This window comes from Mesocricetus auratus, unplaced genomic scaffold (assembly GCF_017639785.1).
Source record: "Mesocricetus auratus isolate SY011 unplaced genomic scaffold, BCM_Maur_2.0 Super-Scaffold_100125, whole genome shotgun sequence".
Classification (NCBI taxonomy): domain Eukaryota; kingdom Metazoa; phylum Chordata; class Mammalia; order Rodentia; family Cricetidae; genus Mesocricetus; species Mesocricetus auratus.
In genome coordinates, this window is record NW_024429248.1 from 6,249 (window position 1) to 78,337 (window position 72,089).

General features: G+C 41.1%; 1 protein-coding gene and 1 long non-coding RNA gene across 4 annotated transcripts; both read right to left on the reverse strand.

Annotated features, from left to right (window-relative positions):
• Positions 1 to 4,972: 4,972 nt before the first annotated feature.
• On the reverse strand, positions 4,973 to 35,880 carry LOC121136441. Of its 3 annotated transcripts, none has more exons than XR_005873509.1 (4): positions 35,776 to 35,880; positions 35,334 to 35,393; positions 25,308 to 25,379; positions 4,973 to 5,464 (listed from the first exon to the last, which is right to left on the reverse strand). It is a non-coding gene; the product is annotated as an uncharacterized LOC121136441 (long non-coding RNA). The 3 variants fall into 3 exon arrangements; XR_005873508.1 differs by lacking the exon at positions 4,973 to 5,464 and adding an exon at positions 24,160 to 24,454; XR_005873507.1 differs by lacking the exon at positions 4,973 to 5,464 and adding an exon at positions 24,655 to 24,973.
• Positions 35,881 to 50,661: 14,781 nt separating this feature from the next.
• LOC121136440 (endogenous retrovirus group K member 113 Env polyprotein-like) lies at positions 50,662 to 59,028 on the reverse strand. The gene is made up of 2 exons (XM_040736859.1): positions 58,754 to 59,028; positions 50,662 to 53,734 (listed from the first exon to the last, which is right to left on the reverse strand). Exon 2 carries the CDS (start codon positions 53,731 to 53,733, stop codon positions 52,009 to 52,011), a length of 1,725 nt encoding a protein of 574 aa, XP_040592793.1. The 5' UTR covers position 53,734; positions 58,754 to 59,028; the 3' UTR covers positions 50,662 to 52,008.
• Between the last annotated feature and the right edge of the window lie 13,061 nt (positions 59,029 to 72,089).

The window sequence follows — 72,089 nt, forward strand, 5'->3', positions numbered from 1 at the left end:
AGAGAGAGGAGAGAGGAGAGAGAGAAGAAGGGAGGAGGGAGAGAGGAAGAGAGGGGACATACAGATACATAGATAGAAAGACAGAAAAAAGAAAAAAAAAGACCTTTTGGGCAGTTGGGCAGCTGGGAACACAGCTTAGTGAAAGAATGCCTATCTAGTATGCATGAGGACACAAGTTTTAGACCAATGCACACGCACAGACACAAAAGCTCTTAAGATTAAGAGTTACAAATGTAACCAAACAAACACATGAAATTTCATTCCCATAGTTTCTTATAAACACCACCAGAAAACAAAACAAGACAAGATAATCAACAGAACAAAAACGGTATCTGCCTGCATCATCTTCTTCTATGTTACAGACTTTCTTCTCCTCCCTCAGGCTCGTAGCCACAGCATTCCACAGTCCACACACTCAATGGCTCTACTCAGCCAGCACCACCTTCCAGCCGTAAGCGCCTCATCACTCTGCCCTCTAAGACTCGGATAAGCAGCTTCCTCAAGCCTTCATTTACCATTTCCTTAATCCTAGAATATGGTAAAGAAAAACAAACTAACAAACAAACAAAAAGTCATGAATGAGATAGGATTAAGTGAAGCAGATCAAATACTGCAATCTGGAAACAGTGGTTCATTGTGTGCATCAAAACCACAAAAACCAAGTATATATGTAAACCACAAAGAAACATCACAAAAACTCCAGATAGGATACACAAGTCAGATGTTATTCCATAATAATGTAGCAAAACTAAAAACATGAATTCATCCTAAAATAGAAATAATGAAAACCCCTAGTGCTGGAATTTATTTATTTATTTTACAACTTTAGGTCTAATGGGAAAGAAACATAGATTGGAGAGATTTTAATTGACTGGATTAATTATTTGGAAGAAAAATGAAAACTTTTGTTAGTGTCATGCGGACATGAAAAAGTATCATTTAAAAGACAGAATCCTGAAAAGCAAAAAGTAGAACTCCAGCATTATAAACAATGTCAACATAGCAATTCCGATTCATCATACAAGTCTACCAAGGGCATCCATGAATATGCCCAAAATGATAAAAAAATAAGGCTACTTTCCCATATTATTCATACATGCATAAAGAGAATTAACAGGACTAGAGTGTGTATGGGTACCAGAGCCTCCTACATTGAAGGACCACCGAAATCTAGAAGTCAGAGAAAACCATGGAAAGCCAATAGGATAGAAAGAATCCGTGAAGAACACTAAGAGTACTCCCAGTAAAAAAGGCGGAGGCGCTTGAACATGGGTCAATAATGAAAGATCTGGGGTAAAAGAAATATCACTTTAACGTGTGACTAGGAAGGACATCAGGAACATGGAAAAGCCAAGGACTGTCACCAGCTGCCGCTGGACAAGGTGTGTAAGTGGGGAAAGCAATGGCAGTCAACTTCACCAACATGCAGGAAGGGATTCACGGTTATCACCCATATAAACACGAAAACTATACACAACATTCCAAAAGGCTTGGAAGAAATTATTTAAATTGATAAAAAGTATTTTAAGAAGTTTTAATTTTGATCTTCAAATTTTAAAAAAAATGAAACAATGCTGCTTATGCCCTAAGGAACAAACCTTGGTCTTGCCGTCCCAAGGCACGAAGAGCCTCCGCACATGACTGGTCCCCATACACAAGGCTCCAGAAGGGACGATCCACCCTGTGGAGATGGAGCCACAGTGGAACGCCACTGGGTAGAAGGGGAGTGATGGCAACGCCCACATCTTGACTGGAGTGACTGTTGATGTACTTATACAATTTATAAGCATTCATCAAGTAGCACACTCACCACACCAATGCACCACATGCAAGTCCTACCTCAAACTTTAAAAACAAAATAAAGCGATATAAATCCCACAATCCCCATGAGTGTGGTAAGGATATTTTTAGCTCACGAACTCTACCAGGTGAGAATAATGACTATTTCTAATTAAAGATCATTAAATTAGACTTACTATCATAATTAAAGTCTAAAATTAAAGGATTAAAAACATGAGTTTGCTATTTTAAGATAATTAAACCCAGGACGCATTACCATCCCTACATGCCACACCCACGGTGTTTTGTTCCCTAACTAAAATGGCTGGACTCAAATACAGATTGACCACACCTAAAATACTAACACAAAAAGACGTACCAAACAGTACCACTGAAAAACGGATTTAACACTGACTAATACCATGTGTTGTTTCCTCTAGAAAGCCTTTTAAACTCAACTACATTAATTAGAAGGAAAAGTAAAACAAACAGAACAAGACTGCAAAAAACAAAACAATAAATGAAAGTCATGGGACTGCAGGCATTCATTCTTAAGGATCAATATTTGCTTCACAAATAACTTAAACGATACCCAAGTGACCATATTGCAGGTCATGTCCTTCCAACTTCAGTTCTGTGAGAATACTCGATTGAGACTCTCTTTTTTTCTAAGGTCCTACAGACACATGCACAGATGCACTTGTGCCCAGGTACGCATGGTGTCTGGCAGCTTTATAATGGCACCCCTGTGGTTTGACAATGTCTGGTAATGTGCAGATGTAAAAACCCTGTTTCATTATTAGGTGCAGAATGTTTTTCACCATCCAATTATAAAACAATGTCAGGATTCAGGTTACTGGAAAAGGTTTGAACATGCTTCAGGCTGATGAATACTGAGGTCTATTGAATGAAGCAGACTTAATATCTGTTTGGAGATGATGCAGTGTTTTGAATAAGGACCTTGACACCGCAGGCTATGGGAGAATCTCAACATTGGGCAAGGGGAGCACTGTACAAATACATGTAAAATTTCAAAATATGCAATTATAGAAAACAATTCACTACCTATAGAGACGGCAAAAGACTTTATAGATTTTTGTTTTTCTTATGCCTGAAATTCTGTTCATAAGGGGAAAAGAGGAGGCCTGGGGATGCATATGCATATTCAGAGTGTGTCAGCAAGCTCTTAGAAATCTTAGAATGCTGTCTGGAGAAAAAAATAATAACAAAACTCCAACAATTCTGAACAGGAAGAAAGAACAATTTCACCATTCTGTCAGTGAATTTACTGCAACTGGGATACATCTCTTCACAAACACCTCTGACATTCACGGTAGCAACAATTTGTACACTAAAAGTACCCTGATTTTATTTTATTCACAAAAGTAATTTTTCTACTTAATGTTATTTACAAAACTTATAATTTCTTCTCATGATAAATTTTATATTACACATTTGTGATGATGAAAATATTCAATAACTTATGCTGTCCAAACTGTAAACCCCCATCAAAGCACCAAAGCACTAAGCACCAGCAAGATAATTAGGAGGGATAAAGACTTAATCTCAAGATGTGACTAGGTTAACTAATCTAAGTTTACATGGCCACATTTGGCTGACTGCTACATTATACAAACAGCACAGCCCCCCAGGACAGGCATGACTGCAAGTCTAGAAGTTTATCATTGCTCATCTTTTCCAAGCATCCCTGTGATCCCACAAACAGCATCTAACTATGAGCCTCCAGCAATGTGAAATAAAATAAACCAACAGATGGCCATGAGAAGCATGGGAATAGCAATCACACAGTCTTAAAAACAAAACATACATACATACATGCATACATACATATATATATATATATATATAATTTTCCCTAGAGTTACTTCTAGTAACAATCATTAAGGCTTTTAACTCATTTTTCTCCTCTAATGTTAACATCTTTGCACAAGTCATAGCATGTTTTTTCTGAAACATTCCTAGAAAAACTAGCTACATCATTTAGCCTTGGAACTGGAACATCAGCCCTGGATTTTTCTTCTCCTTTAAAGTTTTCAGCATGCATCTCCTCCTTGTCATAACTTAGTTCCTATTGCCCCAGGGCTGTGCTTCTTACCCAACACTGCTGTGGAGAACCATTTTCGTACCTCTTTCTGTATTCTCTCTTTTCATTCTTTTCTTTTATCTGGCTTTCCTGGGAGCTAATTCTTACTTCTCATATCCTTTCCTTCCTCTTACACTGATGACACATTATCCTGAAGCTTTGTTTCTGTGTTTAACTGCTCTACTTGTTAAAAAATCCTTCTGAAACGGGTTTAATAAACGTCAGAACTTCCCTCTGTCCTGTTTCTGGAGACCAACACGCATTCATCTGCAGAAGACGCGGGGTAAGATGATGATGAAAAGCATATGGACACAGACAAGAATAATAGTAACGGCCAAGTGGGAGGAGGCTTAGGACCTCACCCTTTTGGTTCACATTTATAAGCAGTGAAAAGCCTATTAACTGTTATGATAATAGAATCAAATATACTATGAGGTGAAGACAGAGGAAGGTACATTATAATAAAGCCTAGATAGCTGGTCTGATACTACGAGTATACACCATATATTTTATGTTGTTAAGAAAAGAGAATGGTAATCACTGGGTATATTGTTCTGAAATGACATCGCACACAGAAGCTGTTCATCCATTTTAAATATACTCATAAATAATCCACAAGGAATTCATGAGATAATACTAGAAAAGCATAACTTAGGACCCAATTTATAGCATCAACTCTTAGGATGCTTTTTAGGTATTAGCAAACCTGAAGGACATTAGGCCTGGACCCTCATTGATAATCAGTGAAGTGTAAAGCCAAGGACAGCAAATGCAGGATTCCAATTACTGGTGAGAAGAATGAGACCAGAGTCCTATCTCTAGCCCTAGGATGAAATAGTGACTTCCTTACAACCTGGGAAGTCTTTCACTGATAGCTACCTGAGTCTTGGTCCTGAAGCCTGAAACTTTATAGGATTACTGTTATTAATAGGACAACCATTACTATTACTATGAAGTTGGGTACTTCATGCAACATTGTTCCCTGCCGATCACCTGGAAAGGAAGGCTATCTTTGCAAAAACTTTAGAAAGAGTATCAAACCCACCTAAAGTGCAGATGGGGAGGAAGCAGTGCCTTTGCCCACTGTCATCCTTTGGGAATGCTGCACTTTACTCTGCAATGAACCTTACCTACATCACCTTATGTTCTGTGTGTCCTCTGAATTCTTCCAACGGAGATTACAAACACAGAGAGAGAAAGGGGAGGCTAGAGCAAGAGTCCCGTGACATCAACTACTGCCACTTCTGAAAGTCCTAAAGAGGGAACGATGACTGCTGGCGAGGGAGATGTCACATGCCACAAGCAGTCTACTGTAGTTTGCTCTCTGTCGCTTTGATGAAGACCCTGACCAAAATCAACACAGTTGGGGGGGGGTTAACTGGCTTAAAGGTTTCAGTCTACCATCAAGGAAGCTAAGACAGGAACCTAGAATTTGTAACTGAAGCTGAGACCACAAGAAACACTGCTTGCTGGCTCAATCGACTCAACATTCAGCTACCATTCTTAGATGGAGTAGACCTACCTGGCCGGGGATGGCAGTGGCTGGCTGGGCCTTCCACATCATTTAGCAATTAACACACCCTGCAGACATGAAACAGATCTTATGAAAAGAAGCTGGGCTTTGTTGGGAAAAGAGTCAACCCATCAATGAAAGAGAATGGACTTGGAAACTGAGTAAAGTGTGTAAGGGAAGAGAGAGTGGCCAGAGTGTGGAGGGGACACTTAGGAAGAAGTGCCCAGGACAGCAACGAACACACGCACGGGAGATGGCTGAGGCGGGGGCAGTCAGCCTGGATGAGAAACTGAGTATAAGGAAAATGAAATTCAATGTGACTGAAGCGTCGCAGTAAGTACTATGATAGGAGATGTCAATCGGCAAGTAAGTTGGCATACCCCACAGCCATGTCCACAGGCTAATCCAATGGAGCAATGCCTCGCCCTCTTCCCACATGTGTCTAGTTTGGTGTCAAGTCGATCAGAAGTGTTACATGGTATGGCAGATGAAAGGCAGCAGGAAGGAAACCACCGTGGGACGCGCAACAGTCTATGAGACTGAAACAGTGACACACAGTAGGGAACGGAGGACATTCAGAGAGGAGAGAAGGGATCGGTTGGTCTGAAGGCATTACGAAGAACGAGGCAGAAGGAAAGAGAGAGCTTCAGAGATGAGGCAGTGTTTCCATCAGTAAAGGCAGAATGAAAGACTGGGGACACATTTGATCAGAATATCTAAAACACACGGAATCCCATCTGTGAGCACGTCTTTGCTGGGCATCTGGCGCAATCCGCGCATGCCAGATGAGGCCCTCCAGCATCTTTCAAGGGGAGACGCTGAGGTGTGCCTTGCTAATGAGAAGCCTAACTATACAAGGCTTAGGAATACAGTTTTAGAATCGCGTCTCTTTTATGGTTAAAAACTGTATGATTTTGCCTACAAACAATCGGGTGGGAAAAAGTGTGTGTGAAGCAATAATAACTCCAGTTAGCAGCTAAAGACAGATGGCCCGTATGTACAGATAAGAATGGAAACTCCCTCAGCACTTTTGTCCATTTAAAGGAACCTAATAACTTACAAAGATATACTTTTTAAAGAATAATGGTATAAATATGAGAATGACATTTGTAAGCAACTTTTAGTAAAAAAGAAAAAATTAACAGCCATATTTACATATAAATGCAAAAAACCAAACTGAATAAAAAACCTGCTTTGTTCAACATTGCCTTTCCATAAAGCTGTACAGTTTAATTGAAGTCAAGACAAATTAATAAACAGGCAACAACTACTCACATGCTAAGATTTTAGAAGTCAAAATTAGTTATCAGTAAGACACATGAATAATATGCACTATGTTGCTCCAAAACAAACACTACACACACATCGTGTGTGTGTGTGTGTGTGTGTGTGTGTGTGTGTGTGTGTGTGTGTGTTTGTAATACTTTAGGGAAACCTGACAGTATCAGCAGCTACTAATAAATCTTTAGCTATTACTTGAAATATATTATCTTTTATAATTGCACCTTAATTAAAAATGTTACATACAATTGTGTTCATGAAAGTCTTGCATTCACCTTAAAGTTAGGATTCAGGATTCTCTTTTATGTACACCATTAACTGGGATACTGAGATAATCTGAAGGATTTGCTTTCTATACCTGCTTTTTGGATGCACATATTAATGCTAAAGACACTGGACCCCAAGCACTGCAATTTTAACCACTGCAATTTTAAACATGACAGAATGCAAAGACTTACGCCTGGCAGTACTTCACCACTTGAAAAAGAACAGTGGATCAGAAAAGTTGACAGTCTTACAGTTTGTCTACTCAGCTTTGTTAAGTGCCTAAAACTAGTGAAGAATAATAAAAACTAGATCACTAGACTCCTTTATACACTACAATTACTAAGTTTTCAAGCAAAGATACATTGTATACACACATGAAATCTTCAAAGAATAAAATACAAAGGGACATACTTCTGGTAATAACTTGTTTATACTCTAACAAACAAAGTTTGCCAGAAGAATAGAGAGCAAACTAGCTACTAGTTATCCAGAGGTCTGGAGGTCTTCAGAGACAGACAGCAAGAGACATGGCTGGGCGGAGAGAGGAACATAAGGCAGGAGGACAAAGGAACTCTGTCTCTTCCAGCTGAGGAGCTAGCAATGTTAAGAGTTGGCTGTGGCTTGATCTTTTCTCTCTCTCCCTGATCTTTCAGTATCTGCCCTGATATCTGGCTACAGGTTTTTATTATTAAGACCAATTAAAACTCGTGTTATACAAGCTTCTACCAAAATGGAACTACAAAGATGCATTCACTTTAGAACTGGCATTCTAAAACACTTACACCTAGCTTCATGTTTTGTTGTGAAATACTCAAAGCTTGCCCGAGAAGCTTGGAAGAGCATTGGGATACAGTGCAGCCATAACTCCCTAGATGCAGCTCTGTAAATCACAGTACACCGTATGCATATTTTTCAATAGAACATTTAAGGATAGCCTTGAAGCTGTTTTTCAGGTAAAACTCTGGCATATGTATAATAAACACTCATTTGATTAGTTAAAAACCTAGAGGAAATTATTTACTAAAGGCCTAACCATTTTATTTGGAGAAGAGTCTTATAAACCAGGGTGGAATCTCAGATCTGCCATGTGTCCACTGTGTTGCTGTGTGACATTGAGCCACTCCTTTAACTTCTCTTCACCTCAATGTCCTCATCTGTCACATGGACTCATGGGAACACCTACTTCTCGGTCTAAGAGTTAAATGAGCCAGCCTACAGAACAATTTCAGAACCAAATGGCAGAGGGCAGACATTATAAGTCCCCAGTCATCTGTGACACTGAACTGTCACAGTCAGGATCCTCACCCAATACAAGGTGGTACGATTGCTGCTTCTACACAAATGTGAGTGTACAAATTTTTCAAGGCTTTCCTCAGTAAATAATAGTAGGTTTGCCATTTTGGACAAACAATCTTTCATAACCTTCATCAATGAAAACAGTCAAGCAGTAACACTGGAGTGAACTCTGAGAATTATAGGTCGAACTTGGGATTTAACTGGGAAAGTAACTGTGTGCACATATAAAGGCTTTAAACAGTTTAAAAAAACACTACATATGACTTGAGCTAAGTACATGCAAAGAGGCTTTCTTCTTTCTATGATATGTCTAAGAACCACATATCCGCATTATTTACTATTGTCTCTGCTACTGTTATATTGCTGTGAAGAGACTCCATGACCAAGGAAACTCCTTTTTTAAATTTAAATTGGAAACAATCTTCTTTTACATGTCAATTCCAGTTCCTTCTCCTTCCCCTCCTCCCCTGCCTCCCACCAACCCCTTATCCCATACCCTTTCTGCTCCCCAGGGAGGATGAGGCCTTCCATGAGGGATCCTCAAAGTCTGACATATCATATGGAGGAGGGCCTAGACCCTCCCCCATGTGTCTAGGCTGAGAGAGTAACCCTCTATGTGGAGTGGACTCCCAAAGTCCATTCGTACACTAGGGATAAATGCTGATCTACTACCAGAGGCCCCGTGTATTAACCAGACCTCCAAACTGACATCCTCATTCAGGGGGGTCTGGATCAGTCCTATGCTGGTTTCCCAGCTATCAGTCTGGGTGGGGTCCATGGGCTCACCCCTTGTTCAGGTCAGCTGTTTCAGAAGGAGTGATGAGCAAAGAAAGGGGTCAAGACCAGGCTGGAGAAACCCACAGAGACCCAAGTCAACTCTTATAAAGAAAACATTTAAGTGGAGGCTGGCTCACAATTTCAGAGGGTTAGCTCATTACCATCACAATGGGGCACATGGCAGCAGGCATGCTCCTGGAGAAATGCCTGAGAGCTTTACATTCTGAGGCAGACAGTGAGCAGAGAACTTGGGCCTGGCGTGGGCATTTGAAACCTCAAAGGTCCCCCTCAGTCATATACCTCCTCCAACAAGACCATATCTAGTCCAGCAAGGTCACACCTCTTAACGCCTCCAAATAGTTCATAAACTGAAGATGAAGCATGCACATATATAAACCTATAAGGGCATTTCTCATTCAAATCTCTAGAGCTCTCTTATGCCTTTTGTTTCTCGGATACAACAAATCTTGCAGGTCGTTTCAAGGCCTTTGCTCCCATGAATTCATGGTAAGAATTAGGGACATAAGTGAAGTCTTGTTTTCTAAACATGTATGGCCAGATTCATCCATTGTAAAGACTCACTTAATTGTGATCTCTTCAGAAAGCAAACTCTGATCACCTTTACTGCCTCTAGATATGCTCCTATGGCTTTTTTCTTTTGTCTTTGTTTTAGTTTTTCAAGACAGGATTTCTGTGTATTGTTTTGGACCCTGGCCTAGAACTTGCTCAGTAGACTAGGCTGGTCTCAACCTCACAGAGATCCGCCTGCCTCTGCCCCCGAGTGCTGGGATTAAAGGCGTGCACCACCAACGCCTGGCACCATGGTTCTTTTTAATGACCACCAACTCTTCCATTTCCCATCAATAAACTAGAGGTTCCATGGGAGCACAATTGTCTCAGCTATTAGTGTAGAGCTAATACTAGTTATGTCTACTCCGATTAAAGCAGTGATGGCTAAATATTCTTTACAGTCTTAAACAATAATAAAGCTCTTTCAACTCACAAAAAAGCTTTACTCAAATAATTTCTTTGTCAAGAACACACAGCATTAATATATTTCAGCAATGCCCTGTGCAGCCCTTGAGAAGGACAATGGACTCATCAAAGCCCGTCATGCAGCTGCCCACGCAAGGCCCAGCAGCCACATGAACATGCTTACCATCTTTACACTAGCCATCAAAGGTCAGATGATCATTCCTCATTGTATTCATCTAAGATCAATTCAATACCTCTAAGCAGTGACTACAAGTTTATACCTTACTCTACCGAAAAGGAAAATATTTCTATTGTGCTTGAGTTTAAACTTCTATTATATTTCAGATGTTATTAGCAGGATCAAACATGAATCACTATCAATAAATTTGCCAGTTTGTGCTGAGTATCTTTTTTTTCCTTTGTACTCCAGCTGCACAGGTAACACAAGGAAACTTGTTAGCAGACACACAAATTCCAAGTATAACTGAATTCTGTGGACTTTCTTGGGATTGATTTCATTTCTAGTAGATAAAGTTCTACTTCCTTAAAAAACAACCTCTAAACAGTCATCTTGCCCACAGTAGTATGGCCTCGTGAATTAGCCAGATTGAGGCAGTTACAGATTTATTCCATCTAAACATGTTAGAAGACATCACTGAATCTCTTTATAACCAAACGTCAGTGTTGATTTACTTTCCATGTGCAAAAGACACAGTCTAAGGAACAGTGGGGAATCAGCCATGAGGGATGCTCTTCATGTACACATGGCAGGTGGGAGGGAGGGCATGCTCCTGAGCAGAGGGAAGGCCTGGCAGCCAGCGAGACAAGCCTGCCTCATCTGAGAGGGCACAATCTTCTGCTGTATCTGTTCAAGGAATTCTGACATGTCTCACATTTGATGCATCTTGAAAGATGAGGATTTTCCAAGGAAAACAAAATTAAAGTAATACACTTTTTTAAAATATGAGGTACTTTTACTAAGAGAGGTACTGAATAAAATATATACTTGGCATAATCCTATCTGTTTGCATTTCTCGTCCTCAACACATGTACGTGGAATGAAACTGGACAGAGATCCAATAAACACTCTGCAAGGAACACACATTACCTGCCAGGGTCTGAATTAGACTGGAGATGTTTACAATTTACCTCCATCCCGTCACTGAAAGCATCAAACGCAGCCTCTCCACAGCATCAGTCTCTCACCCTTGTCAAACTGTTAGCAGCGTGGAAGGATGAAATAAACAACTCTCCCATGCTCAGTCTTCAAGCTTCAATGATATAACGTCATTACTGAATCATCATTATTATGAACCAAATGTGATGTAACCACAAAATACAACATGGAAAAAGTAAAACTGCACAGATTTTCTTCTCAACTTGTTAAGGATGACCATTAAATTCCACTTTCCTCTGACAGCAGTGATTTAGTTGATAGCTAAAAATGCATGAAGATAAACCATGGGCACTATCTTCTTTCCTCTCTGTGTCCTTATTTATGATGCCATAACTCTGTGACCCGTGAGCAGTGGTCATGAATATTGTGGATAGCAGCAATGTCAACACTCACCAATAAATGCCGGTCTTATCAGAGAATACCAAAGTTACGAGTGAGCCTTAGGGTCTGGGAAAAACACATATAAATTCACCAGAAGCCATCAGATAGCAACCTGTGTGTCATCTATTTACCATGGCTAATATATATGTTAAGCAGATAACTGAGTTAAGTATGTATGATTCATTCTAATGCCATTAACTAGATGTTCAAATTATTCTATTGAATATGTTTTCTGAGAAGGAGAGCCCCTTGAGTAATACTAGAGACAAAACAGACCAAGGGGACTTTTCAAAATCAAGTGTATAATCAAAATATATTTAATATAAATAAATAGTAGAGAAGAATTAAAATTAAATGATTTGTCCTGCCTATATTATAACATAAATACATTAAAAACATTATGCATGCTGGATAAACTCATTTCCTTAGAAAATCGTTTTTGGTAGATTAATACATTTTTGTAAAAATTTCACCAAAATAAAATTATACTTTAAATGGTTCATGTGTGCTTAAACATGTAAAATCTTTAAAGAGCTGAAGATTTTACCTAAATAACAACTCTCATAAGAGTTCATTATTCATTATAGAATGAGAATCACTTTTCAAATCAGGGTTTATTCACCTACAGAGAAAAATTAATCAGAATTCTACATGTTAACAATGAATACATAAAAAGCAATATTCAAATCATGGCATCATTTATATTCATTTCAAATAAACAAAGTATAGAGACAAAACCTTAAAAATACATGTATAGTATCAAAATGCTCAAAAAAGAAATCAAAGCAAGTAAAATGAAAGGCACCTTTTCAGTAATGCGTAGTTATTGAAATTTTGGTAAACTACAACTAAATATTACCAATAAAATTTAAATCTAAATCGACTATTCTCCTGAGCAAACCCCGTTAGTGGCATGAAGCGTACTGCAACCAATGCCCCGTATACAAAATGAATTGTTCATGACTTCATCTTTCTGTCATCACTGAAACTTCAGTGTTTCCTATTCCAAAACGATACTTCTTTCCAGGATATGAACCGCTATATGAACCGCTATGCAGTTCCAAAGTCTTACACACTTTCCTGAACACTAATTTTGAATCCTAATAATTTTACAATGATGGTGACTCATGCTCTTGGAAACCACAGAGAAGAGCATCTTCATAAGGATGAAAAGCGAATGTAAGACACAGGGTTGGATCCCCAGGAGGCCTGCCTTTCTCTGGAGAGGAGTGGAACCTTACGGGGGAGCACAGTGGAGGTGAAATGGAGGAACTGGGAGGAGAGGAAGGAGGGAAAACTGCAGTCAGGATGCTAAAGATACAATAGAAGAAAATGTAAGAAGAAGGAAGATGGAGAAAGATGTCGTCCAGTGTTGGCATTTTCCTGCTCTACCCCTTCACTACTTATAAGCTGAGTTCCGGTCATCTGTGTACCATCTACAAGCAGCATGGCATCTCTGACTACACGTGTATTTTCCATTTAAAATGCTTAGGTCCCATGCTAGTGGATTTTATGTCTACATTCTGTTATCTAGCTAGAAAAGTTTCCTCTCGGGTTTATACCGATGAGCTCCTTTTTTTATATTTTATTCTTCTGTACAGTCTTCCTCTCTCCCAGCTCCCACTGTTCATTCATTCATCAACTCTTGCATATGTTACCTGTTTTTATAATTAGAAAATATTTTTTCATAAAAGGAAAGAAAAATGGTTGGTTACAAATAAAACCGCAAAAACAAAAATCCTATCAGTTTTCATGGTTGCTGTGATTTCTGTGTAAAGATTTCACAGTGGAGACAATATACCAAGAGGCTGAAATTATATTTTAAATTTTAATGGGCTAGAAAAGAATTCTAACTTGAAATACCTTAGGCAATGTAGGCAGATTTTTTTACAAATTTCCTTTAATAGTTTCACGACTTTCTGCCTCAGCCTCTGCAAGCACCAACGACAGTTGTAAGGAAGAAGTCTCTGTCAGTTTTCCAATGTGGAGATAATGCCAGAAAGAAGTTGATGTGGATACCTTCTGTTTAAAAATATAATCCAAGGAAGACTGATTGAGCTATCTTGGCTGGTAATCCCAGAACATAGCCGGCTGAGCAGGAGGACTAATTCATATTCAAGGCTGGTCTGCACTATATAGTGACTTTCAGGTAACCCTGAAAAGTCTGATAGATAGATAGATAGATAGATAGATAGATAGATAGATAGATACATAGATAGATCCATAGATACATACATAGATACATAGATAGATACATAGATAGATAGATAAGATAGACAGATAAGAGAGATAAAACAGATAGGTAGGTAGATGATAGACAGACAGATAACCAAAGAAAAACAAAAATAAAGATTGTTCAGGTCATGTGCCCATCCTGGAGGCAATTACAGTAGCCAGAGAATGACATTCAGGTATACCTTAAAGAATTCACCACCATAGCAGTCAGCGCTAAACTACAGAGGTTGGTATTTTCTATCAGAGTTAAAGGGATAAGGGGGAACAACAGAGGGATAATGAACCACTTCTTCCTCACAAAGTGAAGTACTCATTATGAAAACAGTAAGAAACTATACCCAAAGGAGGAAACTGCTGGACCAGCAAGAATAATAGCTATACACCACAGATGACAACAAGAATACTTGTGCCATTTGGTAATCTGAAATTAGAATATCCTAGTGACAAACCTGGACTAGGACAATCACTTCACCATTTCAATCAATAAGTCATTTTGAGAAGTGGGGGAGGAAAGCAAATTATGGCATTCACTGGATACCCGCCATAGACGCATAAGAAGAAAACAAAGGAAACACTGGCACCGAGATCACAGTTTATAATGATGGCAGCCTGCAGAGCTAGGAGTCAATGCACTACCCTTCCAAGTTCTCCACCAGCAATGGCACCAATGGAACAGAAGTCAATGATACACAGAACAACACAAAAATCACGAGTCATTTGTAAGGTTTTCAGAAGACACTGGATGTAACAGACTATCATATAATCTTAACTACATTTTACTTATATTTTCTAGGTTGCAGTTTCAAATATACCTGAAAATCGCTTGATGCCTACTTTTGAAGCTTTGAAAGGCAGAGGCTCACTTCCCTTTAAGTGGGCTCCACTTAGTGACTCAATTCTAACAAATATTCTAACGTATGTAACTTCTGAAGCCAGGCATGAAAGACACGGGAGAACCTTTCTCACACGTCTCTTGGATCACTAACTCTAGGGCAAGACACTCAGGCTGTTGTGAAGACGGGTGAGTGTCTAAGCTGTTGTGAAGACGGGTGAGTGTCTAAGCTGTTGTGAAGACGGGTGAGTGTCTAAGCTGTTGTGAAGAAGGGTGAGTGTCTAAGCTGTTGTGAAGAAGGGTGAGTGTCTAAGCTGTTGTGAAGACGGGTGAGTGTCTAGGCTGTTGTGAAGATGGGTGAGTGTCTCAGCTGTTGTGAAGACAGGTGAGTGTCTAAGCTGTTGTGAAGACGGGTGAGTGTCTAAGCTGTTGTGAAGACGGGTGAGTGTCTCTAGGGACAAAGAGATTCTCCTGGCAGCATGTATGCGATCACAATTCTGCCCTGAGTAAACCCTTACTGGCCTAAGCTGGAGCCAACATCTTGACTAATTCTTTGTTATAGGCCACCAGACATGACTACGTGTGGTGAAATTCTCTGGACTCCTGATCCAGAGAAATTATGTGATTAACAAAAAAAGGAATCTGCTGGAGTTTCTTTTGCTAATGATTTTAAGTTTTATTCTGTTGCAGCCAGATTAAAATACATAGACTTATTTTGATTTTCTTAAATTCATTAAGAATAGCTTTATGTCCTGACATGGGACATATTTAGAGGAATTTCTATGGGCTGCCGAGAAGAATGCATATTCTAGATTGCCCTAGTGAAATATTCTGTAGCCAATATTAGGTGCATTTTGGCCCATGATGTCATTTAACACTACTGTTTTAGTGGTTTTTTTCTGTTTATTTCACCTGAACTGTGGTGAAAGTGGGTTGTTGAAATCACATACTATTACTGTGTTGGATTCTCTGTGGCTTTAATGCCTAGTAGTGTTTGCTATGTGAAACTGAGTGTACCTGAGTTTCAGACACATGTTTAGAAAATCAATAATATGGGTGTGTCATTGATCAGAAGGAAGTGACCTGTGTGTTTTCTGATTAGTTTAGCTACAAGTCATCTCTGTGAGCAGCAATGCCTGATTATTTTCAGTAGTTTCTGTAAATGTCTCAAAGCATTTATGAATCTGTTCACACTCTAAGTGCGTTTGAATATGTTACACATTCACTCTTTTCTTGCTCTCTCTCTTATCTATGTTCACAAACTGTTCATTTTCCATTCAACCTTTTCCAAGGAAATGACTAAGATGTATGCTGCCCCTGATTACATATAGACATAAATGTTTGCATGTACACACTAACCTACTCATAGAGACTTATGTTTTAGTGCCTTTAATAAACCAAACAAAATGTTTCTGTATCTTATTTTTCCATAAACAATACCTCACTAATAACCCTATATTATGTCTTCAAAATGACACAATATCCCATGACATAGTTTTTATTACATGCATGGCGCTATTCAATAACACATAGGCATTACTTTGTTTTTCCAATATTCTCTCACTATCAAGAAGCCACAGTGAATGTCCATGTCTGTACACATGTGTCTATACACAAATGCAGATACATGTGTATGTTTTTCCCATGTACTGACTCACATTTCAATTAAGTCAGAGAATCATGGCATTTGGAACTATAAAATGGAAGACCAGTTTTCATGATAAAAGAAGCCCATGGAAAAAGAACAATCATTTGCATCTGCCAACAGCTATCAGATGAGCCTGTCTCCTGAGCTGCCAGCAGTGGTCACTCGTTCTCCATGTCTGTCAGGATAATCTCAGGAAAATAGTATCTCACGTAGCATTAACTTGCAGCTGCACAATTGAGGTGAATTCATCATCCTTTTCTATGTTTGGAATTCATTTGAATTACTTATACTGGCCAGCTAGCTCCAGAGATCCACCTGTCTCTATCTCTCTAGCACTGGCTGCTATATGTGGCTTTTACATGAATTACGGGAATCCAAAGTCCCAACACTTACACAACATGTACCAAACCTAATGAGGCATCTCCCTAGATGTCCCAATTTTGATAAAATTTGCTTTATCTTATTTAATTATAATAGTTTTTATCATTAAGAATAAAAAACTCTGTTACCTGATGTCTATATATACTTAATTTCCATACAGGCAGTGTATCTGTATTATAAAAATTTATGTATATGGATGGGAGGGGCACTCATGCCATGGCACTTATGTAGAGGTTGGAAAATAACTGTAGGAACTAGCTCTCTTCTGCAATGTCCCCGAAGTCCTAGGTACAGGAGCTGGGTTGCTCTTAATAAGCTGAAACTGGGTACCCAACAAGTCACTTGTTCTGAGTTATGGCTTTCTGTAACGGTCACTTCTGCTTCTGTCTAGCGCCCCCCCCCCAGTTCTTTCTCTCTCTGCCTGTAGATCAGGATGTAGCTCTTGGCTACTGCTCCAGCACTGTGTGCGCTACCATGCTCCCTACCATGATGAAAATGGACTACACCTCGGAAACCGTAAGCGACCCCTCAATGAAATGCTTTCTCTTACGAGAGTCTCCTTGTTCATGGAGTCTCTTCACAGAAATAGGACAATTACTTTGATTTTCAAATTACTGTCAACAAGGCATACATCTACCTGTCAACTTATATAGTTAACAAACACATTTTAAGAAATATATGTATTTCAGGTATACCTTAAAGAATTTACCCATAGCAGTCGGGGATAAATTACAATGGTTGGTATTTTCTATCAGAGCTAAAGGGATAAGGAGGAAAAAAAGAGGGATAATGAATCACTTCTTCCTCACAACGTGAAGTACACAAAGGGAGGGACAAAGTGATGTCCATACAATATATATGTAAGGAATTAAAAAACAATTTTGATTTCTTTCTTGACCCAGGAATGGTGAAATTGCATATTGTTCAATTTTTATGAGTTTGTATGGTTTCCGCAATTTGAGTTGTTGTTGAATTCTAACTTTAAAGCATGGTGGTGAGATAAAATACAGGGGGTTATTCCTATTTTTTTGTATCTATTTAGGTTTGCTATGCTGCCGAGTATTTGGTACATTTTAGAGAAGGTTCCATGTGGCAACAAGAAGAAGGTATATTCTTTTATGTTTGGATAGAATGTTCTATAAATATCTGTTAAATCCAATTGGGCCATTAAGAAAGTGTTCAACATTCTTAGCCATCAGGGAAATGCAAATCAAAACAACTCTGAGATACCATCTTATACCGGACATAGTAACTAAAATAAAAAAAAAACACCAATGACCTTGGGTAGTAGATCAGTATTTATCCTGGGTATACAAATGGATTTGGGTGCCCATCCAACAATTACAGATGCACTCTCACCCTGGAGTCTCGGGGGAGGGTCTAGGCCCTGCCCTGGATTAAATGACAGACTATGGACACCACCATGGAGGGCCTCACCCTCCCTGGGGAAAGGAGGGGATATTAGGGGGGTTGGAGGGAGGGCGTCGTGGGAGTAGGGGAGCAACCTTGTTTCTAATTTAAATTTAAATTAAAAAAAACACCAATGACAGTCTATGCTGGAAATGATGTGGAGAAAGGAGAATACTCCTCCATTGCTGATGGGAGTGCAACCTTGTGTGACCACTTTGGAAATCAGTATGGTGGTTTCTCAGGAATATGGGAATCAGTCTTCCTAAAGATCCAGTAATTCCAGTCATGGGCATATATTCAAGGGATACACATTCATACAACAAGGACATATGTTCAACTATATTCATAGCTGCGTTCTTTGTAATAGAGAGAACCTGGAAGCAACCTAGATGCCCCTCAACTGAAGAGTGGATAGAGAAAATGTGGTACATTTACACAATGGAGTATTACTCAGTGGAAGAATCAATGAAATCTTGAAATATGCAGGCAAATGGACGGAACTGGAAGAAACCATCCTGAGTGAGGTAACCCAGTCACAGAAAGATGAGCATAGTATGCACTCACTCATTTATGGTATTAGACATAGAGTAAAGGATTACCAGCCTACAATCCATACCACCAGAGAAACTAGGAAACAAGGAGGACTCTAAGAGAAAAATGCATGATTCCCCAAAGAAGGTAAAGGAACAAGAACTCCTGAGCAAATTGGGAGCACGGAGGAAGAGAGAGGGGAGGTAGGAAAAAGAGAAGGGGAGAAGAGGAAGGGGGAGGAGGACATGAGGGATCAGGAAGACTGAGACAGGGGAGGAACAGAGGAGGGCAAGAAAGGAAATGCCTTGATAAAGGCAGCCACTACAGGTCTGGAGAGAGGTCAGGCACAGAGCACATGTTAGGGGATCCACAGGGATAACTCCAACTAGAATCTAGACAGTGGTGGAGAGGCTGTCCTTGATGCCCTTCCCCTATAAGAAGATTGATGACTGCCTTGGTTACCATTCCTAGAGCCTTGACACAGTAGCTGATCGTAGCAGAAACAGGCACCCACAGCTAACCACTGAGCCATACTCCTGGAATCCAGTTGCAGAGAGGGAGGAGAGAAGACCAAATGTACCAAGAAAGAACTGGAGATACCCGCAGAAACAGTTGGCCTGACCTAATGAGAGCACGCAGACCCTAGCTGTAAATAGGGGGAACCAGCAGTGGACCAAACCATGCCCTCTGAATACAGGTACCAGTTAGGAGGCCAAGGCAGTCTACGGAACCTCTAACAGTGGAGCCAGGGTTTATTCCTAGGCATCAATGGACTTGAGAGAGCCCATTCCCAATGGAGGGATACTACTGAATCCCAAATACGGAAAGGAAGGCCTGTGCCCTCCCACAAACGATGTGATAGACTTTGATGATCCCATGTGAAGGGTCTCACTATTGCTGGGGAGTGGGTGGTGGGTGGGTTGGAGGGATGGTGGGAAGCATGGGAGGACAGGAGGGCGGGGGAATGGGGGGACAGACATGTAAATAAGAGTGTTTCTAAAAATAAATATTTTTTTAAAAAAAGTAGATAAAAAACTGGTCTGGCTGTACCATGCTGACAAGATGGCTTGGTGGTGAGGATAGTAACCAGCATGTCTGACAGTCTAAGTCTGATCTCAGAAACTCACATGGTGAAAGGAGGGAACTATTCAGGTGTCCTCTGATCTCCACATGCACTGCCATGAGGACGTGTCACACACACACACACACACACACATAAAGAAATAGAAAAAATGCTAAATCTAAGAGTCAGTTTTATGCACTTCCTGATGGAGTCAGCTGAAGCCACTTGCATTAGCGCACACAGAAACCTGCTGGCAGCTCGGTACACATGAAGGAACCAGCACACTGCACAAGGCAAGGGCACACCAAACAAACGTGTTTTCAGCAGATAACAACAAAGGCTACACACGCTCTTCCACGTTACCTCTGTACTCACAGAAAGAGACAATGAAGTTTGGGCTAAGAGCAGACACTTCAAATAGAATTTACTCAGGCTGTTACGACTCAAAGCTGTTCTATGCTCAAATGTGGAAGACAACACTGAGGCTGTGGGCTGTTTCTAGTATCCTCAGAGTTATAGTATTTTATTAGATTCTCGTTGTATTTCTGCCTCACCGTAAAACAGACTTCTTAATTCTAGGGGAATACATACTTTAATATTATAAAATACTCTTTATGTACTTTGGTTGCTTTTTGACTTATAGGCTTTTCTGGTCTTACAAACAAGTCCCCAAACTTGTGATATCAACCAAAAACTAAGGTGAAATTTCCTTTATAACACAAAAGGCAAGACAGGGCACTATTGTGGGCAGCATCAGTCAGGATTCCTAACTTTAGTATATAACAGCTGGTCCCTTCAACACAGCATAATAAAATAAAGAACTCTTAATCTTAGTGGTGTGTTTTTGTTTTTCTTTCTTTCTTTTTGCATTTTGAAACATCACTTTTGATTTCCTTTCAATTCATTATCAGAGATGGCAATCCTACCTTTGAATGGACGCTTGACATGTGTGTATCCACACAGGTGTCCCTTCCCAAAGTCCCCCTTAGAATTCTGAGTCCACAGGCACTATTATACAACACTGATGGCATACATGAGTATGCTGGGTCCCATTTGCATTACAGATTATAAATGCTTAAGGGTGGAGCCTTCCTTTCCTCCCTCTCAAACTCCCTTTCCATAATCCTGGCCAATTCACTGATAAAGTTCCAAGTGCTGTGTAAATCCTTATGGACTGACTGCATAGACTGCAAATCCCTACAAGGTAAGTAATCCCAGATCCGTTAGATCCATAGCTCATTTATTTAGTAATTTAATAAGCATTTTGAATGATCACTAATTCACAACATAACATTAGACAAGAGGCTTAAGGATTTTGTAGTGGCAGGCTCCTAAGGATATTTCCTTTACTTGAAACATTTTTGCTTGCTTGTTTAAATCAAGAAGATAAATTTCCTCAGAATACAGTTTCTTTAATTAAGATTTTAATGCTCGGCCGGGCGTTGGTGGCACACGCCTTTAATCCCAGCACTCGGGAGGCAGAGGCAGGTGGATCTCTGTGAGTTCGAGGCCAGCCTGGTCTGCAAAGCGAGTTCCAGGAAAGACAATACAGAGAAACCCTGTCTCGAAAAACAAAAACAAAACAAAAAAAAGATTTTAATGCTCATAATGATTGCCTTTCACACTCTTCCACAGAAAGCTTACCCTTAGTAAAAAAAAATCAAACAAGAATGTTCTAATTAAAATAAACTAAAGTCACTCTTTGATCTGATAATTAAAACAATAAATATTAAGAATGGTAAAGTACACAAAGACAGAAACGACAGTCATTTCTACCTAGCTTCATAAATCTATCATGCTATGAAAAAGAAAAAAGCTTAATCTTCTGTGCCAAGTATTTTATTTCATGCAGCACTAGAATTTCTAGTGTTCCAAGGAATATTCACAAAGAAGTAATTGCTTACTGTAAATGTTAAAGAAAACCAAGATTTGACCACCAGGCAGGAAGTAATATCTGTCACTGAAACACCAACCTTTATATGCAGATGGAATGAAGAAAGTATTTAGAAAAAGAAAGACATTTCAAATATAACATTACAAATGTTATTTTCTGTGATGTACAAGACAGATAACATCTTGTGTTCTATGGAATTTAAGCTGAGCTACAATCTAAACCTGTCAAGGGCTTATCATAGCAGCCAGTAAGAGTTGTGCTTCAAATATAATTATAAAAAAATGTTGTTCTCATAAATTCTAAAGTACTGAGTCTTAAAGTATACCAAAACAGTCTAGTTTAATGAATGAATGAACACATAAATAAATGACTCAGCAAACAAATCTGATAGAAATATGGATTTGTGATCACTACTTCACACCAACTGAATCCAAAGTTCTATGCTATAACGACACGGTAGATTTGAAAAACTTGCTGCACGAATATTTCCAAAAATGAAAACAGCGTCTTCACATCTTGCTATGTGAAATCTCCTAAGGAAGCGGGCACCTCATTGTTATGAAAGACTAGTGGAGAGTAGACCATGCTTTACTACTGATTGATGTTTTATGAGCACCCTACTGAAATACAATTCATATACACAAAACAACACACTTAGGCACGTGATCCATATTTTTAGTAAATTCCCAATGTTGTGCAACAACAATAATATTGATTTGGGAACATTTTATCAACATGAGAGTAACTTCAAATAACTCTGTAACTTTTACCTCATAGTACTGAGTGTGCATGAATATATTTCCCATTTCTGTAAATTTGGCAGTTTGGGCATTTAATGTTTTTATTTTAAAAATTATTTTTCATTTTACATACCATTCCCAGTTCCTCCTCTTACCACTTCTCCTGCCCCCCATTCCCCCCTCCTACCCCCAACCACTCCTCATAGGGGTAAGGCCTTCTTTGGGTAGTCAACAAAGTCTGGTGTACCAAGTTGAGGCAGGACCAAGTCCCCCCTCTCCCTATCAAGGCTGAGAAAGGTGTCCCACCACAGGGAATGGGTTCCACAAACCCAGTTCAGGGGCATTTAATTTTAGTTGAGTTGTAAGATGTTGTCTTTTGTGCCCGAATCCCCTCATTTAGACCACTATGTTCAAGGTTCATCAATTTTATAACATACCAGTGCCTCATTCTGTCACTGAAATTGAATATTCTAAGGACGTTCATGTGAACACGTACTCTCACTTCTCTTGTGCTTGAGTCTTAGAGTAGAAATAGGACAAGTGACAACTCTGAGTGGTCTTCAAAGTTACACCACCACTGACATACTTATCGGCAGTGTATCCTAGCTGTAATTTTTTAACCATCCCCAACTCTCGTTCTCAACACAATTTGGTAAGTATCAAAGGGTATCTCATTGTCATTCAGACTTCCAGGTGGGTGAGCATTTTATCATAGGCATGTGCATGTTGGGTGTTTGCATACTTTCCATAGAAAATGACTATTCAGATCCTTTGTCTAGTTTTTTTTTAATTGGGTCACTTCTTGCTTTCATTATTCAACTCTAAGACTTCTTCATATGTTCTAGGCATGTGTCCATCTCTGGCAGTTTGAATGAAATGGTCCCCTTTGCTCATAATTTAAATACTAGGTCTCCAGACTACTTAGGTATGCCCTTCTTGGTGGAGCTGTAGAACTGGGTGTGGGCTCTCAGGTTTCAAAAGGCCACACCATTCCAGATCTCTCTCTCTCTGCCCCCACCCGCCCTCCCTCCCCCCTCTCTCAGGATGTGAGCTCTTAACTATCTTTGATCGCTCCAGCTCCATGTCTACCTGCCTGCCCCCATGCTTCCTGCCATCACTGTGATGAACTTCCCTTCTGAAACTGTGAGTCTCCAATAAACTCTTTTTTCTCTAAATTGCCTGGCTCACAGCAACAGAAGAGGAACTAAGACACTCTCACTCAGACACAAAGCTAGCAAATAATGCTTTCTGTATGTGGGTTGTCTTTTCACTTTCTTAATAGTAACCTCTGAAATACAATGCACTTTTTGAATTCATTTTCCTTTAAAATGCTGTATTATGCTTTTAATTTTTGAGAATTTTACGTGTACATGAGTATACTATATTTATATCCTGATTCTTTTGTACTTAATGCCTACATGTACATATGGTTGGTCTGCCCATTTGGTACTGTATAATCCATCAGGGAACTTGTTCCTGGAGTAAAGTGATTGCCTCTACAGTGACAATTAATTGCTTATTTGCTCATTAGATGTAGAGGACAAATGTCACAGTACACATGTGGAGGTCAGAGGTCAACTGTGTTAAGTCATTTCTTTCCTGACTGATATCATCCTTTTCATCCCTAAACAAACAAATCAGCCTCCCTAAAAACACCTTTGTTCGCTAAAAAAAAGACAGTCTTGAATAAAAGTTGCTAAGTACAACTTTTATTGAGATACTGATTCTTAGACTATGGATTTAACATGTTTTAAGTTGTACTAAATTAATATAACATTGCAGAACTATGGTACAGAACCATGATTTGGTAGCAGTTAGGTGTAAAGTACTATTTGGAATAGGTAGTTGAATGGAAACAATAATGACTCTGAATGCTATGCCATTACCTGTATTAAGTAATCACTTCCATTGGATAGTCAGAAACACAAAGACACACAAAAGGAATAACATACAATGAGAAACAGACAGATGACATGATACAGGCATGCATGAGTAAAAAGGCATAAGTAACAGAGACCTCTCTTTGACAGTCCACCACAAGCAACATGCAGTATCAGGTTCTGATGCAAACAACTCAGAGACCGAAACTTCAAGAGTCTAGCTGTGTGCATCTCAACTGAAGAGGAAGCACTGCTGCCTGCCCTCCTCCTGCTGAGGCTGAAGGTCCTGACTGAGAGACAGAGCACAGGGTGTGAGGCAGTTCCCAGGGAAGTTTCTCTGAGACATGGTCCAGACTTATCCGCCAGAGCCCTTGAGAACCCTTGGGTAGAGAAAGTCTGAGAGGAAAATGCACTTGGACAGAAGAAGCTTAGTGGATACCCTTTAAGATTTTCAGAAGGAAGCCAGGCCAGGCGACTGGACTGGGATCTAACATAAGGGGTCATTGCCTTGGTAAAGGTTGTGGCATTGGCCTGAGGGAAGTACAGTGTCCACTAGAGAGGGCTGAGACTCAATATGTAATCATAAAGAAAAAAGAAGCCATGAATTTGAGAGGAAGTTAGCTTAGGAGAGGTTGAAGGTAAGAAAATAAAGGGGAGAAATAATGCAATTTTATTTTAATCTTTTAAAATTGAAAAGAAAAGAAAGCATGTACAGGGCTTGTATTTGAGCCAGATGGGGTCCCAGCACTGAGAGAGGTAAGTAGACAGAAGCTTCCATTCCTAACCAAGAAGCTATCTTCAACTGGCATCTGATCACAAAGGAAAAACAAACTTTCACCAACAGAATCTCACAGGGTATATTAATCACACTACTGTGTCCATCAGTAGAAGGCTAACACAAAACGAACTCCATGGGATTTCTGTAGACATTTTGTCTCATATTGCTTTGTTTGGGATGTTTTTGTCTCATTGGTCATTTTTTTATATATTATAGTTTCTGCTTTTTTGTCTTTTATGGATTGTGTGTGTTGTGTTTTCCTATTCAGATTTGTTTGTTTACTTGTTTTTTTGGTGGGGTGTACGTAACTGGGTGCAAGTCATGTTATTCAGTAGCAAAGACAATTAAATGCTAGTTAAGATTACCTTTTTCCCAAAGATGACGAAAGCGTGTGTCCAAAGGCTGATTAAGAACCACGAGGCAGTATTTCAAATTTCCTAAAAGAAAAGAAAAAGGGTAAAACACACACAGAGATGAACTGAGCCCCCACCCATGATCTGGGTCTGAATCCTAAGCTCCATGGACTTAACGGGGACTGTGACAGCAGTTACTCTAGCACACCTTCCTTTTAAAAGAGATCATGTATTGACAGGACTTGCTTTGTTCAGAATGTATTAACAGGACTTGCTTTGTTCAGAATGTCTGTCTGTCTCACATCATTTCAAGAATGTGTCATGAATGCAGTTCACAGTAAAGGAAGATGAACTTTTTATTGCAGAAGATAAGTGCTTTTAATATGAGTTCTCATCCTTAAGAAGATCCAGCAGTGACATGACACACTCCGCTAGCCCTGCCTTTATGCTCTCCAGTCATTTTAGGAACTGGTGTCACTCGGGGGTGCTGGCGTCGGCTGTCACACTCGTCCCCGCTCACTCGTGTTACTATTTTTATTACATCCCACCTCACTTTGACCTTTCTAATGTAAAACCATGTGTGTTCTCACAAACCCTACCATGTCTTTATTCAAGAATTCTAGTTCACTCAAGTATTCAGACGATACTATACAAAGACACAGGCGATGTTATTTTCTGAACTTTTATAGAAGGAAAAGGTCAAGAAGAAACAGGTTCCTGAAGCTGGGACGGGGCTCGAAAATGATTCACTTCTAACTTCCTGTGATGAACTTTATATGGTACAAAGAAAATGCAATCAAGCTGTTGAGAATGCACCAGTTTTGCTCAAGAACTCTTCAATTGCAGAAATCAAATAATTGCTTAGTGATAAGAAAAACCATTTTGTGAGGCGTCTCACTATTTGAAACAGAAAAGGTAATGAAAAGAATATGTCATCATGTACAACCAACTTTATTACTAATTATACTCCATGCATTGAGGGCTAAAAAGAAGGGTAAATTTATTGGCTATATGTCCAATAAAATGTTGATAATATTCAGACTGTATATGCAACAATATAAGTATATGAGGAAGGCCAGATAACAGAGGCCATGAATTTGAAAGAAAGCATGGGAAGGCTTGAAGGGAGGAACAGGAAAGAGGGAATGATATAATTATAATCTCAATACAATTCAAGAAGCAATAGAGAAAGAAGAAGCATCTTAATAATGTAGGACATTAACAAAAATATAAAATTCAAAAGTAACACTTGGAATTTCATTGGAATAGAACTTAAGATCTGTACAGAATGTGTGGTATTAAAGTGCTTCCTGTATACCTGAGGAGCATACAAACAGACGTAGCTGCAAACAGACTTGGGGAAAGAACAAAGAATGAGGGCAAAATTATGTTTGCTCACTATTACAGGGAAGAGAAGGTCAACAAACAATTAGAGGAGAATGTATAACATGAAAAGCAGTTGCTTTCAAAGTAACAGAGTACAGGGGCTTACAACACTCAGTGCCAGAGAGAGCAATAAATCAGCAGCAGCATGACCAAAGACCTGTCTGTGATTTCATGACTCCCAAGCAATTCTGGGGAACAGAAGATATGGGGGTGTAAGCAACGAGGACGGTGACAGCCACGGGCTGAAAGAAGAGTGCGTTTGAACACCAAGCAGTGCCAGAAGTAAGTGATAGCTAAAAAGAACACAAGAGACAACTGAAATAGCTTGCTCTGACCCAGTGGGCAAGCCTGGAACAATCTCAGCCACAAAAGACAATATTAAATCAAAGTACAAAATTAAACATTTATAAGATCATACTTACGGGGGGGATAAATTAACAAAGTGGGAGAACCCTAAGTGCAGAGTGTATATCTGTCTGCTACCCATATCAGCATCTATCATGAAATTACTGATTTTATTACCTATTCAGGAAGCAAAAGTAAGAGAACAAATAGCAAGTAGCAGACAGAAGCAGCAAATAGCAAAAGACCAGCAACGTGGGAGCTTACAGCATCTGTCAGCAAACATTAGAGCCTCTGAGAGAGCACACACGAGCAGCAGAAGAATGACTATGAACGGGGAAGTGCTGCTGAGACACCCATGCTCAGGTTCCTAATGAGGGCTTTCCATGGAGAGCAAGGTGGTCTCTCCGTGGATGAATTCTGTGTTGGCCTTATCAGGCCCACTGCAGGCATTTTAACAGTATGCAACAGACAAGAGGCGCCTGTTAGAAATGGTTTTCCTCTGGATCGCTGGTTAACCTATGGGTTGCCTGGACAAAGAACTACAGGCAGATATGGAACGTTGAGAGCAGGACAGTGTTCTAGAGCTGTCCCATGCCAAGCGGTCAGTGCTGAAATCATGTACACACAAGAAACGTTATACAGACTGAGTAGGTTGTTTTTATATTTTTAGGTGTGTGTGTGTGTGTGTGTGTGTGTGTGTGTGTGTATACGTAAACATAACAACAATTAAAGGATTAAAGGAAAGAGGCCATGAATTTGAGATGAGGAGTACATGATGGGGAAACATGGGGGAAGAAAAAAGGAGAGAAATAATGTTACTATATAAAATTAAGAAAATACTAACAATCCCTTAAGGTTGACATCAAACGCATATTACAGAATCTCTTGTTTAAGAACTGGAAAGACAAGCCGTAGACTTGTTTGAAAACTATATACCAAACAAAGAAGAAAGGAAATTAACTTTCAAACTTCTGTAGTGAAAAAGCAAATAATCTGATTAGAAAAAAGACAAAAATTTTAACACACATTTACCCATAGACCACAAAGGAAACAGATAACAAAAGGATGGGTATCATTGGCTAACAGGAAATAGAAATCAAAACCAAATGTTATCATTATACACCTTTCAGAATTGTCTAAAATAAACATACCAAACAATGGAAAGACTCTGGGCACTCACAAATGAGAATGGTCACTCTAGAGAGAGATGACAGGTCCTTTAGAAACTAACCATGTAGCCACAATATACCCTAGAAACTGTACTTCTAGGAATCTACTCAGGAAAATGAAGACACGTCCACATAAATAGAGTACACAACATTTACTTCAGTTGTATTTCTAAGAATCCCAAACTAGAACAACTGAGAGGTAACTGGTTATGTTGGTGCATCCCTACTATGGATCCTGGGCGACAGGAACTACTGGTACGTAGTACAACAGGGAGGATTATGAATGAATACAAGCAATCTCAAATCTTACACTTAAAACAACAGACTTACTGGCCAGTTGACTGCACAAAGAAGATACGGGTGGAAGAAAAGGGGTATGAGGGATATGATGTCACGACGGGGGAGCACAGTGATGGAACACTTCTGCATCATGAATGCAGGGGTGCGGACACAAACACACGGGCTAAAGACAGTCAGAATGGACTGAAAACTAAACCCAGTTTGACTTAGGATTCCTATTGTGGGGTTAAAACACCATGACCAAAAGTGATGGGGGGGTATTTTATCTTATACTTCCAAGTAACTGTCACTGAGGGAAGTCGGGGCAGCGACTCAAGCCGGGGGGAGGAGCCCCGAGGCAGGAACTGGAGCAGAGGCCATGGAAGAGCATTGTTTACTCACTCAGTCAGCTTTCTAATGGCACCCAGCACCAGCAGCCCAGAGGTGACACTGCCCACAATATTCTCAACTTGACCCTATTAATCTTCAATCGAGAATATGTACCACGGGCTTGCCAATTAGGCCAATCTGTTGAGGGCATTTTTTCAAATGAGGTTCCCTCTTCCCAAAGGATTCTGCCTTGTGTCAAGTTAACACAAAACTGTAGGGAAAATGGACCAGTCAAAGAAACACACCCTGAGCAGAGCCAAAGAAACACACTTTGGCCCTGCAACCAGAACTAAAGAAATATACCCTAACCCTGAAACCAATGCCAAAGAAACACACTTTGTCCCTGGAATCAGAACCAGTGAAAGAAATGAACCCTGGCCCTAAAATTGGAGCCAAAGGCTAAAAAGGACCAGAGAAAGAAACACACTTTGACCCTGAAACCAGAGATAAATCTGACCGTAATGCTGTGCAGAAAACTTACCAATCCTGGAGCAGAGCTCTAGCCAATCTGAGCTCAGCACGAAAATCTGACCAATCCTCACTCTGGAAGCCCTATATAAACCCTGTGTCTGTTCAGCTTGTGTCTGTTTGTGCTACCAGGCTGTCCTCTGCCACTGTGACAGAGGGCAGCCACTCTCCTGGATTCTTCCCTCCCAGTAAACCCCTTCGATGAGCTTTGGGTGAAGATCTTCTTTTTTGCGGCTGTGGCGACAGAAGAAAGGCGACCCTGGGCAGACAGAGCCAGCAGGACTGTAACACTTTTGCTGAGGAAACCTTCCCTTGGCAGAGCAGAGTTGTTACACTCCACTCCCTGCTTTCTGCTCTCTCAGGAGCAGAGCTGAACTGTAGCAACTTCCCGGGAGAATCCTCCTGCTGAGCAAAACTGCTACACTAGGCAAACATCCCCAGCTGGAAGACCCTGTCCTGCTGGAGCTGAGCCGAAACACTGGGGAAGCCTTTTTCTCTGAGACAATGCTGTAAGCTAAGCTTACTGCAAACTGTGGTGGTCCTTGGCTCCCGAGCTCCAGGATAACTTTCCACCTGAGCTGTGTAACACTCAGTATTCTGTGACTCCCTACTGCCAGAGTACCTGACCCATCCTGATGCGACTGAAACGCCAACAAAAACTATGCAGCACACAACTCTATAGGTAACTAAAACATAACCCAAAAGTTCTGGAGGCACATAATAGAAAAATGCATTAATTGGAAAATAATAGCCAGCAGTTAATGCAGTTTCAATAGTAACAGTGGGAACAAGGGAGGTGTGTCAGTCAGAAGTGAAGAACACTGGCTGCTCTTCCAGAGGATTTGAGTTCAATTCCCAGCACCCACATGGAGGCTCACAACCATCTGTAAACTCCAGCCCCAGGGGATTTGATGCCATCTTTTGGCCTTCACAGGAAGTGCACACACACAGCACAAAGATACACATGCAAGAAAAATACTCATATACATTTCAAAAATGGAAGAAAGAACAAAAATACACCTGTACAACTAGCTTGCTGATGTTGGGTCTTTCAGAATATAATCTGATATCTCCATTCAAAAATAAAGTATTATAAGGACTTGCAAAGATTATTTCACAGTTTAGGGAAGATTTTACCACCATACAGGCATGAGTTCAGTTCCCAGCAGCCAAGCCAGGTGGCTCACAGCTCCAGGAGGTCCAGTGCCTCTGGCTCCTCAGTTACCTCCAGCTTACATGTACTCATACATAAACATGATAGAAAATACACCTTTTCTAAATTGAGTGTCAAAGAAACATATGCCAGGGTTTGAGTACTCCAATACTAAGTATCCAGATACTGTTTAACAGACTACCTGATGGAAGTACTCCTAGAATGTCCTCATAATGCAAACCTCTGATAATGGCTATGTTGAGTCCCCTTACCAAACATTTATCACCAGAGTTCCACCAAGGCCCTAGGGTAAAAGTTAGCTACCAGCATCTGCCTTTCACACACACACACACACACACACACACACACACACACACACACACACGCACTCATTCTCCTGCAATAAAGATGCATACATGCATCCTCATAGCACAAACAACTGGACGCCTTGTCTTTCATTTCCCTATACCTCGAACTAGCTTGTGGTGCCAGCACCACAAGTTCTAAAGTAGAGGACTAGTATTAGGAAAAGAACTAAAACTTGATGTGACCCACAACGCAAATACAAAAATACCAGCTAGGCCAGGTGTTGGTGGTGCACGCCTTTAATCCCAGCACTCGGAGGCAGAGGCAGGCTGATCTCTGTGAGTTCCAGACCAGCCTGGTCTACAGAGCGAGTTCCAGGACAGCCTCCAAAATAATACAGAGAAACCTTGTCTCAAAAAACCAGAACAAACCAAAACAAAAATATCAGCTAGATGACACAGCTCCTAAAAGCAGAGCCTGTGTACAGGATGCTCTGAGTTTATCACATATCCTTCCTCAAAATAGAGCTCCCAGATTAATGGGATAGCCTGTGACTTGCAAATCTAACTACATGCTAATACCTCTGTAAGAAGCCAACCAAACACGGGCTAGCACACCGAGTCTACATCCAGTTCAATGTCAACTCAAAGGCTCTTCTTGTCAGATCCCTATCTATAGTTCATTGCACATGTAACAGTTATCAGACAATCAGAAGCCAAATATGAGAACACTGACCCTGTATGTCTTAAAATGGGGAGAAGACTAATTTTTTTAACAAATACTAAATTTTGAAGCTATTTCTACTCCAGGCCTCAAGGGCAGAAATCTGGTCTTTCTATCTCTCTCCTACAGCAACCTGGATAGGGTGCCTGGACAGTGCTCTATATTCAACAGACAAGTGCCTGCTAACTAAAGAGCCCAGAACAACCTCATATGCTGCTCTAACTTTGGCACTTACATAAAAGATTTCTATTAGCTCCCGTGTCACGGCCCCATGGCTCACTGAAACCCAATTACAATTTTACAAGAACGTCTCATTTTAACAAGCTGATCTCTGCTATTCTCAATAACGCAGTCATTTTTGCACATTGTAGTTTTAATTCTCTGGTCCTTCTGAATTCTTCCAGTTCATAAGCATAGAAAATACACTCTTACAATAAATAAACACACAACAATGTGCTATTTCCTATGTGTTGACCAACTTTTCAAGTGTGTAGAAAATCAATATATTATTACTTTAGAAAATCTAGATTTTGAGCCTCTTTTGTTTTCAATAAGGTGTCTTTTAGTTACAATACCAAGACTCACAACCTTGCTTCAAGCTCCTCTCTACTCAGGCACTGTACAAAGTGCCAGATAGGGACACCCAAGAAACATTTGTCATAACTTCTACCGTACACTAAAGAGCTTCCTGCTCTTCCAGAGGACTCAAGTTTTCATACTCAGGTCCCAGATCAGCTCCCACGGGATTCCAATACCCTCCTCTGACCTCTGCTGTTCCAGCACACAGTATCAACCAATGCAGCCTGGACTACCATAACTTATATTTGAGGCCGCCGTGTGTTGTAAGCTGCAATGATTTTACTATACAACATTTTGCGCTCTTATACAAAATAGTATAATAAGAAAAATATAAGGACTTTTAATATTTTTCTACTGTCAATCCATAACAAATAAGTATCAAATTAGTACAGCTTTTGATTGTATTGTATTAGAATGTTTGATTTTACAGTTTGCTGTTTAAGTTGCTGACTTCAGTTTCATGAAAAATCATTCTGGATCAGCAAGATGACACATCACCATAATAAAAGGTTTGGTTCACAAGGTGGAGCTACTGTCGGGTGGCACAAACCTTTAAGAGCTCAGGCATTCATATAGACGGAAGGACCCTAGTTTCTCCTTGTGCCTTCTGGTGGAGATAAAACTGCGTGCTCCCACATGGGGCCTTGCCACAAAGGGGTCACTATCCTCAACCTTTACTAGAGGCTAAATCCATGGTACACTACCTATTCTTGGACTTTGATGACCCAAAATTGCAGGTTACATAAACTACCTTTATAAAACTCATTTGTGCCAAATACTTCATTAGTGGCAAAAAGCTAATACAGCATACATTATAAAATATATTTAAACTCTTTTTAAAAAAATTTTTGTGGGCTTGTTGATGTCGTTTGTTCCTTTTTTATTATTATTTTTTTGAGACAGGGCCTAACCTGTAGCCTTAAATAGCCTGAAACTCACTATGTGCACAAGGATGGCCTTAAGCAGCAATCCTCCAGCCTTTGTGTCTTAAGTTCTGTTTTTGTTGCTCTAATACCTTGACAGAGGCAGCTTAGGGGATTAAGGTTTTCCTTTTATCTTACCCTTCCAAGTCACAGTCCCTCATAGCAGGAAAGTCACAGCAGCAAGGGCCAGAAACAGCTAGTCATGGCACATGTACAGTCATGAGCAGAAGAGTGAATTAATGTGTGCATTACTGAGTTTGGAGGTAGGTGCCTTCCACCTTCAAACTGGGTCTTCTCCTATCAATACACCTAATCACAAAAACTCCTCCCAGACAGGCCCAGAGACCAGCCTAATGTGGACCATCCCTCATTGTAACTCCCTTTCCAAGTGGTCCTAGTTGAAATCAACCTCATTGAATGACAATTAGAGCTTTCTGGGCGACAAATGCAGCATGAGAAGGAAAGCATAGTGAATGAAATGATTGCTCACTTAAGTAAATACTGGGACAGAGAGTGAAGAGCAGAAGAACCAAGAGTCAGACACTGGAGGGCCTGCAAGACCGACGTAAGATTTACAAAAACCTCCTGATGTCTCATCATGTGATACTAAGTGTGCACCTAGCTGAGGGTAGCGTGAATTACTTGAGCTGTAGGGTACTCTAAAGACTGTTTTCTATGGACTGTCCCAAGTGAGGAATGCACAGAAGCCTTCAAATGTTTTCTAACTCCTTCCTTGAAACAGTTCCCTGGTCTCCATTTCCTGCTTTTAGCCATCTCTCAACTACTCTCAATCCCATCACATCCCCCAGCAGCATCAGATCTCTTCACAAAACCACTATTTTATGTGAGTACTATCGTGTGTGTGTGTTTGTGTGTGTGTGTGTATGTGTGTGTGTGCTAAAAATGTATCGATGATGCACTGTATGTATACAAGGGTGGTTCCCCTACAGCACATGCACTAATGACATGGTAGCCCTCTTAGTATGTACAGACAAGACTCCTGCATGTTCACAGTTTCAAGACTCACATAGCCCTATGTTTACTGGTGGAAACCATCTCAGCCCTTAAGGGGTACATGAGCACAATGAATGACTAAGACTAAGAAGTCAATGTCTCCTACTGCTATTACTTACTGTAACCTTTGGATTTTCCTACCAGCACTCCCAGGATTTACTGATGATAAGCAAAAATCAAATTCAAACCTCAGAACAAGACCCCTGAATTCACCTGCTTGTAAAAACTAAAGGCCATTCCAAAAACGATGCTTTCTTCTGAAACCGGTGATTAACCCAAAGTCCCACACAGTGCAAACACAATAAGCAGTAATTGGCAAATAGGGGCCGGGGAGACAATTCAGTCAGGAGAGCAGGGAGAGCTGAGTTCAACCTCAGAACCCACATACAAATACATGGCATAGTGATGGGCACTTAATGCTAGCTCTAGGGAGGTGGCCACAGGGGATCCTATCCATTGGCCAGCCAGCCAGCCTAGCCTAATCAATTACTTCCAGGCCAGTGAGTGAGAGAAAACAAAGTGATCAGGGCCTGAAGGATGACACTCAGAGGTGACATCTGCACATGTGCCTACACACACACACACACACACACACACACACACACACACACACACACACACGCATAGATAGGAAAACCAATTTGAAAACTAAATACATCTAGCCTCACAATTTACATTAGGATAAATGCTACTAACTCAACTCATTCGACACACGTGGAGGGCAATAATTTCAAAGTTTGAGAAATACAAATCCTTGAGGTTGGGAATTCAGTTTACTGATAAAAGAAAAGTATGTCTAGTGTGCTCAAGGCTCCGGGTTCGATCCCCAGCACATGCACGCGCACACAAGCAAATTATAATTTAAATCCTTAGCGTTAAATCTTTCAGACTTTTAGATAACAGTTTGCTACTCTTGTACTAAGTTCAGGCTATTTCTCAGGTGACTAGAAATGTGTCCCTGACAGCAGGCAGTTCTCCCTGTCTCTCATGTTTTGGGATTTTGTTTTTTCCCCCTGCAGTGTGGAATGTTGAGCTGCTGGGAGTTATGTGTTTGGCATCTCAGGCGTTTGTTAACTCTTGGAACATCGGGTCAGGAGGACACAAAACTCTGTCAACTCCTCCCTCGGCCCTCACAAAGGGTCTACGGGGCGAAGACTAATACTCAGTGTCCCCTTTCCACACAGGGGAACCGGAGGCCGCGGGGGAGGCTGGGTGGCCTGCCCACGAGGCGGGAGAACACGGGAGGCCGGGGTGGAGCACGGGCAGCAGCAGCAGCACCTCCGGGAAGGGGATGACACAGTACCCGTGGGTAGCAGGGGCTCCAGCGGGGTAAAGGCACGCTCCATGGCGGGCTATGGGCTTTCTGCGCGGGAAAAAAAAAAAGAGGTTCCAAGTTAAGAAAAAAAACTTCCCCCAAACCTCATTTCTGCAAAAGGAGTTGAGAGTGAGCGGCTCAGCTTGCACTCTGAAGCCCCGGGGCACTGCGGGGGAAAAAGTCCCTGACAGGAGGCAGCAGGACGAGGACCCGGGGCAGCAGACCCAGAGAGAGCTTCCCCGAGCCTGCTCCGCCGCGCGCGGGCTTCCAACCGGGCACTGGCGGCGAGGACCGGCTTCTGTCCCTCCCTTCCTCCCTCTGTCCATCCCTCAGTCCCTGCCTCGTTCCCTGCCTCCGTCCCTGCCTCGGTCCCTCCCTCCCTTCCTCCCTCCGTCCCTTTCCCCCGCCTGCTCGCCCGCGGCCCGCGCACCTTACACAACTGCGGGTGGAGACACAAGCGACGGATCGGCCGCTCGGCGCTCGGCTGCGGGGCCTGAGGCGCGCGCAGGTCGGTTGGGTCGCGGGAGGAGGAGGGGGAGGGGAAAGGGAAGGAGGAGGGGCCGCCCCTTCCGGGAGGGGCGATGGGCGGGGCGCCAGGGCTGGGCGGGGCGCCAGGGCTGGGCGTGGCGCCAGGGCGGGGCGGGGCGGGGCGGGGTGGGCGGGGCGCCGGGGCTGCGGTCTGAGTTGAAGGTCCTCGCGCTCCTGTGCTCGGTTCCCCACCCCTGGCGGGCGGGAGGAGATCCGTGCGCATCCTTCTTCCGCTGCCCTAACCCCTGTCCTCTGGGCCCACCTCCTTTTTCATTCCCCCGCGTCCTGCGCCTCGTGGAAGCAGGAATCCCAGGGGAAACCCGTTAGAATGAGTCGCCTTGTGGGAAGGCGGCTTCCTTCCCCCCAAAGTGTGCCAAGCCAGAGGGACAGTGTACCCTCCCCGGCGGCCGCCACCACCACGCGCAGACCCGCTGGGAGGAGGCAGGACTTGTGCCGGCCATCATGGTCTCTCTCCACCCACCCCTGGCCCAGTCTTTACACAGAGACTGGATCCTTGGGCAGGGAGATCTCTACAAGCATCAACTGGCAGTGACAGGCCTCGGTGTGACTTTAAACACCCCCCAGACATCAAAAGCACAAGCTTTAAGATGCCCTTGAGGTGGCTAAAAAGCAAACTGGAGATGGCCGAGAAGGTTGTGTTTACAGGTGACACGGGATTGATTGCCACAAGGCAAAACCCAGCAGTCAGAGGCAAGCCAGGGAAACGATAACCCGGATGGACTACCGATGATAATAACTCCTGTCTCAAAATTATAAGGTAAGAGGACAAACTTAACAAGCAGATGGAAATTTGTCTGTCAGCTTATAGGAGATAACAAGTAATAGTTGACCATCATTAAGTAGCTGCATTTGGTTACTGCAGAGGACTTCTGTGTTTTGTTTAGTTACTTATAAAAACGTGGTTAACTATAAAAGGACAAGAAATTATTTAAATCGTGACCGTTGTTCACAGTCTACCCCAACTGCTAGTGAAGGTCAGTAAGTATTCACTGAATACTCACACTGGGGTTGGTTTTTCAATACTCTTGAATGCTACCTTTCTAGTTCTGAGAACTGACTCATCCGCAAAACAAATCCCACCCCCTTAACCTTTAATCATCTACAGTTGATTCCCGCACACAGTTACAATCAGTGTCTGTAGCCATTTCACCCCAACTAGGTTCTCCACCTAAGCGGTCCACACACACACACACACACACACACCACACACACACACACACACACACGAATGTATTTGTGTGTGAAATTAATTCATAGTAAAAGGAAAATGAAAACTGTAGTAAATTATATCAGATATTCTTAAAACAACAAACCAAGCCTATAGTCCCCCATGGAATAACGTCATTAACAGTAAATTTCATAGATAGGAATGGCAGAATAATTTCAGTTGTAGTTTTAAGTGTATTTGAATATTCTTAGAAGACGGTTAATGACGCTGTGGTGGTTTAGATGAGAAATGCCCACCCCATAGTCTGAGGTCTTTGAACTCCTAGTCCCTGGTGTTGACACTGGGAAGGTTTAGGTGTTACACTCTAGCTGTAAGAAGTCAGTGGCTGGGTCTGGGCTTTGAGATTAAAAGCGTTTGCCCACTTTTAGTTTGCTCTCTGTGTCATGCTGGTAGTTAAGATGTGATCTCACAGCTTCCTACTTGCCTTCTTGCCATAACAGACTCTTATCCCTCTGGAACCACAGGCCAAAATAAACTGTTTATTCTTAATTTGCCTTTGCTGTGGAATTTTATCACAGCAACAGGAAAGTAACTAAGTAGATGCTCTTTGTAGAAGTCAATAGGTTGAGGGAAATAGTTTTTTCTCAAACACTGGGTATCATATGACATTTTAAATACTTTTTAAATTTTAGTTGACACAATAATTTCATGTATGTGACACGGTGTAACAATTTGTGTACTCAATATATGATAATCAGGTCAGAGAAACTGGTATATGTTTGTTTTTGTAAAACCCAGATCCATGTATACCAGGCTAGCCTTAAAGTCACTGTACTGCTGAAGATGACTTCATACATCTGATTCTCCTGTCTCTTCCTCCTAAGAACTGGAATTTCAGTCATAACTATATCAGGGTTATATGGTTCTGGGTATCCAGCTAGGCAATTACTGTGCTAACTGATGTACTTCCCCAGTCAGATAATAGATGTATCTTATTAACTCCAACATCACCTCTTTGTATTTGAAATATTCAAAATACACCCTCCCCCACAAGATCTGGCAACCATGATTCAATCCTTTCCTTTTTAAATATTAACATTTTAGCTTCTGATAACAGTAAGAACATATGCCTTCTGTATTTCTTTACCAACTTACTTCCCTTGATAGACATAATGTCCTCCAGTACCATTCATGTTTCTGTAAATGCCATTATTTCATTATTTTTATAACTAAAGAATATTTAACTGGATCCGTCACATTTTTATTCATTTACCCATCACAATATCTTTGCGATTATGAATGCTAATTCAGTAAGCATGAGAGTTCAGAGTGTTTCACAGAGCATTTTCATTCTTTTTGGATATATGCCCAGTAATGGGACCACTGGGCCATATGGTGGTTTACTTTCAGTTTTAGGAACTACATTGTGTTTTCCACAGTCTGTGTGAACTTGAGAATTTGCCTTTCTTTGCATCCTTGTTTCCACTTTATCCCCTTTCTACCCATCCCTGTCCTTGTCCCTCTTCTCCGTCTCCCCCATCTCTATCATTTGATATCCTGTTGTGCTTTTGTTCATCTCCCTGAAGATTTATGATGCTGGGCATTTTCCTTATGCTTTTTGGCAGTTCCATTTTTTATTTGGGTTATGTGTTGGCATGGTTGTTTCAAAAACTGACTTGAGTCCCTTATACATTCTAAAACTTAGTCCATTATACAACAAATGATTTACCATCCTACCTCCAGTTCTGTGGCTGTCATTTTATGATGTTGTTGTTGTCTTTTTTTTTTCTTTGTTGTATCAAAACATGCTTAGCTCAGTAAAGACTCAACATTCACTTTTGCCTTGGTTACTTATGCTTTCTGGGTAATTAAAAGAAACTGTTCAGACCAGTGTCCAAATATTTTCCTTATGTTGTCTTCGGGGGTTTTTCCTGTCTGACATTTAAGTCTTGATCCATTTTCCATTAACTTTTATGCACAGTACAAAATAGGTGTCCAGGTTCTTACCTTTGCATATAGATTTCCAGTTTTCTCAGATCCTTTCATAAAAGGATAGTATTTTCTCCAGGGTGTGATTTTACTACTTTTATTGACATCAGCTGGTTTTAAAAACATGATTTACACTCTGGGTTCTCTTTTCAACTGGTTTATGAGTCAAGTTTTAAGTGACTGGGGTTTTTTTTAGCTTTTTAGATCAGCCTGGCCTTGAACTCACAGAGATCTGCCTTCCAAGGGCTAGGATTACAGGCCTGCACCACAACAGGCTGTCTTTAGTTGTTGTTTTGATTCATGTCACTCTCTAGTATGTTTTGAAAACAGATATTGTCATACCTACAGCTTTGTTCAGAATACTTTAGCTCTTTGGGAATCTTTTGTGGTGCAAACAATTTTCTTTCTGTGAAAAGTATTGATATTTTGGCACAGTCCATTAAATACCCAGATAAGTTGGGGTAGTGTGTGTTAGATTATTTAAAGAGCAGTTGTGGAGAGAGGGAGCATGGAAATAAAGAGATGCTTTATTTGGTTTGACCTTAGGTGGGACAGTGTGTACTCATGGGCAGGGTGCACTTTTGTCACCCATATGGGCAAATGGTTGAAATGTCTACAGAGGAAGATGGGAGGTGGCTCCTTATAGAGGTGGGAATGACATCCATAATCCGCAAGGACACTGAAATCAGAATGCCGAGAGGCTGTAAAAATGCAAGGCAGGAGTGTTATAACTGTTTTTTTGTTGTTGTTGTTGTTGGATGGTCCTTTAGCTTGGGGGTGGAGAGGTGTCTTAACTTGATCGACTAAAATGGATCAGACAGTCCATCCTACATTCCTGAAGGGACTTGGAAAACAATTATTAGGTGATTGTAAGCAGGTGGTCTGTTTACAGAGTAAAACTGAGATATTTTTCTGGAAAGGTCGAAGGATAGGCAGGAACAGAGCGGGATGCTGAGAGGAAGTGGGCATAGAGTTGACTCAGGGTGAAAGTGACCAGTCCCATTGCCAGGACAGCTGCACCAGAAAGAATTAGCAGAAGTGGCAGGGAACAAGAGAGCAAAGGAGGGCACAGGAGAAAATTCAAGAACTAAAGTGAAGAATTGTGTCTGACCAAGGGTAAAAAGGTGGAAGGTCCCTTTCAGGTAGAGTTTCCCCAGAACATCTAAAAGGTCTTTTGGCAGATACGTCAGGAACAAATGGAGCTATTGTAGGGTGAGAGCTATTGGGAGAGTTTGCATGGAATATTTTGTTTGGGTATAGGGAGAAGTTCAGCAAATAAAGACTTTAAAAGACAGGTTAAACTCAAATGGCTAAAAGGCATTTAAGGAATTGCTCACCATCCTTAGCCATCAGGGAAATGCAAATCAAAACAATTATGAGATACCATCTTACACCTATCCGAATGACTAAGATTAAAAACACTGATGACAGCTTATGCTGGAGAAGATATAGAGTAAGGGGAACACTCCTCCATTGCTGGTGGGAGTACAAACTTGTACAACCACTTTGGAAATCAGCATGGCAGTTTCTCAGACAATTGGGAATCAATCTACCTCAAGATCCAGCAGTAACACTTGAGCATATACCCAAAAGATGCACACTCAAACCACAAGGACACTTGCTCAACACAACAAATTATTCATAGTAGAATTATTTGTAATAACCAGAACCTGGAGAAAAACCTGATGCACTCGAAAAATGGATAAATAAAATATGACACATTTACACAATGGAGCATTAAAAACCAACAACATCTTGAAATTTGCAGGCAAATGGATGGCCCTAGGAAAAAAACATCCTGAGTGAGGTAACCCAGACCCAGGAAGACAAATATGGTATGTACTCATTCACAAGTGGATATTTGCCATAAAGTAAAGGATAACCAAGTCACAGTCCCCAAACCCAGAGAAGCAAGGAAACAAAGAAGATCCTACATGGATCAACCTAGGAAGGGGAAATAGACAAGAGCTCCTGAGCAAGCTGGGCGTGGGGAGGAGAACATGAGTGAATGGGATGGTCAGGTTGGGGGAAGGACAGAGAGGGAGAGGAAAGAATTATCTTGATAGAGTGAGCCATTCTGGGGCTATCGAGAAACCTGGCACTAGGGAAATTCCCAGGAATCCACAAGGATGACCCCAGATAAAATTCTAAGCATTAGTGGAGAGGATCCCTGAATTGGCCTTCCCCTGTAAACAGATTGAAGACTACCATAATTGTCATCGTAGAACCTTCCTCCAGTAACTGATGGAGGCAGATGCAGAGATCCACAGCTAAGCACTTGGCCCAGCTCCTGGCGTCCAGCATAAGAGAGGGAGGAGAGATAATATCAACAAAAGGGTCAAGGGCAAGATGGGGAAACCCACAGAAACAGCTAGCCTGAGCTAGTGGGAGCTCACTGACTGCAGACTGACAGCTGGGGAACCTGCATACGTCCAAACTAGCCCCTCCCCAATGCAGGTGACAGTGGATGACTCGAGCAGTTTGTGGGGCCACTGGCAGTGGGGCCAGGATCTATCTCTAGTGCATGAACTAGCGTTTTGAATCCCATTTCCTATGGAGAGATACCTTACTCAGCCTAGACACATGGGAGGCCTCACCCTCTCTGAGGAGCAGGTGGGGGACGGGGAGGGAAGGGGGAGAGTAGAAGGAAGGGAGGGAGAGGGAACTGGGATTGGTATGTAATTAACGAAAAAAATGACAGGTTAAGAACTTAAATATAAGGACAATAAGGAGGAGAGGAGTGATCCCGGGGAGGAGCCAGAGTGACGGTAGGGAGTGGAACCAGAAGCCCATACAGCAGAGACTTGTTGTCGAATTTTTACTGGTCCCTGTTGCAAGGACCTAGGTTCCATTTTAAATCAGTTAGGATTTGCTGGCATGGAAGTAGCATTGTCCACAGAGGAGGGCACAAATGCCTCCCTTACAGTAGTGAGATGTAGTCTTTTTTAATTTTGGAGTACTGCAGCAGTCAAGGAATTTTGTGTGTTTTGACATCCTAAAGGATGCTAAACTGATCTGAGTTAGTGAAATGGAGAGGTTAATTGATACAAGCAAGGTTCACGCCTGCTTTTTTTAGTTCTACATCCCAAAAAACAATGTCCACAGTGGCAGGAAGAAAGATGAGTTGGATGTCCCATAGTCCACGTTCAGAGGAGACTCAAACTGCTTTTCAGAGTCTGGGGGTGTTGATCTCTTGGTCACTACTTAGACATCTAATAAATGAGGGGAACAGTAGTTCCAGTGCATCAGAAGACGGGTCCATCAAAGCAGCCATGTTAAAAATTAACAGTCCAGTCGGCAAAAATCCAGAACATAATTCAGAGGTAATAACTGTACAACTTTGTGGGGAACATTAAGAGACAAAGTTACATGTGGAAACTTTTACATCAAGATTAGCATGAATCAATATAAGGTTAAGTATAAAGTTAAGGTTAAATGTAATGGTACAGGTGGCTGGACCATGACCAGAGTTCTGTAGAAGGATACGGTAACTGCAATTAGCTGTGTTATTACATCAGACTCTTACATAAGGAGTGAGCACCTGGAAACTTTGTAAAAGAAGTCAGTTAAAGTCAGCATCTAAGAAATGAATCTGAACCAAAAGTGTCTAACTGATATTCCTTGTTTCCACATGTGATAAATTAGTATGTTTGCTTCAACTGTTAGCAGTACAAGTGATCATTAATAAACAAAAAACGGTAGCTCAGGTAAGCCACAATTTTTGATTAGAAACAATTTGATAAGGTTAAATTTTAAAAATTGGGACTTTTACCTTAAATGAGCATAGCTTGTCTAGGTCTAGTGAATATATTGTCAGGCTACTTAAAGTGACAACTTAATTCTAACAAAAATTATTTTTTTCATTATTACATGGGAGTTTGCATGTCTTATTTATTATAGACATAATAAATATAATATAATGTAACATATGTAATATAAATATAATGATACATTGACATTATATAATGACTATTTTCAATTTAACCTGGAATGATCTCCATATTTTTACCTGTCTTTCTCTGCTAGTTCATAGGCTTTACTTTTAAGCTGCTTCTGATTTGTCTCCTACTTGGTTTTTTTTCTATTATTATTTATTTTTAAGTTTAAATTTAGATTAGAAACAAGGTTGCTTCACAAGTCAGTTCCAGGTCCCTCTCCCTTTCCCTCCCCTCCTCAGTGCCCTCCCCCAACCCCCATTATCCCCTCATTTCCCCAGGGAGGGTGGAGGCCCTCCTTGGGGGTGTCCATAGTGTGTCATTTCATCCAGGGCAGGGCCTAGACCCTCCCCCAAGAGTTCAGGGTGAGAGTGCATCTCACATTGTTGGATGGGAGTCCAAAGTCCGTGTGTATACTCGGGATGAGTACTGATCTACTGCCCAAGGCTCAATAAATTACCTAGGCCTCCTCACTGACACCCACATTCAGGGGGTCTTGATCAGTCCCATGCTGGATTCCCAGGCTGATGCCTGGGATTCAAAAGTTAACCTTAGTCAGGTCAGCTGTTTCTGGGGGTTAAACCAGCCCAGTCTTAATGCCTTTGGTCATCAGTCCTCCCTCTCTGTTACTGGCTTACTTGAGTTCAGCTCAGTGCTTAGCCATGGTAGTCTGCCTCTTCTTCCATATGCCACTAAATGAAGTTTCTGTTTCTCAGACTCTCTGGCCATGGGATTGTAGGCTGGCACTCCCCAGATCTATGTCTAAAATCCATATGTGAGAGAGTACATGCCATGTTTCTCTTTTTGTGACTGGGTTACCTCACTCAGGATGGTTTCTTGTAGTGCCATCCATTTGCCTGAAAATTTCAGGATTCCATTGTTTTTTTCTGCTGAATAGTACTCCATTGTGTAAATGTACCACATTTTCTCTATCCACTCTTCGGTTTAGGGGCATCTAGGTTGCTTCCAACTTCTGGCTATTACAAATAATGCTGCTATGAACATAGTGGAACAGACATCCTTGTTGTATGAATGGGCATCTTTTGGATATATGCCTAAGAGTGGAGTTGCTGGGTCTTGTGGTAGGTTTATTCCCATTTTCCTGAGGAATCTCCATACTGATTTCCAAAGTGGCTGAACCAGTTGGCACTCCCACCAGCAATGGAGTAGTGTTCCCCTTTCACCACATCCTCTCCAGCATTTTAATTTTCAGTGTAAAACTATACTCAGAGACCATGACCATCTTTCTTTCTCAACAGGCACTTCTCCAGAACATCTTAGAATATCCCAAGCTACTGTCTAAGTCAATGACTGTCCTGTTTAGAGTAAATGATTCATTCTGCAAAGTCTATACTGAACAACCAGAGTGGTTTTTTTCTAAAATTAACTTTATTAACACACCTACTCAGCCAAGAGACGAAAGATGAAAGGAGTCATGTCCAATGTGTAATAAATAACTTATATTATAGACTGAATTAACAAAGAAGGCTAAAGCCAACTCTATTCCTTTTGTCAACAGACAAAATTCTAGGTCACCACATACTTTTAGCACTAAGCATAACTCTTGACATCATTCTATTAAAAAAATAGATTGATTATTTAGGGGCATACTTTGTAAAGGATGACAACCAAATTAAGTGAGCTTTTGAATTTCTTAGAAAACGTTCACAAGTACCACTGCCAAAGTCCTTCTCTTCCTTGTAGGCTTTAGGTTAAGAGCACGGACACTGGTCCTGCAGTTCTCTATGTGGTAAAGACTAGGTTACATGCTAATGGCACCACAGGTGAGCCCCAATTGGAGAGGATCTTCTTCATCTGTCATTTCCTCCTAGAGAATCTGAGGGCATGCAATGTCACTTAATAAATCATTTGGACTCTACAGACATAAAAGCAACTCTCAAATGCACCACTTGGAGGTACGAAACAATTTTCCAAAGCTTTGAATTTGATGACATAGTATCTGGCGTCATCCTTTAATGAAGGAATGTGGGTGACTTGGATGTGGATCCTGGAATTAGCCTGTGCTAAGAAGAATTGAATGCCATGGGAAAGGTTATGACCAATTGAAAGTAGGGTCCAGGTACCATAACAGTCAGAGACACTGAGGGCAAAGTAATGTTGTTTGCCTGTCTGTTGTTTGAGGCATTTAGGGCATAGGTGTAGACTCTGAGATCTTCAGTTGACTAAGACACTCCATCCCCATGTCACGTGAGACATGAGAAGTAATTCATCTTTGCATAAGGATGAGGTTTTATTCTGGTTTGGTCTAGCTGCAGCTAGTCAGACCTACCAGACCTTACGTAGCCAGAGGTGACCAGGTCTATAAAGCTGGTGTCAGAAGCAGTAGACCTCTGGCAGGTCTTATTTTCCATGCCTCCCTTATGATAAGGGACTTGTGGAACTTCATCTGATGGGATAGTGCTCCATCAAAAGGAACTTGTGCTCCATCAGACTGAACTGCTTGTGCCTGGGGGTTTCCTGCGTTGTAGATGCACTGTAAATCCAATCCATTTTACTCAAGCATTCAATCTTTTATAACCAATTTTTATAAACCCGATTTTGAATATTATTTTATATTAAATAGACTTTAAGTTTACTTTAAACTTGTTTTCCTTTACTTGCTTCAGGCTTAATTTTTTCTCACTATATGTTTTTGTTTAAATTAGAAACATGCATGCTTCACATGTCAATCCCAACTACTCCCCCACCCCTCCTCCCTTGTCCCTCCACCAGTCACTCCCCAGCCCCCAGCCCAATCCCCACATCATTCCCCAGGGAGAATGAGGCCCTCCTTGGGGGGATCTCCAGAGTCTGTCATTTTATCCAGGGCAGGACCTAGGCCCTTCCCAATGTGTATAGGCTGAGAAAGCAACCCCCCGGCCCCTCGCATGTGTTATGAGCTCCCAAAAATAATTTGTACGCCATGGTGAACACTGATCTACTACCCAAGGCCCCAGAGATTTCTGAGGCCTCCTCACTGACACCCACATTCATGGAGTCTGGATCAGTCCCCTGTTGGCCTCTCAGCCATCAGTCTGGGGTTCAAGAGCTCCCCCTTGTCCAGTCAGCTGTCTTTGTGGGTTTCACCAGCATGGTCTTGACCCCTTTGCTCATCACTCCTCCATCTTTGTCACTGGGTTCCAGGAGTTCCGTTCAGTGTCTAGCTGTGGGTATCTGTCTCTGCTTCCATCAGTCACTGGATAGATATTCTAGGATAGCATATAAGGCAATCATCAACCTTATCATCAGGGAAGAGCTATTAATGTAGTCTCTCTGCTATTGCTTGGTTTGGCTTCAGGCTTAATTTTGACAACACACACAAAGTGCTGTATGATGAAGTGATGGAAGACCACATAATAGAAAATAATAATTGGTTCCTCCTTTTAAGCTCATCTCTGTGAATGAATTACATCTGTTCTTAGCATGACTGACCACTAACGTGTATATCTTAAATATCTTTTTAACAGTTTAATAAGTTAGTAGCTCTTTTACAGAATTGGGATTTATAATTTTATTCCTGTTAAACTTGAGCCTTAAAAACTATAATTCTCAAATATTAAGATTCTTTAGTACCAAAATAAAGCTCAAAACCATAAATATAGTCAACGGAGAGATTTGGAACCTTATTTTCCTGATCCTGTCATGGCATACCTTTATAAAATGCCATTTTGTTTTTTAATATGAATCAGTTTTAAAAGCCTGATGTTGTCTCCTTAGGCTAAAAAAAAGGAAATTCAATGATAGAAAGAAGGGTACCACAGGATCACACTTAAAATTTATGGCCACAATGTAGCAAAGACACACTCTCTTTAATTTTAGTAAAGATAGTGGCTGAGTCACAGGACTACCAAGATAGACACATGGTTGTTATTTACTTCAAGGTGAGTCTATGTCACTAGCCAAGGACTTTTTGCTTCTATTTCCCTTACTTCTGCTCTAATTTTGGGTTTGGTTTATATTTGAAATCAAAGCATTTGTGAGGACTGCTTGCTTTATTTAAATTGTACACAGCTTATTACTTGATTGTATGTGTAGTTGTTGTTTATTAGTTTGTATGTAAATACTCATTACAGGCATTGCCTCTTACAGTTGCCTTGAATAGTATTACATAGGTCTAGTGTTTTGTTGCATCATTGAAATATTTTTGCTCAAGAAAATGTTTTACTTCTATTTTAAGTTTTTCATTAACTCACTGATCATTCATAACATTGTGTTTTAAAAATTTACCACATTTGCCCAATTTCTAAAATTTCTCCTGTTGAATTCTGGGTCTTATTTTTCCATTGTTAGAGAAGGTACATGCTAAGATATTAACAACGGAATCTTGAAATTTGCAGGCAAATGGATGGTACCAGAAGAAATCATCCTGCGTGAGGTAACCCAGGCACAAAAAGACAAACATGGTATGTAATCACTCATATATGGATTTTAGACACGGAGCATGGTGGTGCCAGCCTACAATCCACATCTCCAGAGAGTCTGGGAAACAGGGAGGACCCTAAAAGAGATATGAATGGTACCCCTGAGAAGTGAAATGGGACAGGATCTCCAAGTGAACTGGGAGCGTGGGGGGAGGGGAGAGAGAGCTGAGGAAAAGTGAGGGGGAGAAGAGCAAGGGAGCAGAGGACATGGGGGAGCAGGAAGGTTGAGTCTGGGGAAGAATAGAGGTGAGCAGGATGAGAGATACCACAATAGAGGGAGTCATTATAGGCTTGAGGAGAGATCTGGCACTAGGGAGATTTCCAGAGATCTACAAGGGTGACACCAACTGGCAATCTAAGCAATAGTGGAGAAGCTGACTTGAATGCCCTTCACGATAATGAGATTGACAACTACCTTGTATGCCATCCTAGAGCCTTCATCCAGTGGCTGATGAAAGCAGAGGCAGAACCCCACAGATAAACACTGAACTGAACTCCTGGAACCCAGCTGTAGAGAGGGAGGAGTGATGAGCAACAGGGTCAAGACTGGGCTTGTGAAACTCACAGAGACAGCTGACATGAACAAGGGGCTGCTCATAGACCCCAGACTGATGGCTGAGAGGCCAGCTTGGGACTAATTCAGATTCCCTAAATTTTGGTGTCAGTGAGGAGCCCTCAGCAATCTATGGGGCCTCAGGTAGTAGATCAGTATTTATCCCTGGCATATGGATGAACTTTGGGAGCCCATTCCACATGGAGGGATGCTTTCAGCCTGGACACATGGGGGAGGACCTGTGCCCTGCCTGGGATGATATGCCAGACTTTGGAGATCCTCTGTGGAGGGCCTCACCCTCCCTAGGGAGTGGAGTGGGGATTGGGTGGGGAGTTAAGGGGGTTGGTGGGGTCAGGGGAGGAGGGGAGGCAAAGGGAACTGGGATTGACATGTGAAGCAAGCTGGTTTCTAATTTAAATAAATTTAAAAAACACAGAAGAAAGTTTTTGGATTAATTTTGAGGCCTAATACATAGCCTACTGTGTTTATTATCTTATGCATTGCTAGGAGGGGCATCTTTTGAGTCACAGCTCACAGGTTCAGGTCCATCCTGGTGAGGGAGTCTGAGGCTCCTGTTCACATCGCTGCACATGCAGTCAGGAAGCCGAGAGATGGATACTAGCGTTCAGCTCAGTTTCTTCTTTTTATTCATCTGGGACCCCAGCCAACGGGATGGTGCTGCCCTTTTTCGGGCTGGATCTTCCTCCCTCAGTTAATTTAAGGCAACACTCTCACCAACACTCTTAGTGGTTTTCCCCCTGGAGTCTCTAAATGCAATTCAGTTGATCATCACTATCAGCCATCACCCTGCTTCTAGAGAACGTGTCCACATGTTAGAGAAACACGCATTCTGTTGCTACTGTTTAAGTTATTCTAGAAATTTTCATTAGGGCCACTTGGTCCCAACACTGCCTAACTCCGACGAGTTTCTGGGTTTCTGGGTTTGTTTTGTCTCCTTTGCTTTGGAGGAGCTGAAATTTGCCCATTGCTAAAAGTGGGATGTTGGGTGCCCAAAGGTCCTTGTACCCACAGATCGCTAGGGAAACCAGGAATGTTAATCATGCAGGGGTGTCCCCTCAAAGGAGGAAACAGTTGTTTTCTACTCAGAAGTCTGGGAGCTGATGTTGTTAGTGACCTGGTAATCATTGCTTTCTGTGGAGACAGATAGACCTCACTCAAATCTCCCATAAGGTTTATCCCAGCCTCCTGGCCCTAGATCTTTGTTTCTCAGTCAATAGAACCCAACCGTAGGGGAGATGCCCCATGCACTGTATAGGACAGATGACCTCTGTGCTATCTGTATGATGGAGACCACTCCAGATCCTTCCCTGGAATCCATCTTTCCTTCTTCTTTTTAAAATTTAAATTAGAAACAAGCTTGTTTTAGATGTCAATCCCAGTTCCCTCTCCCTCCCCTCTTCCCCTGCCCCCCCTACCAACCATGCATCCACGCATGGGTGAGGTCTTCCATGGGGGGATCTTCAAAGTCTGTCACATCACTAGGAGCAGGGGCTAGACCATCCCCCATGTATCATGGCTTAGAGAGTATCCTCTATGTGGAATTTGGTCCCAAAGTCCATTCGTATGCTAGGGATAAATACTGATCCACTCAGAGGCCACATAGATTGCCCAGGCCTCCTAAGTGAAACAGGGGATCTGGATTTGTCCTATACTTGTCTTTCTTGATTTAATTTTGGTAAGTGATAGATATCCAGAAAATTGTCCATTTCCTTTAAATTTTAGAATTTTGTGGAGTACAGGTTTCCAGAGTATGACCTGATGATTCTCTGGATTTTCTCAGTGTCCATTGCTAGGTCCCCTTTTCATTTCCGATTTTGTTAATTTGCATGTTCACACTCTGCTGTGTGGTAAGTTTGGATAAAGATTTGTCCTTCTTGTTGATTTTCTCAAAGAACCAACTCTTTGTTACATTGATTCTTTGTATTGTTTTCCTAGCTTCTACTTTATTGATTTCAGTCCTCAATTTGATTATTTCTTGGCATCTCCTCCTGGGTGAGTTTGCTTTTTTTTTTGTTCTAGAGCTTTCAGTTGTGCTGTTAATTCTCTAGAAGTCTGAACCTGCACCAACCAAGTCCCTGGACCCTTTTCCCTAAAGAAGCAAAGAGCAAATCAGAAGAGATATAAGAGGGGGATCTTTTAGAGACAAAATGGGGGAGATTATATAACTGTTTTGGAATAATAATCTTGACTTCAAAACTCAGTGATGAAGATGGCATTGTTACATCTGTAAACAAGCAGGTGTTGGATAGACGTTACTGCAGAAGTATTTTCTGAGTAGGGCTACAGTGGCTTTCCACAAGATTGTAACTCAGGCAGAGTCTTTCCTTGTTATTCTTTTTACCAGGCACACACTTGTAGGATTCCATCCTTTATAATACTCCAGCATTATTTATATATCTGTCTGCTACTTTTAGTTTTTTTCCCTAGGGCTCTGTTTTAATCCTCAGAATTTTTTTATAAAGGAATCTCCTACCAGTAGAGGATGTCTGTTTCCTCAGGATACAAAAAGGCTGCCCTATATCCCTTTTATGTCAAAGGCAAAAATTCAGTGGGCAATTAGGAAGGTCATAATATGCCGCGGACCGCTCTGGCGGAGAGTGTCAGACCGCGGGAGCTCAGGGTCGAAGGTATCAGGAGAGGTCAGGATACGGCGCAGGAAATGACAGACAAACACCAAGAGTTTTAGTGAACTGCTGTAATTTTACTGAAGTTTAAACTTCTCTTATATAGTGATAGAAACAAGGAACTTAACAAGGATAGAAAAAATACAATTCATGTTACAGCTGAATCATGATTTTTTAAAAATTTGAACATCTCAGCGAAAAGTTTCCAGCCCCAGATCAGACATAGCATAAGTTTATCTATTAATACAATTATTTGTGGCTCTGCGGTTGGTCATGAACTGGCTGCTCGGTGAATCATGTCTAGCATATCTTTAGAGACAAGTGTCAACTTCCTCTTTTTACATGGACAGTTTTAGCTCCCCTCTGATGTACTTAGCAATGTGTTCTTTAAAGGAATCACATCTGCGATACAAGGCTTCCCACAACTGCTTGCATAAGCAAGCATGCCAGTATCTTAAGGCTGGCATCATATTTTCTAAAATGGCTCGTCTCTCCTTTTCATCATAAATACACCATGGTCTCCTGCTTCTACGTAACCGTTCCATGAAGTTTAATGAATTCCAAAGAACTCTCTTGCCTTTATGGTTGACCCATCTGTAACCCCGCTCATCATAGCCTCCTGTATATGGTAGGGGCTCTAAATAGTTTCCTTGCTTCGGCACCCATCGTGGCGCCGTCCACCATCTCCCCTTAATCAGATACTGAGTATATCCTCCGGGAAGTGTTCTATAAGGAATTCTCTTCGTTTCACAGCATTAAGGAAATCTCCCAGAGTTTGATTACTAGTCTTATTGTATCCAGCTTCTGTATAAACAGCCTGGATAAATGGAGGTGCCTCGAGCAGTGGGTTATCCATCTCAGGGCTGGTGGCATTGCCAGCTTCCTTTTTAGAATCTGGGTTAGCCTGTGCTTGGGAAACAGATAGCAAAGTGATAGATTACGCAGAAAAGCATAAAGAGAACAGAATATATTGCTCGGCAGCGCAGGGATCTTCTGGCGGCTCTCATGGGTCGGGCTTCTCTCTAGGAGACTGCCTGGGGCTCCGCTTCGAGAAGCTCTGACCCCATCCCTTCACGCGGTTCCCCCCAGTAGAGCGGCATTCTGCTACAGTTACACAGGGGTCACCGTTGTGGGTGTAGCAGTTCCTCCTTTTTGTTTTTAAAACGGAGCTCAAAGATATCCTGTTGCACTGTTTTGAGTGTCTTGAAAAGACATGATATAAGAGGAGGAAACAGAAAAATTACTATAAGGAAAAGCAAGACAAGGATGCCAAGAAATATAAAGTATTGTAGCCAATCTAAAGGATTAAGAGCCTTTACATTAGACTGAAGGCTGGAGGCTAGTTGTTGAAGCCCCCCTAACTGTAGATGCGACTGACTCATGGCTGAGATATCCTTTTGTAATTAGTCAATATCATGGGAAATGCTACTGCTTGTCCAGACTCCCTGCAGATGTGCTTTTACTTTTTCCCAAGGTTCAGAGGTATTGTAAGGCAGAGGTGTGACACAAATAGACTTAAAATTGCCATGACAGCGAACTGAAAGCGTATTTTTAAGATTGCTCATTTCCTGACCAAGTGCAATCACCACTTCCTCCAAAGCATTTAGTTTTGATTCCAATTTCTTATCAATTAATTCCTGCTGAGTTAAAGCAAGAGAAACATTGCGATTGAGGTTATTAACAAACTGTGCAGTTTGAATTGTCTCAACCAATGCCGTGGTGGCAACAGTAAAAGTAGTTAAAATTGATATTAAAGCAGCAATGCAAAGAACAAGAGCAGCAACAAAACGTTTTGGCCTAATAAGGGCATTAAAATCCTCTAAAACTTGTAAAGCAGCATTATCATACCAAGGCTCTTCACCAAGCTCTACTGGCAACAAAACATAAGGAGGGCGCCGAACGATTATAACTGTGTCCAAATCCTTTGGTTCCGCTGAAGAAATACAATTAGTCAATTTACAGGAATGGCAAGTAACCGAATAAGAATTTCCGGGCTCTTGGGAAATATTAACAAAAGCCTGCTGCGCAAGAAGCATGGCATAGGGATAGGATAAACATGCACGCAAACCATAAGCTAAAGACTTCTTTTCACCAGGTTTCTTTTCCAAGAACATATTGGCTGCGGCCACTAACCGAAATAGGTCAGACTGCCGCCTTGTGATATTTCCTTGTTCGATGAACCAGGTAGGTTCTACTATCCCAGGTGAAAACCAACTTCTAAGAGGCTCTCCAAGGCCATCATAAGTATAATTATGAAATTTTTCCTTATTTTGTGTAATATAATTTTCATAAATCTTATTGGAGCCATTATTAGAATTAGAATAATCCCATACTAATAAATTTTCATCAGTCAAATTAACTGAAGCATACCAAGTAGCCGCATGAGGAAAAGCACATTGTAACCATGTTGGATTATTGGTTAATGCTGCATCCCAGAACTTATCCTTATCCCTGTATTTTTCAATACTCTGTACTTCAGGACTTGTTTGCCTATTTACAAAGACTTCTTTATATAAAGGATCACCCAAAGTCTGCATTTGAACCTCCCATATCCATCTTTTACCTGAGGAATCACCGAGTTGTGCCCTATCAGGAGAATCTGTAAGAAAGGTCCTATAGCGTGTAGTAAAGCAGCCATGAGGAGCCTTTCCCTGAAGAGTCAGGCAGACCGGTAACGAATCTGCTCTGCCCTCAAAATTTATAAAGGAGGATGTGCTAGGGCGGAGCTCTGAATTCTGAGCACCGCCTATTCTTAGTGAATCATTTGTTAACACTTTAATGTGTTGTGGGTCCATCCAGCCTATGGGCTGGATGATGGGAGGATCTGGAACATAAGCCCAATAGGAAACCCCCTCTGTGGGTAGAGGGGTAGCAGAGAGGAGAGAAAGAAAGGCCAAGAAATAACATGCAGGCGTCGGGGGTTTCCCCAATTCAATTAAAAGTTCTTTAGCATGTCGCGTCAGCGAGCGAAATTGAGTCCAGGTCATTGGCTTTCCCCGGTTGCCTTTCAGTTTCTTCATTTGCAGAATCAGCTGCTTCTGCTGCTTCCGTTGCCTCCGCTTCTGCTTCCTTTTCTTTCGGGGCAGGTCTGATGTGTCGGTCCGGAACCCAAATGGGGGACTCGGCATCCTGGGGAAAGATACAATCATACCCTCGTCCCGCCGTTATAAGTATATCTGGCCCTTTCCAGGTCCCGGTTAAAAGATCTTTCCATAGTACTTTGGGCAATGGGCTTTTAATAATTTCTCTATCCCAATGGGATAGGGCAGCAGAAATTCCTTGGCTATTTAAATTTAAATGATTAATGACAAATAAGGAATGTGACAAAACATGATGAGGAGTAAAATACACATTGCTCGATCTCTGCAACCTTTCTATTTGAGTTTTAAGAACCTGATGAGTCCTTTCTATAATTGCCTGTCCTTGAGGATTGTAGGGAATTCCTGTAACATGTTTAATGCCCCATTGTTGACAAAAGGAAGCAAAAGCCTTAGAGGTGTATGCAGGGACGTTGTCCGTTTTAACTTGTGAAGGAAATCCCATTATATGAAAACATTGAGACAAATGTTGCACAACATCTTTAACTGCTTCCCCAGTTCTAGCTGAGGCATGAGTAAAGTGAGAAAAGGTATCTACAGTTACATGAAGAAAGGACAATTTTCCAAAAGAGGTTACATGAGTTACATCCATCTGCCATATTACATTTGGCTTAAGTCCCCGGGGGTTTACCCCCATTTTTGGTACTGAATGGGGTGCAGGACATTGGCCACAAGATTTCACTATTTGTCTGGCCTGTTCTCTACTTAAATGAAACATTTTTCTAAGTGCGTTAGCATTCTGATGATGAAGAGCATGACTCTCTTGTGCTTCAGTAATGTTCCAGACATGAGGTGTTAAGGTCATAGTCAATAAATCTGCTATATGATTCCCATGTGACAAGGGACCAGGCAGCTTAGTATGTCCTCTTATATGTCCCACAAATATTTTATGCATTCTTTTTTGGAGAAGTTCTTGCAGATTTTGCAATAAAATTAGGATAGGGGATTTCCCGGACAAGGTGGCAGTCTCTATAGCAGGAAAGAGATTAACCACATATTTGGAATCTGAGTATAAATTAAAAGGTTGGGAAATCTTAGTCAGGGCCAAGAGGACCGCTCTAATTTCTGCTTGCTGGGCAGATCCGCGTGCCCTTCTTGAACCCAATAACCATAGTCTGGGGCATAGACCGCAGCCCTTCCTGTGGAGGAACCATCTGTAAAAACATTTGAGGCCGTAATCAGAGGCTCATGAGAAAAACAAGTGGGGAAAATAAATTCCACATTCTTAGAAAATTCCACTGAGATGGATGTCTTGGATAATGATATCTAATATGTCCAATATATCCTATGAAGAGCCAGGACCCAGTCCTCATTATTTTGCATCAATTGATCTACCTGATTCTTATTATAGGGAGTAATGATTTCCATGAGGTTCGTGACCCAAACAATTCTTTAGATCTATTTCTACCTTTTATAATCAATAAAGAACACATATATGGATAATCTGCTACCATTTTTGATTGAGTATGTGGTAAATGTAGCCATTCTAATATCCCATCTTGCCATAAGCAAGCGGTGGGTGTATAACTAGTGGAAAAATCAATAATTTCCAGATTTTATTATAATCTAGCTGTTTAACTCTTGCATTAGACAAGGCCTGTTCAACAATTTGTAAAGCTGCAAGAGCTTCAGGAGTTAATGTTCGTATTGATTTTGGATTGGAATCCCCATGCAAAATAGAATATAATGGACTTAAGGTTCCTGTGGTTATTTTTAAATAAGGGCGTAGCCAATTAATGTCCCCTAATAATTTTTGAAAATCATTTAGCGTCTTTAATTTGTCCCTTCTTATGAAAACCTTTTGTGAGGTTATGTAATTCTCATGAATCTTCTGTCCCAAATAATTCAGTGGTTTATTCCTTCTGAACTTTATCAGGAGCGATTATAAGCCCATTAGCTAGTTAATGCCTGAATCATGTCTTTTAACAATGACTCCAATAGCTCTCCTTTAGGATGAGCTAACAAAATATCATCCATATAATGTATAATATATGCCTCCTTATATACTTTTCTAACTGTTTCTAAGGCTCTTCCTACAAATTTTTGACATAAGGTAGGAGAATTTTTCATTCCTTGAGTCAATGTCACCCATTGATATCTTTTAAAAGGCCTTTTAAAATTTACTGATGGCACACTAAAAGCAAAGTATTCACTATCTTCTGGGTGCAACTTTATAGTGAAGAAACAATCTTGTAGATCTATCACATAAGTAGGCCAGCCATTAGGTACTGCAACTGGAGATGGCAATCCTGGTTGCAGTGCTCCCATATCCTTCATAACAGCATTTACTGCTCTAAGGTCCTGCAATAGCCTCCATTTCCCTGATTTCTTTTTTATAACAAACACTGGTGTGTTCCAAGGGCTATTGGACTCCACTAGGTGCCCTTTTTCTAATTGATCCTGAACTAGCTGCTCAAGAGCTTGCACTTTTTCTTCTGTTAGGGGCCACTGACTTACCCATAGGGGGTCTTGAGTCAGCCATTGTATTTTATCTGCACAAAGATATTCTTCAGCGGCCCCTATGAAAAATGCTGGTACCTTAATTCCTCTGCAGATACCAATTTTAGATCCATAGAATCTAATAAATCTCTTCCCCGTAACGTAAATGGGAGTGAGGGCAAAACATAGGGCTGAATTATCCCCTTCTTTCCTTCATGAGTCCATTTCAATTGTCTAGTGCTTTGCATTACACCAGAAGCAGATCCTAATCCTAAAAGTGATGAACCTGTTTTCTTGATTGGCCAAGCATTTGGCCAGTCCGAGGCGCAGATACAAGTTCTGTCTGCCCCTGTATCCATAAGACCCCTGAAGGCTTTCCCTTCTATAGTAATCGTCTTAAAGGGTCTTTGACTAAGGTCTTGAATCATGAATGCTCCCTCACTGGAACCAAACTGTCCTTGTCCTCTCCCTTCCTGGAGGACCAGATTTGGAAAATGAATATAAGGTATCAATAATAACTGAGCTATTCTCTGTCCTTTATGCAACTGAATGGTTTCAGACAATGGTTTCACCATCACCTTGATGGTATTCTCTGTATCAGAGTCTATTACTCCAGGAATTACTTCAAAGTTTTTCTTGATGTTAGAACTTCTACCCAGTATTAATCCTGTCGTTTGAGGCAGTAGAGTCCCTTTAGTATGGGTATTTATTATAGAAACTACATCCCATCTGGACAGAATTATATCTTCATTACAGATGAGGTCCAGCCCTGCACTTCATGGAGTAGCTCTAGGCAAATCATGTATTGTAAATTCTGGAGCATCAGGGTTAAGAGAGCTTTCTTTAAATTCCTCTTCTCCCTTTGCTGTGGGGCTAGGAGATCGCCCCTCTACCAGTTTTTTGTCTCTTTTTCTTCTTCTTCCTCGCTAAGAGGGGTTCCATCTTTCCGGAACTTAGATTTGCACTCATTTTTCCAATGTTTTCCTTTCCTACATCTAGGACACAAACATGGGGTTCCTTTTTGTCCTTTATGCCTATCATTCTTTGGACAATTTTTCTGCATATGCCCTTCCATTCCACAGGAAAAGCAAGTAAGTGGGGAGGAAGGTCTTTTACCCCCTCCATATGTCTGTTTCACATATGAGCTGAACTTTTGTCCTTTCATGGCTGCAGCATAGGCCATTCCTTGCACTACTGCTGGTCAGGCATCCTGACATGCTTTTATATAATCTTGCAGGTTACCAGTTTTTCTGATTGGTCTAATTAAATCCTGACATAGAGCATTGGCATTTTCCCAAGCTAATTGTTTGAGGAGGATATCAGTGCCCTCAGAAGGAGGCATCATTCTATTAATAGCCTCTTCTAACCGGGCTATAAACTCCTGATAGGTTTCTTCTGTTCCCTTCTTTATATTAGCCAATGCTGCTCCCTTGGTTCCTGAAGGAGGAATCCGCCTCCATGCTTGAACAGCGTTAGTAGTTATTATTTGCAAAATATCTCGAGGTATTTTAGTCTGAGACTGAGGGGTGGCATATTCTCCTGTGCCCATAAACATAGCCATTGTGGGCTTGGGGCCTCGTTTTTTGATGGAATCTACAATGGTCTCTTTGCATATGTCCTCATATTCAGTTCTCCAGAGAATATAATCTCCAGGAGAGAGTGTGGCCTTTGCAGTCTGTAGCCAGTCATAGGGAGTTAGCCAAGAACTGGCCACCATTTCTACAATCTGCAAGGTAAAAGGTGCAGATGGTCCAGACATTTTTACAGCCTGTTGGAGCTCTTTAAGAGTTTTAAGGGGCAAAGGTTCCCACATAGGTTCCTCATCCCAAACTTCTGTGACCGGGAATATACCAAAGGTAGTATCTCCGGTTCTCCTTGCTTCAGCCATAGCCCCTTGAAATCCCATAGGGACCAAGGGAGGATATTTTCGAGGCTTTGGGACTGGTCTTTTCTCTTTTACCATTGTAATATAGGAGGGAGGAGGGTCAGTATGATCTCTAAAATCATCTTCCCAATCCTTCTTTGCCATCTCATCATCTAAATAGACATCATCATCATCATTCTCAGGAGACGATTCTTTACGTCTGCAGTGTCTTCCCGTTTGTAATGGTTTTAACTCTTCCGGGGTACCTTCCTCGAAAGCCACCTCAGCATATACCGGTTCCTCAGTCTCAGAAGCTGTTTCTCGACAAAGGCCCTGAAAAGGGGTGCCTTCAGTCAATATTTCTCTAATATGCAAAAATAAAGGGAAGGCTTGAGGAGGCAGGGTCTTTTCTCCATTTTCCTGTACATATTTTCGCATTTCTCGACCAAGTTTTTTCCATTCTCCTAAGGTCAAGGATCCCTCATTCAAGAACCAAGGGCTTATCTTTTGAATAAACATAGCAAAGTGCTCTAAATCTTTCTTAGAAGTATGAAGTCCTGAATTGAGCAACATTCTATGTAACATGGTTACCAGCATGCTCTCATTTTTAGTCAGCGTATGCCCCATGATTATTTCCTGTTTTTCAAGATTACTCACGCTTAACCGGTCAGCCTTTACCGGCGGGACTGCAGCTCCCTGGTGAGATCCGTTCCTTGACCACTAAAAAGGAAAGAAAAGAAAGATTACCTGTCCTTCAGGTCCCTGTTCGGGCGCCAGCTGCCGCGGACCGCTCTGGCGGAGAGTGTCAGACCGCGGGAGGTCAGGGTCGAAGGTATCAGGAGAGGTCAGGATACGGCGCAGGAAATGACAGACAGACACCAAGAGTTTTAGTGAACTGCTGTAATTTTACTGAAGTTTAAACTTCTCTTATATAGTGATAGAAACAAGGAACTTAACAAGGATAGAAAAAATACAATTCATGTTACAGCTGAATCATGATTTTTTAAAATTTGAACATCTCAGCGAAAAGTTTCCAGCCCCAGATCAGACATAGCATAAGTTTATCTATTAATACAATTATTTGTGGCTCTGTGGTTGGTCATGAACTGGCTGCTCGGTGAATCATGTCTAGCATATCTTTAGAGACAAGTGTCAACTTCCTCTTTTTACATGGACAGTTTTAGCTCCCCTCTGATGTACTTAGCAATGTGTTCTTTAAAGGAATCACATCTGCGATACAAGGCTTCCCACAACTGCTTGCATAAGCAAGCATGCCAGTATCTTAAGGCTGGCATCATATTTTCTAAAATGGCTCGTCTCTCCTTTTCATCATAAATACACCATGGTCTCCTGCTTCTACGTAACCGTTCCATGAAGTTTAATGAATTCCAAAGAACTCTCTTGCCTTTATGGTGGACCCATCTGTAACCCCGCTCATCATAGCCTCCTGTATATGGTAGGGGCTCTAAATAGTTTCCTTGCTTCGGCACCCATCGTGGCGCCGTCCACCATCTCCCCTTAATCAGATACTGAGTATATCCTCCGGGAAGTGTTCTATAAGGAATTCTCTTCGTTTCACAGCATTAAGGAAATCTCCCAGAGTTTGATTACTAGTCTTATTGTATCCAGCTTCTGTATAAACAGCCTGGATAAATGGAGGTGCCTCGAGCAGTGGGTTATCCATCTCAGGGCTGGTGGCATTGCCAGCTTCCTTTTTAGAATCTGGGTTAGCCTGTGCTTGGGAAACAGATAGTAAAGTGATTAAATAGATTACGCAGAAAAGCATAAAGAGAACAGAACATATTGCTCGGCAGCGCAGGGATCTTCTGGCGGCTCTCATGGGTCGGGCTTCTCTCTAGGAGACTGCCTGGGGCTCCGCTTCGAGAAGCTCTGACCCCATCCCTTCACGCGGTTCCCCCCAGTAGAGCGGCATTCTGCTACAGTTACACAGGGGTCACCGCTGTGGGTGTAGCAATAATATCTGGGCAGAATGGCTTTGCCTTAGATTTTTATGAAGGAACGTAGTCCTACCTTAGCTGTGATGATTTGCAGGCAGGGTTCTTTTCCAGCCAGGAAAGTCAAGGTCATTTGGCTGAATAGAAAATGTTTAGAATTGTGTTTAGCTAGTTTAGGAACATGAATACATTTTACCTTCTTCCACCAAAATACTAGTACGTGCAGGCACACACACACACACACACACACACACACACACACACAGAGAGACAGAGAGAGAGAGAGAGAGAGAGAGAGAGAGAGAGATTCTTAATGTGAAAAAGGAACTATTCACTGAAGCTGCTCGAGCCAGAAAAGAGTTTGCTATTTAAGCCTCTTGCAGGTTAATGCACAAAGGTTAGACAGAGCATCCCCAGATATCACAAGGAACACTTTGGCTTCTTTATTCTGGGGACGTGGTTTCATATATTTTGTTTAGGTATTTAAAATGACTCTAGTCAGTAAGGACTAGAATGAGAATGGAAGGGAATGACAAGAGGCCACAAAGGAAACATAAACAGCCCTCATGTCCACATGACAACACTCACCAGCTCACTTGTACAACTGGACTGGACACTGACCAGTTCTAGGTATTTCTTGTTTCTTATCCATTTAGGCCCCCTTGCTCCCTTACCACAATACAACCTAGCTTTCTCTGATCCTCACAAGTAGCCAAAATTCTCTTTACAAGTTGAAAACAAGCTCCTGCTTGCTTAAACTGGTTCTTAGAATTGGTTGATTTTAGAATAAAATGTATAGCAAAAAGACATCAAACTGGTGTTTGCTGATCTGGTCTTATTTCCCAACATTTTTCTCTTTACATAAGAAATTCCAGCCAAGTTTGTGTGAGCTCATGCGTGCATTTGAATAGAACAAAGTCCTTCCTACTTCTCCTTTCCTCCCCAAGAACACCTAACCCCCTTCCCCAGTTCTTCACAAAAGCAACTTATTCTAGCTCAGATATCATCTCTTTGAAGCTTTCCTCGATTTTACTATATACAATAACCTCCCTGGCACACTGCTCTCCTCTCCAGAAGGTTTAGCTAGTTGATTCATTTATTGACTTTTCAGGACAAGGAAGTCATTTTGTCTGACACGTATGTTTTACTCTCATTGTCAATCAGAGCACATGATTGATTCACAGTACTACCTCCCATTCTCTTGGTATTTACTTATTTATTTATTTATGTATTATGTATGCAGTGTTCCTCCTGCATGTATACCTGTATGTCAGAAGAGGGCACCAGATTTCATTATGGATGGTTGTAAGCCACCATGTGGTTGCTGGGAATTTAACTCAGGACCTCTGGAAGAGCAACCAGTACTCTTAACTGCTGAGCCATTTCTCCAGCCCCACTGTCTATATATTTTTGTGGAGGGAAAAAACACCAACAAGGTATGTTAGGGATGTGTTAATGATCTTTGATGTTTAATCTGTATAACCAACTTGATGGGATGGAGTATCACCTAGGTGACAAGCTTCTTGTACCTCTGAGAGATTTCTAGATGAGGCTAATTGAGGAGTGAAGACCCACCCACTGTGAATCCATTTCATAGGCTGGGGACCCACAACGAATAAAGATGAGAAAATGAGCCAAGCATAAATACTCACAGACCTCTGCTTCCCGGCTGCAGACACAATGTAATGGCAGCTTTATCCTCTTAGGTCATAATAAATAACAACATGATGGATGGAGCCATATTGACCTAGAGGGACTGCCAGACAGACATGTAGTGAAAATGTTTGAGTGGTGTCTTAGTGCTCTACTGCTCTAAAGAGACACCATTGCCATGGTGGTTTAAATAGGTATGGCCCCCAGTGACCCATGTGTTAGTCAATGCTTGGCCCATAGAAAGTGGCACTATTAGGAGGTGGGGCCTTGTTGGAGGAAATGTGTCACTGTGAACATGGGCTTCGAGGTCTCATGTGCTCCAGTTACTCCTCCTGTGATGCACCGTCTCCTGCTGCTGCCTGCAGATCAAGATGTAAAACTCTCAGCTCCTTCTCCAGAACATGCCTGTAGCCATGTTTCCCACTATGACAATAATGAACTGAACATCTGTAACTGTAATCCAGGCTCAACTAAATATTTCCCTTTATAAGAGTTGCTGTGCTCATGCATAGCCTGATCTGATTGTGGGAGCCCAGGCAGTGGAACCAGGGTGTATGTACTGGCCTTTTGGAGCCCATTCCATATGGTGGGATGCTTGTTCAACCTCAATCGATGCAGCAGGAAGAGGCTTGGTCCTACCTCGCCTCAATGTGCCACGCTTTGGTATCTCCCCACTGGAGACCTTGCCCTTTCTGAAGAGCAGATGGGAGATAGGTTGGATGGGGCATGGGGAGGATAGCAGGAGGAGGGCAGTGAGGGGGAACTGTGTTTGGTATGTAAAATGAATAAAAAATAGAATAAGTTATAATTTAAAAAAAGAGTTGCTGTGATCAAGGTGTCTCCTCACAGCAGTAGAAACCCTAAGACAACGACCATGGCAACTCTTACAAAAAGAAAGCATTTAATTGGAGCTGGTTTACACTTTCAGAGGTTTAGTTCATTACCAGCTGACAGCATGCAAGCAGACACTGTTCTGGAAAAGCAGCTGAGAGTCCTACATCCGGCTCCGCAGGCAACAAGAGGAGAGCAAGAAGTCACTGGACCTGACTTGGGCTTTTGAGAACCTCAAAGGCCACCTTCAGTGACACACTTCTTCTAACAAGGCCAAACTTCCTAATCCTTTCAGAAAGTGCCACTCCCTGTTGTGACCAAACATTCAAATCTATGAGCCTATGGAGGCCATTCTTATTCAAACCACAAGTGGATGAAGACAATGTTGTATGCAGCTATAACCAGTCATAAAACTAACTCTTTGCAGCCAACCATTTTTCTGAATGATGGTGTCCTTTGCTTCACAGATGTGTCTCAGTTTCATGAGGTCCCATTTATTATTTGTTGATCTTAGTACCTGCACTATTTGTGTGTTCTGTTCAGGAAGTTGTCTCCTTGTCAGTGCATTCAAGGCTATTCTCCACTTTCTCTTCTAGTAGGTTCAGTGTGCCATGTTTTATATTGAGGTCTTTGTTCCTCAATTGTAGTTGAGTTCTGTGTAGGGTGACAAATATGGATTCATTTGCATTCTTCTACCTGCAATCATCCGGCTTGACTAGCATCATTTGTTGAAGGTGCTGACTTTCTCCCGGTGAGTGTTTCTGACTTCTTTATCAAAAAATCAAATGTCAATAGATATGTAGATTTATTTATGCTTCATCAATTCTATTTCACTGATTAACATTTCTTTTTTTGTGCCAAAAATGTCATGATGATTTTATTACTATAGCTTTGTAGTACAACTTGGAATTAGGGATAATTCCAATAATTCTTTCATTATTTAGTATTTTTAGCTATCCTAGATTTTTGTTTATGTGTTTCCATATGAAGCTGAAATTTGTCATTTCAAAATATGTGAAAAATTGTGTTGGAATTTGGATGGGGATTACACTGAATATGTAGATTGCTTTTAATGGAGATGGCCATTTTTACTATAGTAACCGTACTGACCCATGAGCATGGGGATCTTTCCAACTTCTAATATCTTCCTCACTTTCTTTTTTCAATAAATTTTTATCATATAGATCTTTCACTTGCTTGGTAAGAGTTACCACAAAATATTTTACATTACGTGAAGCTATTGTGGTGGGAGTTGTTTCCCTGATTTCTTTCTTAGCCCATGTGTCATTCATATATAAGAGAACTACAGATTTTTGTCATTTGATTTGGTATCCAGATATTTTGCTAAAAGTTTTCTCAGGTGTACAAGTTTCTTGTCTAAATTTTTTAGTCATTTATTTATACTATCATGTCATTTGCAGATAATGATGCTTTCTCTTCATCCTTTACAATTTACATAGAAAAGGATGATGAATTCACCTCAATTGTGCAGCTGCAAGTTAATGCTACGTGAGATGCTATTTTCCTGAGATTATCCTGACAGACATGGAGAACGAGTGACCACTGCTGGCAGCTCAGGAGACAGGCTCATCTGATAGCTGTTGGCAGATGCAAATGATTGTTCTTTTTCCGTGGGCTTCTTTTATCATGAAAACCTGTCTTCCATTTTATAGTTCCAAATGCCATGATTCTCTGACTTAATTGAAATGTGAGTCAGTACATGAGAAAAACATACACATGTATCTGCATTTGTGTATAGACACATGTGTACAGACATGGACATTCACTGTGGCTTCTTGATAGTGAGAGAATATTGGAAAAACAAAGTAATGCCTATGTGTTATTGAATAGGGCCATGCATGTAATAAAAACTATGTCATGGGATATTGTGTCATTTTGAAGACATAATATAGGGTTATTAGTGAGGTATTTTTTATGGAAAAATAAGATACGGAAACATTTTGTTTGGTTTATTAAAGGCACTAAAACATAAGTCTCTATGAGTAGGTTAGCGTGTACATGTAAACATTTATGTCTATATGTAATCAGGGGCAGCATACATCTTAGTCATTTCCTTGGAAAAGGTTGAATGGAAAATGAACAGTTTGTGAACATAGATAAGAGAGAGAGCAAGAAAAGAGTGAATGTGTAACATATTCAAACGCACTTAGAGTGTGAACAGATTCATAAATGCTTTGAGACATTTACAGAAACTACTGAAAATAATCAGGCATTGCTGCTCACAGAGATGACTTGTAGCTAAACTAATCAGAAAACACACAGGTCACTTCCTTCTGATCAATGACACACCCATATTATTGATTTTCTAAACATGTGTCTGAAACTCAGGTACACTCAGTTTCACATAGTACTACTAGACATTAAAGCCACAGAGAATCCAAAACAGTAATAGTATGTGATTTAAAAAACCCACTTTCACCACAGTTCAGGTGAAATAAACAGAAAGAAACCACTAAAACAGTAGTGTAAATGACATCATGGGCCAAAATGCACCTAATATTGGCTACAGAATATTTCACTAGGGCAATCTAGAATATGCATTCTTCTCGGCAGCCCATAGAAATTCCTCTAAATATGTCCCATGTCAGGACATAAAGCTATTCTTAATGAATTTAAGAAAATCAAAATAAGTCTATGTATTTTAATCTGGCTGCAAAAGAATAAAGCTTAAAATCATTAGCAAAAGAAACTCCAGCAGATTCCTTTATTTGTTAATCACATAATTTCTCTGGATCAGGAGTCCAGAAAGTTTCACCACACGTAGTCATGTCTGGTGGCCTATAACAAAGAATTAGTCAAGATGTTGGCTCCAGCTTAGGCCAGTAAGGGTTTACTTAGGGCTGAATTGTGATCGCATACATGAGGCCAGGAGAATCTCTTTGTCCCTAGAGACACTCACCCGTCTTCACAACAGCTGAGACACTCACCCGTCTTCACAACAGCTTAGACACTCACCCGTCTTCACAACAGCTTAGACACTCACCCATCTTCACAACAGCTGAGACACTCACCCGTCTTCACAACAGCTTAGACACTCACCCGTCTTCACAACAGCTGAGACACTCACCCGTCTTCACAACAGCTGAGACACTCACCCGTCTTCACAACAGCTTAGACACTCACCCGTCTTCACAACAGCTGAGACAATCACCTGTCTTCACAACAGCTTGATTGTCTTGCCCTAGAGTTAGTGATCCAAGAGACGTGTGAGAAAGGTTCTCCCGTGTCTTTCATGCCTGGCTTCAGAAGTTACATACGTTAGAATATTTGTTAGAATTGAGTCACTAAGTGGAGCCCACTTAAAGGGAAGTGAGCCTCTGCCTTTCAAAGCTTCAAAAGTAGGCATCAAGCGATTTGCAGGTATATTTGAAACTGCAACCTAGAAAATATAAGTAAAATGTAGTTAAGATTATATGATAGTCTGTTACATCCAGTGTCTTCTGAAAACCTTACAAATGACTCGTGATTTTTGTGTTGTTCTGTGTATCATTGACTTCTGTTCCATTGGTGCCATTGCTGGTGGAGAACTTGGAAGGGTAGTGCATTGACTCCTAGCTCTGCAGGCTGCCATCATTATAAACTGTGATCTCGGTGCCAGTGTTTCCTTTGTTTTCTTCTTATGCGTCTATGGCGGGTATCCAGTGAATGCCATAATTTGCTTTCCTCCCCCACTTCTCAAAATGATTTATTGATTGAAATGGTGAACTGATTGTCCTAGTCCAGGTTTGTCACTAGGATATTCTAATTTCAGATTACCCAATGGCACAAGTATTCTTGTTGTCATCTGTGGTGTATAGCTATTATTCTTGCTGGCCCAGCAGTTTCCTCCTTTGGGTATAGTTTCTTACTGATTTGATAATGAGTACTTCACTTTGTGAGGAAGAAGTGGTTCATTATCCCTCTTTTGTTCCCCCTTATCCCTTTAACTCTGGTAGAAAATACCAACCTCTGTAGTTTAGCGCTGACTTCTATGGTGGTAAATTCTTTAAGGTATACCTGAATGTCATTCTCTGGCTACTGTAATTGCCTCCAGGATGGGCACATGACCTGAACAATCATTATTTTTTGTTTTTCTTTGGTTATCTGTGTATCATCTACCTACCTATCTATTTTATCTATCTTATCTGTCTATCTTATCTATCTATCTATCTATGGATCTATGTATCTATGTATGTATCTATGGATCTATCTATGTATCTATCTATCTATCTATCTATCTATCTATCTATCTATCTATCAGACTTTTCAGGGTTACCTGAAAGTCACTATGTAGTGCAGACCAGCCTTGAATTTGAATTAGTCCTCCTGCTTCAGCCGGCTATGTTCTGGGATTACCAGCCAAGCTGGCTCAATCAGTCTTCCTTGGATTACATTTTTAAACAGAAGGTATCCACATCAACTTCTTTCTGGCATTATCTCCACATTGGAAAACTGACAGAGACTTCTTCCTTACAACTGTCATTGGTGCTTGCAGTCTTAGGGCCAGAGGCTGAGGCAGAAAGCCGTGAAACTATTAAAGGAAATTTGTAAATAAATCTGCCTACATTGCCTAAGGTATTTCAAGTTAGAATTCTTTTCTAGCCCATTAAAATTTAAAATATAATTTCAGCCTCTTGGTATATTGTCTCCACTGTGAAATCTTTACACAGAAATCACAGCAACCATGAAAACTGATAGGATTTTTGTTTTTGCGGTTTTATTTGTAACCAACCATTTTTCTTTCCTTTTATGAAAAAATATTTTCTAGTTATAAAAACAGGTAACATATGCAAGAGTTGATGAATGAATGAACAGTGGGAGCTGGGAGAGAGGAAGACTGTACAGAAGAATAAAATATAAAAAAGGAGCTCATCGGTATAAACCCGAGAGGAAACTTTTCTAGCTAGATAACAGAATGTAGACATAAAATCCACTAGCATGGTACCTAAGCATTTTAAATGGAAAATACACGTGTAGTCAGAGATGCCATGCTGCTTGTAGATGGTACACAGATGACCGGAACTCAGTGCTTATAAGTAGTGAAGGGGTAGAGCAGGAAAATGCCAACACTGGACATCTTTCTCCATCTTCCTTCTTCTTACATTTTCTTCTATTGTATCTTTAGCATCCTGACTGCAGTTTTCCCTCCTTCCTCTCCTCCCAGTTCCTCCATTTCACCTCCACTGTGCTCCCCCGTAAGGTTCCACTCCTCTCCAGAGAAAGGCAGGCCTCCTGTGGATCCAACCCTGTTTCTTACATTAGCTTTTCATCCTTATGAAGATGCTCTTCTCTGCAGTTTCCAAGAACATGAGTCACCATCATTGTAAAATTACTAGGATTCGAAATTAGTGTTCAGGAAAGTGTGTAAGACTTTGGAACTGCGTAGGGGTTCATATAGTGTACCTCCTGGGAGGAAGTACCGTTTTGGAATAGGAAATACTGAAGTTTCAGCGATGACAGAAAGATGAAGTCATGAACAATTCATTTTGTATACGGGGCATTGGTTGCAGTACGCTTCATGCCACTAACGGGGTTTGCTCAGGAGAATAGTCGATTTAGATTTAAATTTTATTGGTAATATTTAGTTGTAGTTTACCAAAATTTCAATAACTATGCATTACTGAAAAGGTGCCTTTCATTTTACTTGCTTTGATTTCTTTTTTGAGCATTTTGATACTATACATGTATTTTTAAGGTTTTGTCTCTGTACTTTGTTTATTTGAAATGAATATAAATGATGCCATGATTTGAATATTGCTTTTTATGTATTCATTGTTAACATGTAGAATTCTGATTAATTTTTCTCTGTAGGTGAATAAACCCTGATTTGAAAAGTGATTCTCATTCTATAATGAATAATGAACTCTTATGAGAGTTGTTATTTAGGTAAAACCTTCAGCTCTTTAAAGATTTTACATGTTTAAGCACACATGAACCATTTAAAGTATAATTTTATTTTGGTGAAATTTTTACAAAAATGTATTACTCTACCAAAAATGATTTTCTAAGGAAATGAGTTTATCCAGCATGTATAATGTTTTTAATGTATTTATGTTATAATATAGGCAGGACAAATCATTTAATTTTAATTCTTCTCTACTATTTATTTATATTAAATATATTTTGATTATACACTTGATTTTGAAAAGTCCCCTTGGTCTGTTTTGTCTCTAGTATTACTCAAGGGGCTCTCCTTCTCAGAAAACATATTCAATAGAATAATTTGAACATCTAGTTAATGGCATTAGAATGAATCATACATGACTTAACTCAGTTATCTGCTTAACATATATATTAGCCATGGTAAATAGATGACACACAGGTTGCTATCTGATGGCTTCTGGTGAATTTACATGTGTTTTTCCCAGACCCTAAGGCTCACTCGTAACTTTGGTATTCTCTGATAAGACCGGCATTTATTGGTGAGTGTTGACTTTGCTGCTATCCACAATATTCACGACCACTGCTCACGGGTCGCAGAGTTACGGCATCATAAATAAGGACGCACAGAGGAAAGAAGATAGTGCCCATGGTTTATCTTCATGCATTTTTAGCTATCAACTAAATCACCGCTGTCAGAGGAAAGTGGAATTTAATGGTCATCCTTAACAAGTTGAGAAGAAAATCTGTGCAGTTTTACTTTTTCCATGTTGTATTTTGTGGTTACATCACATTTGGTTCATAATAATGATGATTCAGTAATGACGTTATATCATTGAAGCTTGAAGACTGAGCATGGGAGAGTTGTTTATTTCATCCTTCCACGCTGCTAACAGTTTGACAAGGGTGAGAGACTGATGCTGTGGAGAGGCTGCGTTTGATGCTTTCAGTGACGGGATGGAGGTAAATTGTAAACATCTCCAGTCTAATTCAGACCCTGGCAGGTAATGTGTGTTCCTTGCAGAGTGTTTATTGGATCTCTGTCCAGTTTCATTCCACGTACATGTGTTGAGGACGAGAAATGCAAACAGATAGGATTATGCCAAGTATATATTTTATTCAGTACCTCTCTTAGTAAAAGTACCTCATATTTTAAAAAAGTGTATTACTTTAATTTTGTTTTCCTTGGAAAATCCTCATCTTTCAAGCTGCATCAAATGTGAGACATGTCAGAATTCCTTGAACAGATACAGCAGAAGATTGTGCCCTCTCAGATGAGGCAGGCTTGTCTCGCTGGCTGCCAGGCCTTCCCTCTGCTCAGGAGCATGCCCTCCCTCCCACCTGCCATGTGTACATGAAGAGCATCCCTCCTGGCTGATTCCCCACTGTTCCTTAGACTGTGTCTTTTGCACATGGAAAGTAAATCAACACTGACGTTTGGTTATAAAGAGGTTCAGTGATGTCTTCTAACATGTTTAGATGGAATAAATCTGTAACTGCCTCAATCTGGCTAATTCACGAGGCCATACTACTGTGGGCAAGATGACTGTTTAGAGGTTGTTTTTTAAGGAAGTGGAACTTTATCTACTAGAAATGAAATCAATCCCAAGAAAGTCCACAGAATTCAGTTATACTTGGAATTTGTGTGTCTGCTAACAAGTTTCCTTGTGTTACCTGTGCAGCTGGAGTACAAAGGAAAAAAAAGATACTCAGCACAAACTGGCAAATTTATTGATAGTGATTCATGTTTGATCCTGCTAATAACATCTGAAATATAATAGAAGTTTAAACTCAAGCACAATAGAAATATTTTCCTTTTCGGTAGAGTAAGGTATAAACTTGTAGTCACTGCTTAGAGGTATTGAATTGATCTTAGATGAATACAAGGAGGAATGATCACCTGACCTTTGATGGCTAGAGTAAAGATGGTAAGCATGTTCATGTGGCTGCTGGGCCTTGCGTGGGCAGCTGCATGACGGGCTTTGATGAGTCCATTGTCCTTCTCAAGGGCTGCACAGGGCATTGCTGAAATATATTAATGTTGTGTGTTCTTGACAAAGAAATTATTTGAGTAAAGCTTTTTTTCTGAGTTGAAAGAGCTTTATTATTGTTTAAGACTGTAAAGAATATTTAGCCATCACTGCCTTAATCGGAGGAGACATAACTAGTATTAGCTCTACACTAATAGCTGAGACAATTGTGCTCCCATGGAACCTCTAGTTTATTGATGGGAAATGGAAGAGTTGGTGGTCATTAAAAAGAACCATGGTGCCAGGCGTTGGTGGTGCACGCCTTTAATCCCAGCACTCGGGGGCAGAGGCAGGCGGATCTCTGTGAGGTTGAGACCAGCCTAGTCTACTGAGCAAGTTCTAGGCCAGGGTCCAAAACAATACACAGAAATCCTGTCTTGAAAAACCAAAACAAAGACAAAAGAAAAAAGCCATAGGAGCATATCTAGAGGCAGTAAAGGTGATCAGAGTTTGCTTTCTGAAGAGATCACAATTAAGTGAGTCTTTACAATGGATGAATCTGGCCATACATGTTTAGAAAACAAGACTTCACTTACGTCCCTAATTCTTGCCTTGAAACGACCTGCAAGATTTGTTGTATCCGAGAAACAAAAGGCATAAGAGAGCTCTAGAGATTTGAATGAGAAATGCCCTTATAGGTTTATAAATGTGCATGCTTCATCTTCAGTTTATGAACTATTTGGAGGCGTTAAGAGGTGTGACCTTGCTGGACTAGATATGGTCTTGTTGGAGGAGGTATATGACTGAGGGGGACCTTTGAGGTTTCAAATGCCCACGCCAGGCCCAAGTTCTCTGCTCACTGTCTGCCTCAGAATGTAAAGCTCTCAGGCATTTCTCCAGGAGCATGCCTGCTGCCATGTGCCCCATTGTGATGGTAATGAGCTAACCCTCTGAAATTGTGAGCCAGCCTCCACTTATATGTTTACTTTATAAGAGTTGACTTGGGTCTCTGTGGGTTTCTCCAGCCTGGTCTTGACCCCTTTCTTTGCTCATCACTCCTTCTGAAACAGCTGACCTGAACAAGGGGTTGCCCATGGACCCCACCCAGACTGATAGCTGGGAAACCAGCATAGGACTGATCCAGACCCCCCTGAATGAGGATGTCAGTTTGGAGGTCTGGTTAATACACGGGGCCTCTGGTAGTAGATCAGCATTTATCCCTAGTGTACGAATGGACTTTGGGAGTCCACTCCACATAGAGGGTTACTCTCTCAGCCTAGACACATGGGGGAGGGTCTAGGCCCTCCTCCATATGATATGTCAGACTTTGAGGATCCCTCATGGAAGGCCTCATCCTCCCTGGGGAGCAGAAAGGGTATGGGATAAGGGGTTGGTGGGAGGCAGGGGAGGAGGGGAAGGAGAAGGAACTGGAATTGACATGTAAAAGAAGATTGTTTCCAATTTAAATTTAAAAAAGGAGTTTCCTTGGTCATGGAGTCTCTTCACAGCAATATAACAGTAGCAGAGACAATAGTAAATAATGCGGATATGTGGTTCTTAGACATATCATAGAAAGAAGAAAGCCTCTTTGCATGTACTTAGCTCAAGTCATATGTAGTGTTTTTTTAAACTGTTTAAAGCCTTTATATGTGCACACAGTTACTTTCCCAGTTAAATCCCAAGTTCGACCTATAATTCTCAGAGTTCACTCCAGTGTTACTGCTTGACTGTTTTCATTGATGAAGGTTATGAAAGATTGTTTGTCCAAAATGGCAAACCTACTATTATTTACTG

What these genes read in the sequence shown, in the direction of transcription:
- LOC121136440 (XM_040736859.1), bottom strand. Translation starts at nt 53,733, where the DNA reads ATGCCGAGTCCCCCATTTGGGTTCCGGACCGACACATCAGACCTGCCC.